Source organism: Oryza glaberrima, chromosome 4, assembly GCF_000147395.1.
Source record: "Oryza glaberrima chromosome 4, OglaRS2, whole genome shotgun sequence".
Taxonomy (NCBI): domain Eukaryota; kingdom Viridiplantae; phylum Streptophyta; class Magnoliopsida; order Poales; family Poaceae; genus Oryza; species Oryza glaberrima.
Genome location: NC_068329.1, coordinates 12,354,327 through 12,426,415, shown reverse-complemented (window position 1 = coordinate 12,426,415; position 72,089 = coordinate 12,354,327). Strand labels below are relative to the sequence as shown.

Sequence of the window (72,089 nt, the reverse complement as noted above, 5' to 3'; positions counted from 1 at the left end):
ACTAGCTGCCAAACATAGACATTTGTCACCATTCAATTACAGCTATATTTCTCCTTTGAGTGCCGCATATTATCATTCGAAACGGAGAGTTGTGGAAATTGAAAATAATGGCAAAGTTAATCGCTAAAAGTTTTTACAGGTCAATAATTTGAAAGTAATGGCAATAGAAAATGGTGGCCCTATGACTCGTTTTCTAGCTAAAAAACCGCCACGTGGAGCTATCATGCTTGAGCAATGATCTCTCAGTTGGACTCAGTAGGACAAGGTGGTTTTACTTTCTATGACAATTTACATTCTTTTACTGTGATCCATGAGACCATGACACTTTTGTTTGTAAAATTAAAGGTGTTTTTGATTATTATTCTGTGATGAACAATTGGCATTGGAGATTATTGGTTTTGATATTTGGAATTTATTTACGAAGTGGTTTTGGAGAAGATTGGATTTCACAGGTGATCTACAGGTGCTGCTGTTTTGGGACCGGTCAGACCGGACATGGGTTGCCGGTCAGACCGGCGTGTATCGCGCGGTCAGACCGGCGCAGCCCGCGGTCTGACCGGCCGACGCTGTGTCGGTTTCGGTTTCGGGTTGTTTGTTTGCATATCCGTGATTGTTTCATGATTATGGCTTCTAGATGGATACTCTACGTATGTAATACTGTTGTTTGCTACTAATGAGTCAAGTTGGAGATAGCTTGGTCTCGGAATATGATTTCTTTGTTTATTTTATGTGTAGATGACTTGATGCCTCGAGAGAGTATTTGCGGTGATGGACCGGGAGTCGGCTTGGGGATAAGACGACGTCCGTGGTGGTTAGAGATCATGCGGGATACCTAGGCTAGAGTTGATGCACGTGGTTGGTGAAGATTCCATATGGCATACGATGGAGGTATTGTGTGCGTATGGGATGCGGAGTCGAATTTGGAAGGACTCCAAATTTGGTATGAGTGGTTATGTAAAGTTTGTTTCTTGTACTAGAGGGTTTCCTAAAGTGTTTAGGACTTCTAGTATGAGTTTGGTTCATGGCTTTAGGCTGCCTACCTCGAGTATAAATAGAGGGGGAGCGTGAGGGTTCCCGGTATCGCTTTTTGAGAGCAATTGAGTTGAGAGTTGAGTTAGGGTTTCGAGTTTAGTCGAAATTTTTGTAAGGAGTGCTGTTGGTGCACTTTGTAAACACAGAGAGAATCAATAAAGTTGTCATCCACTTTAAGAGTTCTTCGATTTGTGTTTCACCGGGTTTCGACGGTCTAACCGGCGACACATCGGCGGTCAGACCGGTGGCATCGCGGCGGTCAGACCGGTGGCATCGCGGCGGGAGCTGATCTCGGCGGTCAGACTGGAGATTCAATCTCGGTCAGACCGACGGCAACCAGGCGGTCAGACTGGCGCAATTACTTCGGTCAGACCACGATCCGTCGAATTTGAGGGTAACTTTTATTTCCGCTAAAAGTTTTCGGTTTTTGGGTATACCAACCATTCACCCCCCCTCTGGTTGGCTTAGTTGTTGTGATTCGATAGTACATTGTTGAGATGTTACTTGGCTCTTTGGCATCTTCTTAGCTATTGGACTGGTGTGTGTGTACCGACAATTCACACAATGGTTACAAGATGTTTTCACAATGAGAAATAATAATAACTGATATCCTGTGCAAAACCCAGGACAGTATCTGCACGTCCATATTGCTACCTGAAAATTGCCGCAAAGACAATGCGAGAAGTACTTGAAAAGGAACTAAAGGATGCATAAATAGTCGGTCATATTTGCTGCTGGGATCGCTGAGTACATAGCAGCAGCTGCCAAATGGTAATCGTGAGCAAGGCCATTCACAGTTGTAGGCTTGTAGCTTGGGGAATGACACTGATCTTACCAGTCTCTGAGAATCTGACAACCCGGTCTAAGAGTGGGAGGTGTTCGGAATTTCACCATGTTTTTACCCTTACGATTTGTGTTTTGTTCTTTTGCTGACCTTGCTATCCATGTATCATGTAGAAGACAGACTGATCTAAGTTGTTTTACCACCATCTTAGGTGGCAGATTGCAGTCTATTGCAAGGTGCTGAATGTTTCTGTGATGGTGATGGGACAAATGGCATGAGTGTGTGACTGCGTCACAGAGCTGAAAATTTGTAAATAAGAATGCACCATTTAGCGAAAATGTCAGGAGCTTGGTTATCAAAATTAAGCTTATTGATTTCATTGCAGAAATCTATATTTCTTCTTTATTCGTGCCTCTTGTATCTTTGTGTCCCATTGTTGATCGCATACAGATCATTTTGTACCAAATATAACAGAGGTTTTACAGTGTTTGCGAGGTATTTAGAGAGGTGGAGCAATGGATTAGATCTACACGGGAAAAAAGATCAGGTTGTGTCTTCTTTCTCTTCTTCCACATCGCTTCATTCTCGTTCTAGGGTATGAATTGCGGTTCACCAGGAAAAAAAAGAGGGAGAAGCGTTGGAATGGTTGAGAATTGAACAGGAGATGAGATCAGCTCGACAATGGCAAGGGGAAGCGCATCGGCCAAACATGAGGTAAATCAGGAAGATTATTAATTTTGGATCAATATTAAAATCTAGGTGCATGGTATTATAGAATAAGTTATTTAATTCCTAAAACATGTAATTTTTTTGTTAATTAATGAATTCTACAAAGCATGTAAATCACTTAATGGAGGTTCACTGAGCGAACATGTACTTAAGAAGAAAAATGTAAATGATAAAAAATAACACGTAAAAAATAAGGTACCGATGTGGTACCTACGTACTTATCGGCGGGCCAATTCCCTGCATGCACATGTAATTTCACCCAATCCCTTCTACGCCCCTAAAATTTGTTTGATCTCTTATATATCGCTGAGTTTTTATTTGGATCCCTTACATACCCATTTCGTTACTTGACCATTAGTTTGACCATTAGTTATTGTAGAAATTACTTTATTGTCCTTGGTATATTGTTAAAAGCTAGAAATGTTTTATGTGTAAATTATTTGAGTTGTGAAAACCAATAAGGAATAAATTACTAAATATTTGTTATGAATTTTTAAAAATAAAACATTATTTAATTAAAATAAAAAGATTTATTGTAAAAAAAGTTCTGCATAAAATTTGAAAATTACTTTTCAACAAATATTTAGTGAAAAAAGATTCGTTGTGAAAAAACAAAGGGGATGTAATTAGTTTATCACAAATTAGAAAACAAATTTAAAAATTTTTAAATAAATTTCAGATCAAATTTGATGAATTTCGTATATCTTCCCAAAAATTTAAACCTAAATGACATTTAGTTTTTGCTCTTAATTTTCTGGTGAAACTAATGTATGGATTTAATCATAATTTTTAAAAAATAAAAAATAATAAGTTTTATTTTTTAAGTTGGGCATTAAATGATTATATTGCTTGTATTTTGTATAAGTTAATTTTTTCATATGAAAATTTATTGGGTAGGTACCACATATGTATGGGATGGGTAATATAGTCATTTTAAAATATTTAACGGTCAACTAATGGTCAACTAACGGAGATGGGTATAGAGGAGATCAAAATGAAAACTCAGGGGTATATAAGGGATGATGTCAAATTTAGGGGTATCGAAGGGATTGAGTAAATTTTCAGAGGTATATAGGAAATTTTCTCTAGAACTAAAGACAATTTTACCATACTCTTTCTCCTAGGAAAATTCTCTTTTTACCCTTACAAGCTAGGTCGTAGCTACCTTTTAAGTGGTACCTTTTTATTGTGGAGCGTTGGATTTTTACTCCTTTTAAAGGCAAACATGGCAAAAGCTCTCCAAAGATAAATTATGTGATGGAAGTGTGGAATGTGGCCATGCAGCCAGATAAATCATTTTAATTTCAAATGGATGTTTGATATAATTGGTGATTATTTGATCGGTAGATCTTCTCCATTGTTAATAATATTGCTCAAGCATGAAGTATTTTCCAGAATATACGATGCATGTAGGATTTGGTTGTAGATGTGTGATGTGGTTATTTTTTTTCTTTTTTAGGCTATAACCTCCCTAGTCTTGTAATTTTTTTTCTACTCTATCAATACAAAACATCACACTACCTCATGCATGTTGTTAAAAAAAACATATCCCAAGAGCACAAAACCATGACCATAAGCACGCTCCCGTTTAACTATTTGACCCTAGAAGAATTTATGAGTGTCGGCTGAATTAGAACCGACGGTGATCAAAGTGTCGATTTCTATAGGTCAACCAAAAGTGGAACTAGTTTGACTAACAGTTTATAAGTCACTGTTAGATCTAAATTAGAGGGCAGAGATTCGCTGCTCTTGAGCATAAAGGCTAATTAGCAGGCAAGGGTCAAGTTCTCCAACATCTCAAGGTTGTAGCACACAAACTCTGTTCTTTCCAAGAAATGTGTCATTCAGTGCAATACATGAATCCTTTTTTAAGATAATGGAATAGCAATCCATCCCGGCTTTTGCTCAAACGAGCTACAGCTAATTATTACACGAAATCACTCAAAACGAGTCACTACTAGAAAAAGCATTATCGCCAGCGGTGGAAACTGGTCTTCGCAGGAGGGCCGGCCGTCTGCCTATAAGCAAACGACTATGAAGATCGCCGATCTTCGTAGGCAGGACGGCCGTCCGCCTGCAAAGACAATTTTCGCAGGCGGACGTTAGCTAGTCAGGTCCGTCTGCGAAAATAGGAAGTGGCCGCCTGCAAAAAAAAACTTCCGCCTGCGAAGATAGGTAGAAAATTTTAAATTTTGATACAATAATAATTTGCCCATAAATTACTTTTTAATTATTTAATAGAAATTGATGCAGGAAGATTATTAGTAATTATCAAACATATGGTACTTAGAAATCTACATATATTGCATAAGTGAAAAGTGTTGTCAAAATATATATATTACAATATTTTTTTACATTGTCACTTAAAATACGCTATCTAGTTACATTATGGCATAGCAGTGTTCCACTCCCAAAGTTGCTTGAATTCGTCACTTGTAGCTCGGGCACCCTCTGGGTTGAAGAATTCTCCTCGCACATGACAGCACTCACGGTGGATGAAGTGGCACAGATCGCGCTGGACATTTGTGATGCCTGTATCGTCAAAGCTTGTTTGAAGTTCTATTCTTGGCAACTGCATGCATTGAAGAAAATATAATATATTAGTATTATAAATATGTGAAGCTGTCTAGTCCATAGTCTAGAGATTTACATCCTCTGTGTTAACCCTGTACCTCCCATTAACCCTGAGGAATTTGCACGCATAATACCTGCAGAGGACAATGCCTCTAGGTTGCTTGTCACGACATATCATAGAAGAAAATAGTTAAATTTTGCAATTAGTGAAATAATTGGAATACATTAAGTGAGTGAAGTCTTGCCGGCTAATATGTATGTACTAGCAGCTTCTCCCTTGTTTGGGTCTGTTCTCCACCCTAGAACTTGTAGTAGTTGTATGCACTGTATGGATGTCGTACCGTTTCGCATTAAGGAGGATATTTAATTATAATACATTCATATAACAAATGCAAGAGTCCGAATCACTTATTACTGTAAGATTGTTAGAAGTTCTTTGTATAAGTGGTGACTGTAATCGAGGCTGGTCCTGGACTCCGAGTTACACTCGAAGTCGACTTGGTTTCTTTTCTTTCGCCCAAGCTAGTATCTCTGCAAACGAATGCACACAAAACTCATTGTGTAGCAACGTTTATTCGAATATATAACAAGTAAATCTAATGTAGAACATATGCACCTTTGGTGGAATAATACATAAGGTAGTCATGGTTATATCCGAGCGAGTTGTGTCCTCATCAGCTGGTCAACTGATTAACCGCGAAAACAATATCAAGTCTTGTGCAATTGGCTAAATACATTAGTGCTCCAATGGCGTTTAAGTAGGGAATTTTGGGTCCCATTATTTCCTCACTATCTTCCTTGGGTTTTAATGTGTCCTTATAAGCTTCTATGGATCAAACTACCATGGGGGTTTTCAAAGGATGGCATTTGTTCATATTGAAGTTACCAAGTACTGTCTTTGTGTAGGGAGATCGGTGCATAAATACTCCTCCATGGAGGTGCTCGAGCTGCTGGCCCAAGTAAAACTTGGTTTTCCCCCAAGTCCTTCAATCAAGCTCGATATTAAGACAAGCCATTGCTTATTTAGGAGAGAATCTATTCTATATTGCTGAGTTTGTTCGAGTTCAACGATTTGCCATCGACATTGTCTTTTATTTAATGTCCTCTATGGTGGCAATGATATTTAGATCATAGACATAAACCGAGATGATATACAAAATCCATTCAGGGATTTCTTTAAAAACACATGTGGACAATCATAATTGTTTGAATGACCTCTCTTCTAGAGATATCTACTTAACTCTTTGAACCACAACCTTCCGGATTATTTCAATCCATACCATGATCGCTGCATGTGCACACTATACATGTTGCAGTTTCCTTTTGAATTTGTGATCTTGTGTCCTTTAGGGACTCTCATATAAAATTCCAAATCCAATGACCCATAAAAGTATGCCGTCAATACATCCATCAACTGCATGCATGGGTCCACATCCTTCATGAACAGAACATCTGGAGGTGATTAATTCTCATTGTTCTAAGCTAAAAAAAAGTAGAGAAGAGATGGGATCACATAGCTAATTTTTGGGAGGCCTGCATGCCGTAGGCTAGCGAAACAACCAGGACCACCCAACTAGCATCTATTTATAGCAACTGTATAAGAGCCCCTCGATGAAAAAGTCTACCAACGATCTCCATGCTGCACCGTGCATCTATGCCTAGTTTTCTTACCCTCCCTCCACCATAAATACGCACCCATCTGCAACATAGATCACCAAACATATCGACCAATCCCTCTTCCAGTCAAGAAAAAAGGAAGATTACACCAACAAACAAACTAGCTAGCCAATGGCCTCCTTGTCCTCTTTCCGGCTCGCCGTGGCGGTGGCGGCACTGTTGGTTGTTGGCTCATGTGCCACTGAGCTCACCTTCAAGGTCGCTGAGGGCTCTAGCGCCAAAAGTCTAGAGCTTGTCACTAATGTTGCCATCTCTGAGGTGGAGGTCAAGGAGAAGGGCGGCAAGGACTGGGTGGCGCTCAAGGAGTCGTCGTCTAACACCTGGACACTCAAAAGTGAGTCGCCGCTCAAGGGCCCCTTCTCTGTCCGCTTCCTTGTCAAGAATGGCGGCTACCGTGTTGTCGATGATGTCATCCCTGAAAGCTTTATAGCTGGCTCTGAGTACAAGAGTGGAATCCAACTCTAAGTAACAGACATGTGTACTCTTGTTGGGTCACATGCGAAATATGAACATCTAAATAATCCTCTCTTAAAAGAGATCGTGTCATGTTTGAGTGAGCAAATAATTATTATTTTTGGTTATTTTGTTGTAATAGGCCGATGGCAACATAAGGCATACATGTGTTCTTCCAAAATATTGCTGCGGAGCTGCATGTGAGCATTGTTTGGAATATATGTCATTTATATAAGATATATGGAAAAAAGTATATTTGGTCAACTTTCATTAAGATGATTGCATCTGTTTGATTTTCCAAAGTTTTAGTACATACTTATGTCCAAACCAATGTAATCCATTTCACTTATTTTAGCTTGTCAAAAAATTTGTAAAGTCACATCTACACCTTTTTTTCATTTTCTGAAAACAAATAGTTGAATTGACTATACTATGACCTAAAACTATAAGCATTAAGCATATTGGTACATCGTTTACCTTACGAGAGAATTCATTATATACCACTGTGTTTGTCAGAGGTCTACAGTTTGCTATTGACTTTGTCACGTTCTACAATATGCCATCGACTTTTGCTTAACTTCTACGACTTACCATCACCGTCCGGTTATCCTTTGTGAGAAATGTATAATTTTATCCAAATGACCAAAATACCCCTATAACAGATACTTCCAAAATTTGGAAAAAAAATTTGAAATATCATATTGTAAACATCCAAAATTTGGCCAAAAACTTAAAATCTGATATTTTAGAATTTTTGTCTACATTTTGGAAGTTTTTGTCCTGGAGGTATTTTGGTCATTAGAACAAAATTGTACAGTACTAATGGAGGCTAACCGGACAACAATGGTAAATCATAGAAGTTAAGCAAAAGTTGATGGTATATTATATAATGTGACAAAGTCAGTGGCAAATCTTAGACATGCAATAAACTCAATGGCATTGCCGGTCTGACTGGCAGAGTCCGAGTTAGACTCCATTTTCATCGGGTCTCTGGTTTCCTTACTTGGGAAGACATGTTTCGGATTTCCATTGGTTTCTATCCCGAGTTGGACATGGAGGAGGGCTTATAGAGGGCAAGACCAACCCCTATATAAGGAACAAGGCCGGTTCAATTGTTACCTGACAAACACATAATCAATAGAATCGTTCTTTTACTTTACTTTTAGCCATGTTTTCTACTTTACCCTAATTTTAGTTCATCTTTATCGATTTGCACCGTTTGCCCACAAAGAGGTGCCGCACTCAAAAAATTAGGTTTGTCCTAAAAACCTTCCGTTTGCCCACAAGATAGATAGTTATCCTCATATTGATCTAAATCGGACTAGAGGCTGATTTTGATTTCTAAATCGGCTTCGCTAGCCGGTTTAGCTTTCTTTTTACAAAACCTATCTTGATTTGGTTGTTTGGCTAGATCGGGGTAGTTGCCGACTCCATATCCCCGTAAGGCGTTTAGGTGCTGCGATCGTTCTTGTCGACTTCTCACAAAAAGTTGCCAACAGTAACAACAAAGATAAATAATGTGATGGAAGAGGGGAATGTGCAGCACACCGTTTCAAATTTGATGATTGATAGTTGGTGACGATTTCATCGCTACAACATCTCCAATGTTGTATTCTCTCCGTCCTATAATATAAGAAATTTTAGAGGGATGTGACATATTCTAAGTCAACGAATTTGTCATATCCCTTATAATATAGGATGGAGGGAGTATAAGTGAATGTTATCCAATAAATTCAACCAACTTTCATAATCATACGTGTACCTTTTTAACTTTTTTATGCACACGCGCACAAAAAAAAGAGTGGTTACGTGTAAACAACTATAGACACCACGATCGATTTGAACTAGAGCAGATGGAGTGAAGGACTCCATATGTCCACCACCTACCTCTGAAATCGAGTCAAAAAGCTATGCGCTAATTCAGATATGACAACCTATTGTAACTATTAAGCAGAGCAAATAATGTATTATCACCTCAGGATTTAAGCATATTAAACAGGGCAGCAAATCATCACATCATAGCTATGTTCTCAAACATCTCAAGATTCTATGAAAAATACTCTGTTCTTCCTATGATATGTGTCATGCAATGCAATCCATGGGCTTGTAAAGACCTTTCTCTATTATTTATTGCAGCATATATGATAATAAGTGGTGTAAACAAACAACCAACTTCTCCAAAAGTTCGAGGGCCTTTCACTATATATATACATGAGTTTCTCTGCATTTCAAATAAGCTATACACCAAGGACATCGTCTCTCTCATTTACCAATATGTTTAGTTCTCTAGATACTATAACTAGATTAAGATTACCGGATTAACTTAAAAATCTGGTATGCTGATGTCACGAGAGCTTGCAATTAAGAAATACAGATATTAAACTAGTGTTGGACCATAGAAGTACAAGCCATTCATGGACTATATATATAGGCCAAGGCTAGTGCTCAGCCAAAAGCTGAAGATACTTTAACTCGTATTCTAATATTTATCATATTGAAAACCCTTCCAATATGCATGTGCTGCCTTGTGTATAAACATCTTCAGATACGTACACATGCTTAACTTAACTAGTTTAGGCTTAAGAGGCATTGGGAATCCGGGTGTAGCTACTCCCACATAGTGCATTACGGAAGTTGCATTCTTCACTTGTTCGCAGTGAGTTTGGTGTTGTTTCAGGATTCACGCTGGACCATTCCTATTAAAAACAACAAACATTCATTCATATTGATGTGTATATCAGAGTTGCCAGAGTAAGTGGTTTGGCATGCATCTACAAAGTATTGTTTACACTGAAATTTTGCAACTCCTAGGCAAAGTTCTCATATCCATCAGACTCTTTGGTGATTTCCAAAAAACTAGAATTCCAAGCGTGCTGGGGGATTTCGTATATACCAGAATTTCCATTCTTAAATCCAACCTTGTAGTCAATTTATTTTATTAAAGCAGATAGCTTGAGATTTGGTCGAAGGATAAATACCACAACAGGCTAATCTGTCAGAAAAATGGCACTGCGAGCCGACATCTAGTATGCAAATATAATGTTTTTTTCATTTAATTTGGCTTGGCTAGCATCATGCTAATTAGGCCAGGGAAACACTAGGAGCATTTCACTAGATCGATACGTGGCCGGGGGGAAGATCAACCATGAAGATGAAGCGAGGCCGAAGGGATTGATATTGAACCAAAACGAATTAATACCACTTATTTCTGGAAAAAAACGGCTTGCACTATATAATTATCTGCAGTATATGTATATATTCTGGCTCTTGTGCTATTATTCAGGTTTGTTCAACGTTAGATGATTGGTGATGGACTGTTTGGAATCTAGCCGATTAATCAAGCGCGAGTTCCCCCGCTTCGCCCCCAAAATCAATCACAGCAACAACATCATCATCGCATAAACAGAACAATACAAACAACACAAACAAGAAATCTACCGGATCCGTCCGCGGGTCGCCGCCGCCGCCGCCGTTAGATCCGATGGAGAAGTCGTCGCCGTCGCCAGATCTGCGGGAGAAGGTTGGGGCGAAGGGGGAGATCACTAGATCTGCTCGCCGGAAACGCCGTCGCCGCCTCCTCCGCAGGATATGCCCATGGGAGGGTCTATGCAACCGCCGCTGCCACGGTAGAAGCTTGGGCGCGGAGGATGAGGAGGAGGGGGTAGAGAACCGCCAGATTCAGTCGCCAAATACGCCACCACTGTCGCCTCCGCCGGATCTGCCCGTCGGAAACACCACCGCCGCCAACTCCGCAAGATCCGCTAGCGGGAGCTACCGACGCCACTGCCACTGCCTTCACCGGATCCACCACCCACCGGAAATGCCACCACCACGGACGGATCTGCGGGAGGGGGTTGAGGAACACCGGATCCGGCCCACGGGAACGCTGCCGGAGGAGAAGCTTGGGCGCGGAGGATGAGGAGGAGGGGGTAGACGACCGCCAGATTCACTCGTCGAAAACGCCACCACTGTTGCCTCCGCCGGATCAACCTGCCGAAAACGCCACCGCCACCAACTCCGCAAGATCCGCTAGCGGGAGCCGCCGACGCCACTGCTACTGCCTTTACCGGATCCACCCATTGGAAATGCCACCGCCACCGATGGATCTGCAGGAGGGGGCTGAGGAACGCCGAATCCAGCCCGCAGGAGCTGCTGACACCATTACCACCACGAGGGGAGGAAAGGGGTGACTGAGTGAGAGGGGGAGAGAGACGGGTGAGACTAGGGCAGGGAATGGAGAAGGTCGACCCCGTCACCTCCCACGCGTGCCTTTATCCACTCGCGCGCGGCTCTCTCTTGGCTTGGCTCGTTTGATAGGTGCGTTTTTTTAAATACCGGCACCGATAATATATTATAGCTGGCGGTTTTTAATATATTATAAGTGTCGGTTTTTTTTAAAAAATAGCACGTATAGTATAGGTATTGGTTTTTCTATTAAACCGGCACCTATATTCACTTAAAGGTGATGGATTTTTTTTTTTTGTATTTTCAGCCTGTGGAGGTGGGCAAAACACTATAGGTGCTAGTTTTAGCTGTTCCGGTGCCTATAGTGCCAATATGTATGTGCTTTTTTATATTAGTGATGCTGAGGGTTTCATACCAGAACTTCCATTCTAAAATCAATCCTTCCAGTCAATTTATTTTATTAAAGCAGACAGCTTGAGGTTTTGGGCAAGGATAAATACCACACCAGGCTAACCGATCTGAAAAATGGCACTGTGAACCTACATCTATATAGTATGCTAATATAATGCTTTTCTCTTTGGCATGGCTAGCATCATGTTAATTAGGCCTGGGAAGCACCAGGACGTTCACTTGCACCATGGAAAGAAGTCAACAGCCTTCACTGTATGGTTATGCCGATTCGGTTTTTTTTACGTGTCTAATTGGTGGGTAAGGATCGATAGGGTGCTCCGGAGAGGAAGCATTCCACGAAGATGCTGGATGAATGCTCCGATTAAATTGCCGGATGAGGATATCCACCTTTACTAATCTCTACCATTAGTAATTATTTACAATAATTAATATATTTTGTTGTTAATTGGTAATTAACTTGTCAAAAATAGTATTGATAAGATATAATTAGTCTATTTTGTTGTTAATTAGTATAAACTATGACTATATTAATGATAATTAATATATTTTATTATTAATTAATATGTTCAATCCATTCTTATCCACCCAATCAAACAAGAAATTGGATCACCATATCTATTAGAAAAAACTGACCATATCTGTGTAAATATGGATGACCGAACGTGGCCGGGGAAGATCAACGATGAAGATGATGTGAGGCCGAAGGGATTGATGCTGAACCAAAACGAACCCACTTATTTCAGGAAAAAACGGCTTGCACTAGATAATTATCTGTAGACTATGTATATATTCCGACTGCTGCTTGTGTTGGTATGCCGGTTTGTTCAACGTTTACAGATTAATTATTGTTTCGTACCATTGTCCATTAGATGATTGGTGATGGAATGTTTGGTACGTATAAACTTTTATACCTTCAAATATATTTTTGACAAATAGCTAACTTCAAATATTTAACCAATGTTTTATGAATGAGGCATCCAATTATTTTTTAGATAATAGAAATGGATTACATCTCTGGCTTCGGTCATAACACACAAAGTCATAAGTTTAATACAAAAGGTAAAGATAAAAATAAATCAAAATGAGAAATAAGATGATGGGACAATTCCCCACCCTCTTTATTATTAACTAGCGTTAAACCACACAGATTTTTAGCTAGCAATTCTAATGGAACTACGCCACCCATAGTAAAATAAGAGACCCTTGGCTACTGATTGCAAAAGTATAGCACCATTACGCGTGGTATCCTGTTCCTCTTGTGGTAGCATCGTAGACCAAAAATGGATCCAATTGGAAGACATAAAGAAAACCTACATAGGGTTAGATAATTATTTAGCATTAAAAACTTTATCATTACGACAACTCAAAATTGGCCAACTTACAACACTAGCTCCGATTAGAATCAATTTTTTAATGGACCTAGGTACCCCTCTAAGCCAATTACCAAAAAATATTTTTGACGTTACAGGGTGGAGGAGGGATATTAAAAACAAAAAATACACATCTGTAACAAACTGAGCAACTTGATACTTGTCAACGGTGGATACCCGTAGACTGGATAAATTGAGTATTGGAGTACGTTGGTACGATGATCTAAACGATACGATATTAAAGCAGACAAGAAACAAGGATTATACTGATTCAGGCCCCTCATGATGTAATAGCCCTAATCCAGTTTATACCAGATTAATATGGAAAACCACATAGTACAAAGGGTATAGATGAATCCAATCATACCGACGAGATCCTTGTTGAGATTGATCAACGTGATCTCCCGGCGACTTCGGCTTGAGTTCTTTGGCTTCGTAAACTATAGTGGGTGTGTTGGCGCTATGATTCGATGATCCCGAGCCCTTCCAAGGGTGTGCCTTTTATACCACGAGCTGCCTTAGTCTCCAAGTAGAACTCGGAGACAACGAACCCTGCACGATATAGAATAATCTCTATCCTCTCCTAGTAGGACTCTGATAATCTACATGCTGTGAGGATATTTTCCATAATACCTTGCATATTTCTTTATCGCATACGGAAACATATCATAGGATATGAGATATGCCAATCCGGCATATTTGGTAAATCGTAGGATAGGAGGTATGCCTTATCCGTAACCCTGAAAATACTCAAAGAAAAGATGTTGGATTATCTCTTGTGGATAACAGAAAGAACAATGTTTCTTCCTCCCCCCACCATTTGCTTTTGGCCAGGTTTTATTTCGTTAGAATTACTTTCTTATGAAGAAACCACATACACACCTTTATCTTTAGTGGAACCTTTAAGTCTCATGTAATTCTTTTTATCCAAACATTAGAGTTGATAATCACTTAGATTTGACTGAAAATTGGCCATTCTTATGGAGCGACCATACGAAACAGTCCTTTTCATTTTCGTTTGACGGAGTCATACAAATTAGCTAGCCTGAGGATCCCAATTACTTAATCCACAATTTTCTTAGACATTAACACAAATGTAAAATGGCCTATATTACATATAGTACGTAGGGCCTGTTCACTTTGATGACATTTTCAACCTTACCAAATTTTGGTAAAGTTGCCAAAAAAGTGGCTACATTTATTTTGTTGCCAAAATTTGGTAACTATATAAGAAATCTTACCAAAATTTTGGCAGGCAATACCAAAATTTAGTAAGATTTTTTTTAGCATCAAAGTGAACAGACCCGTAATGACTATGAGATATCAATATATATACATATATATGTATACATATATATATGTATGTGTATATGTATATATATATAGGAGTTGGATAATATGAACCTAGGTGCATCTGCACCTCAATCCCACATGTGACACGTGTCTATTTTTCGTTGTAGCTGATCATCATTTTCACCAAAGCTACTACAACTTGTACCTACCCAGCCCAAACTCTTATAGGGAAAATTTTAGGCAGGTACACAATGATGCTGTAGTCATGCATTTCTCACCCACCCATGTACTAGTACTAGTCTGCAACTGTATTCATGTCTTTTCACTAATGTGACCGTGAGAGAGAATGAGAGAGAGAGAGAGATGAACATGTAGTTTTAATAGATCTCTTGGCTACAATCACATTACTCCATGTGATTAGCCATCAAATATACGTTGATGTTTTTAATTAATCTGACCACCTTGTTTTGTATGTCCGGAAATTAATCTATATCTGGTTTTATTCGGACATGTTATATCAAGATGAATGTCCAATCACCACGCAAATACAATATATCCGATGTCCAAGAATGACATTGTGAAAATAATATATCATTTGGCATAAATTAAAATAAAAAATACATGATTTTTTTTACAGATATATGCTACATAACAAAGTATAATTTCATTAATTGACAAAGAAAATAATATACACTGCAATTTGTTGACACCGAAAATGAAATACAACGAAAATATCATTTTGAAAAGTCATGTCTAAAAAAAAGATGTCGCAAAATGATAACATATAACTTGACATGTATTGAAATTAAAAAAAAAATCACATGTGTGTTATTTCCAAAATGGTCATGTATACTAAATTTCCATGGATAACAAGAGAAAAGAAACAATATTCAAATGATGAGTAAATACTACATGATGTGTGGTCAACTACCTCTCATCTGTTCTTTCTCTCTCTTTGCTCAGGAAGTACATATCCCATGTCAGAGCAACACATGCATTACGTATCTCCCTGACATTTTCTCCTGTAGACAATCTTCATTAGTGAAAGGTCCATTTAGAAAGAACGCATCTTGGAACGATTGAATGGTTGTAATTCTGGGTGCAGATGAACCTCGGTTCATATCTGCTTTTATATATATATATATATAAACTGTGCAAACGAATAGAAAACTTCTAACAAATCTCGATGGCCTTGCTAGCTAGGTGAATCATCATATACTTCCATCTTATTTTTTTCCTTTGACAATTTACAGCTTACTAGCTTATAGGATTGGGAAATCTCTGGAATTTTCATATAGCTGCACAAATTGTGGCACAGAGCTGCATTCACAGTTCTAGAAGCAAATCATCATACATCATAGTCAATATGCAAGAGTGGCCGATTAGCAGTTACTCCGACAGTTGGAAGTAGGGTAGTAGTACATTCTGGTTTTTGAGCAAACAGTTCTAACTGGCCATTGGTCAGTTCTTTTTTTGTTCATGTTGTTACTGTAGCTAGAAATCCAAAAAGACACCAAAATGGATATATACCAAAAAAAATGTGCAATTCTTAAGTTGCAGTCACCACTGAATCTGAAGTCAACTAAACTTCATACACTAGGCTCATATTCCTGCTAATATACCTCATACAAAATAGGGGCACATTCTTACATAGGAGTAGCCATTTTTAATTCAACTAGGAAGATAGCCCGTGTATTCACGCGGGCATGTGTCGTACACTATGTTTGAACATCTACAATATATGATTTCTCCATAAATTGTTTTCATTAGCATTGCTTTTATAATTGTCTAACCTAGCTATTAGTTATCTTTATAGCATATCATATTTAATTAATTCCTACAAGCAATTATTTATAATATTCTTCATCATCTACTAAGTAGGTAGACATATTTTGTGTTAGAAAACATGTATAGAAAATTAAGTGTAAAATGAAAAGTAAGATGTTTTTTAATTGAATATAGGTTGTCATTGTTTATTGACGGATGAATTGGATGGGATATGAGGCTCTACTAAATGCATGGGTTTATATTATTGTTTAATTTGAGAAAGAACCCATATGTGAACGTTCCATGTAGAGAGTGTGTGAGACTCCATGCAACCTAGCGCAAATAATATTGGATGAAGAAATATGGTTGTGCAATATATTATTTTGATAGATGATGTATTATGAATACACGCTTGTCTTTTAAGATGAGATAGAACTAATGGTTGGAAATAATGGGCTTATCGGTTTAAAAGGCCTAGGAGGATTTATGGGGTGATAGGTGGCGACTTTATATAAAAAAGAAACCATCATCTAAAATCGATTAGATGATATATAAAATAAAATTATCAGTGTAGCTTAAAATTATGCTCTTTTTAATATTTGTTTCTCTCTATAGTTTTGTAGCTGAAAATAGGGAGGAGACTGGAGAGAAACGAATAGCGTAGAACTCAAATCAGATATGAGAAAGGGTTCACAGTGCAATGGTGTTATGTGTATATGATTGGAGAGGGAGGTGGACGGTACATTGTTTTTTTTAATAAAAAATCTTCGTAAACAATCTAAGTGAGAACCTATGATTTGTTGTTTTCTCATTCTAAGGATCTTTAAGACATGACATGTGGTGGCTTAAGTTTTTTTATAAAGAGAAAGGCAATCTAATAGTTAAAAATAATGGGTCATCAAATTAAGTGGAAACCGATGAATAGATATATACTTTATTTTCTCTTTGAATTTCAATTTTTTCAAAGTTTTAAAATATCATACGTGGTGACTTGAGAGTGCTATAGAGCACGCTTAATCGATCTTTACTATGTAAAACTATTCAAGAATATATAATATACGTTTTCCTGTTTTTCAATGTTTCGTTGTTATTTGGTAAGGAGATTTTATTTTTATTGAGGTATATTTAATGCCTTCATCAGTTTGAAATATTTATGTCTTTAAATCCAATTGTTAAATTATAACTCGACTGATCTAAATGAAAATTGATGAAATTATAAGTCTGCCAATTTAATTGAAAATTGATTGTTAGATTTGTTTTCTACGGGTCACCGGCCGAGTCTCCCCCGGGCCCACGGCTCGGACCGGGCGCCCTGGAGCCGCTGCCCCTGCCGGAGCCACCGGTCCGACTGCCGCCACGGTGGCGCCGCTGCTACCCGCGCCGTCACCACCGCCACCACCAGCAGCGCCTCAGCGGGACCGACCCCTACCACCACCAACGGCCGACATCACAGCCAGGATATTCTCCCGGTCGCGTTCACTGCAGAGGGGGAGGATCCCGTCCGGAATCAGCGTTTGCTCGACGGTGTCCAGGCCTAGCATCGCCGAACCACCGTCTTCGCGTCCACCTTGCCCCAATCCCAGCGCTCACCCACGTGGGTGCGCATGGGATCGTTATACCTGGTGTACTCCCACGCGCCGCGGGACTGCTCCTGGAGAGGCGTGATGCGACGGCGGAAGTAGTCACCGAACACCATCACCGCCGTTAAGCCCTAGCTTTGCAGGCCCTTCAGGCGGTCCCGCACCGCGTCGTACTCCTCGCCCAGCTCTGAAACCGCCAACCACGCGGCAGATCGTTCGGGAGGGCCGGCAGGGAGCCGAAGTCGCGGACGATCCGGCAGCGCGGTGTAGAACCAATCCTTCTTCCAATCCTCCCACTTCTTGCGGAGGTGACTCTCGATGTACTGCCCCGCCACGCCTGGCTGGGGCTGGAAGTAGCATCCTCCCCCCACCACGCCTTGCAGCAGCTGTGGGACGAGGAAGGACTGGAACAGCCACATCGTCGGCCGCACCCCGACGAACATTTCGCACAAGTGCGCGAAGATGGCCAGCGTCATCATAGCATTAGGGGCGAGATGCAAGGCATGAATTTCGTAGAAATCCAAGACCTCGTGGAAGAACCTGGAGAATGGCAGGATCAACCCCACCATGGCGAAGCACAGGAGGTGCACGGATCGCTCTGGGTACCGTGGCCGCGGCCGCGTCTCCCATACCCTCACGGCGGCATCCTCCGGAATGATCTTGCGGATGAGGCTAAGGTGCCTCTCCGCCGTAATGCGCGATGCCGGGAGGACGACGTCGCCAGCATCTTGGGCCATGATGGCCAGCGGGAAACGGCGAGGAGTTTGGCGTACGGAATAGGATGGAGGGAGAGAAGCGCTAGGGCTTGAGGGGCGAGTATGCGGGTGTGCAGTCGGCGAGAGGAAGGAGACGAACTCTCCGCCTCCCTTCCCTTTTATCCCCGCCTCGCCCGCGCTCGCCTCCTCGTTTCACGCCCCTGCGGTTGCCCCATCGATTCCTGCACCTACGGTTGCCTCCTTGATTCTCGCGTCCACTCATCACGTCGCCCCACTGAACCCGCGCCCCGCGGTTAGTGCGCTTGTCAGTGGCGCACTCAGCGCGGGACGTGCGGTGTTCACCAGCGCGGCTAGGCGGGCCCGCCGTCGGTCCCTTCACGTGCCTAGCAGGCGGGGGAGTTGAGGCGGCGTTGGGTGACGATTCTGGGTGTGATCTGGTAGACCCCCCGACTTTCGCGCCCTAAGTGCCCAAGTGAACGGCGCACTTAGTGGCGGTCAAATCGCTGTTATGGCTGATGCGCCAGCCTGGCCACCCGACGGCGGCCGCCTGGATTCCTTGCCGAACCCACAACCACGGCACGGGAACTCATCAGGCACCACGCCAGACCGCCCTTAGGGGGCCAATGTCCGACGCGGTGCCGGGGGCTACTGTCGGTGATATGGGCCCAGGGGTATGCGAAGTACGGGGGAGTTACCTTCAAATCCAGCCACGTGGCCCTACAACCTGGCCCTCGCCCCACACCTCGGAAGACGCAAAGGCAGCCAGGGGGCCTCGGGGTGCCACGCGCGCTGCCTCGCTCCGAGGCCCTCGCCCAGCTGCCATGTGGCGAGGGGAGCGCGCGGGGAGGAGACTCAGGCTGAACCGCCATCAATGCGCGGCGCCCCAACCGTCCGTCACCGCATTTAATGCGGTAAGGGCGGACGTGCGGTGCGGCCCGATTGACCCACGTCAATCAGGCATGACCAGACTGTGACCGGCCCGTCGCCGGTCACGTCCGGTCGGACGGGCAGCCGTGCCCCCACGTTCGCCCCTGTACCCGGCAGAGTGGAGGCAGGTATGCCCCGTCCCATCAAGGCATCATCTGGAGCTCCCTCCACGTGAGAAGGACCGCCACAAGTCTTCGTTCATTTAAGAGGGAATGACAGGGATGTCCCCCGTGTCAGGCGGGAGGTGGCGCTGGGTCCCACTCGAGGACGGAGGGCCGCTTAGCTTCTGGGCGAAGGCACGGATCGTGGTCCGGTCTGAGTAGAGTGGGTCCCCCTCCCATGATAGAGTAGGTAGAAGCGGTGCATGTAGTATCCCCTTGAACTATAAAAGGAGGACCTTGCCCACCGAGAAAAAGAGACGACTCCTAGTAGGCCTAAACCCTAGGAGAAGAAGAGCGAGAGTGCTCTCCAGAGTTTAGGAACCTTTGTAACACTCAACCATAAATCCCATCCACAGGAGTAGGGTATTACGCTCCATAACGGCCCGAACCTGTATAATCTTGACACCCGTGCACGATCTCGAAGCACTCAAGGCGGATAAACGATTTCATCAAGCGTGCCTTTTCCCCCGGCCAAACTCACAAAAGGGGATCTCACTGTCACCCGCTAGAGAGGATCATTCCTCGACAACACTTGACCTCTGCTCCTCCCTGAGCATAGTCCCGGTCCTCACCATTGACCAAGGCTGACCTCAAGTCACCTGCACATAATCAGACAAAACAACCGTTCCTAGGTACAGATATCACAACCTGACCCACATTAGTCACATGCACTCACACCAACATTCACATAAACTCTCAAACCAATTCATTGATTAAATCATCTGCACAGCTAATTGTTCATCACAAATATTAATCATGACAATGATTTCATTAATCAATCATCCTTAAATTGCCTCCAAATACACAAATCGATCATCTCAAATACATCACAAAATCTTAAAAAAATTACATCACAACTTCTACAAAATTCATCACAAATCCACATCGACACAAATCAAATACATCACACAACAATCTCAGATCCAATCAAATACATCACACAACAATATCAGATTCTCCCAAAAAAAAATCGCCAAAGTAGGCACTGCCTCGCCGCGCGCCGCGCCGCCGCCGTGCCGGCGGGCCCTCCGTGCCTCGCCGTCACGAGGCCGCCAGCCGCCGCCGCGCCGGCCGGCCGGCGCTCCGCGCCCTGCCGCCGCGCGGTCGCCCGCCACCGCCGCACCAGCCGGCCCTCGCGCCGGCCGCCAGGCCGTCGCCTCGCCACGCGCCGCGCCGCCGCCGCGCCGGCCGGCCCTCCGCGCCCCGCTGCCCTCGCGTCGGCCTGGCATCCTCGCCCCGCCGCTTCACTCCGGCCTGGCATCCTCGCCCCACCACTGCAGTAGGGAGGAGAAGGAGAGGAATAGATAAGGTTGAGGAGAGGAGGAGAGAGGAGTTAAAGGAGAGGAGGAGATACCTCGATCCGATCGCTTTTATCCCGGTTGGTAACACCAACCGGGACTACAAATAGATCTTTAGTCCCGGTTACCAACCGGGAGTTAAGCGTATGGCGATCTTTTTTCCTGGTTGGTGTTATCAACCGGGACTACAAATAGATCTTTAGTCCTGGTTGGTAACACCAACCGGTACTTAAAGATTGGAAAGTACCCTTGAGCTTTTAAACCGGGACTAAAGATATTTATAGTCTCGATTTTTAATACAACCGGGACTATTGTGAAATCTGGTCGACCGACCAAAGATGGTTTCTCCAGCAGTGTCAAGCACACCCTCCAAATCTCCATCAGCGCTTGCCCAAGGACATCCTCTCACCTGTAGCCAATTAAAATTAAATTGAATTTAAAGTGCACTCTTGTTTGAAGCACGATCTACACCGACTTGTAGGATTATTTCCCCCAAGGCCATGTGCTCCTTTCCACCTATGCCTCATCAATTCGCCATATCTTATTCCTGTCAAATTTATTTCATCGACTGCCACCGCCGTTCGATATCCAGCTAGGGGCGCACTACCATATTAATTAGCATCAGCACCATCTAGCCATGTATGCAAACCCATGTCCCAGATATAGAGCCACAACGGGGCAGCACCTAAGACCCTCCATCACCGCCATGGTGCCATCAACATTGAACTGTTAATTGCCCCTCTGCCAAGAATACTCTATATGCATGCCACACAGTGCCCCTCGGTGCCTTGCTCATCACTCCTAACCATTTTCTCGGCCACCCATCTATCTTCCACTGGCATATTCACCCCCCTCCCAATTTGATCATGCATGGGTCCACATGCTCAATGAACGGATCATGAGGAGGTGACTAATTCTCATTATCTATAAGTTAAAATGGCTGCTTTTTGGGAGGTCTGCATGCCCTACGCTAGCGAAACAACCGGGACTACCAACCTTGCATCTATTTAAAGCAATTGTATAAGAGTCCTTCAACGAAAATGGCTGCCAACGATCTCCATGCTGCACCGCACATTTTCTTACCACCCCCTCCCCCCTCCGCCATAAATATGCACCCAGCTGCAACATGGATCACCGAACACATCGATCCATCCCTCTACCAAGCAAGAAACAAGAAACATTACACCAAAAAACTAGCTAGCTAGCCAATGGCCTCCATGTCCTCCTTCCGACTTGCCGTGGCGGTGGCTGCACTATTGGTCATTGGCTCATGTGCCACAGAGCTCACCTTCAAGGTTGCTGAGGGCTCTAGCGCCACTAGTCTGGAGCTCGTCACCAACGTCGCCATTTCTGAGGTGGAGGTCAAGGAGAAGGGCGGCAAGGACTGGGTGGGGCTCAAGGAGTCGGGCTCTAACACCTGGACACTCAAAAGTGAAGCACCACTCAAGGGCCCCTTCTCCGTTCGCTTCCTTGTCAAGAATGGTGGCTACCGTGTCGTCGATGATGTCATCCCTGAAAGCTTTACTGCCGGCTCTGAATATAAGAGTGGCATCCAACTCTAAGTAACAGGCATGCATACTCTTGTGTTGGGTCATATTGGAATTATGAACCTCTAAATAATTATGTCTTAAAAGAGATCGCTCCATGTTCGAGCGAACCATTAATTAATTTTCTGTGGTTATTTTTTTGTAATGGGCTAGTGGCAAAATAAGGCATACATGTGTACTCCAAAATATTGCTGTGGAGCTATATGCAAAGCATAGTTTTGAATATATGTTATTTATATAAGATATATGGGAAAAAGTATATTTGGTCAACTTTCATTAAGATGATTGGGTGCATTATAGTACATAGGTATGTCCAAACCAATGTGTTCCTTTCACCATTTTAGCCTGTCAAAAATATTGTAGAGTGACATCTATACTTGTTTTTTTTTTCCTTTCTGAAAACAAATTGTTGATTCTCAGCCATACTATGAACTGAAACTATAAGCACTAGCCATCAGCCCATACTATCTAATTATATCATCATAAATATTAATACTTTAGTTGCAAATGAATATTATGTCTTTTGTAATTACAATAGCTCTTATGTTAAATTAAAATAAGATTTTATATGAATTATATATACCTTGTTAATTAGTGATTCCTAATTAATAGAATACTTAGTGGATAAAATTCATGATTTTTAATTCGTTTTGACTATGACTTCCAATGGCATGTTTTCTTAATACAATGTCTCAATATATTATTGTTTGTATTATAAATAAAACAATTTTAGTCATTTTTATCCCTCAACATTGGTAAAAGAAAAGTAATTTCACTGAATTTGTTGGAGGAATCATGTATTTTCTGAAGCAACGACTATTAATAGAAACATAAGTTGTTGAACTGGGTGAAGCATATGCAACAGATAATATATTATAGTAATAGGATGACACACCTATACTTATCGTGAAAACCTGACATAAAGGATCAAAATCAAATAACATATAAACATTATAACATATAGTGAGAGGACACCATGCACTAGTAGGTATGAATGGATTCTTCTAGGAGCCAAATCAAGAACTCTTCTATACTGTCCTATCCTAATGCATATGAAATCAGTTATTATGATTCTTAACATTACTTGTTTTGGCCCATAATAAAAATATCGCTTATAAATTTTAAAATAATATAAAAAACTGTAGGATACATTAGTTTTTCCTTTGATCACCATTGGGGAATTGCAATAATCATCTATTAATTTGGAAAATCTATTATTATAAACAAAAAATATATAATCATTCTCTCTTCCATGATCTAGGGAAATAGGAACAAAAATAAGCCATGTCTCGCCACATACCATTTGAAAAATCATCTATTAGTTTGGAAAAATCTATTATTATAAACAAAATATTTATAATCATTCTCTCTTGCATGCATATATGTATGTATATTACTCCTACTTCACTAAAGCCACGCATGCATCATTAGTGGAAAAACCTGCTAGATGCATGCATATTTATTGATTTTTTTTCCTTGCCCCAGACCATGCATGACCGCCTTTATAATGCAAATTTTGCAGTGCATAAACTAAATACTATATATACAGATAGTTTCAGAAGGTCTGAATATTTTTTCGAACATAAATTTGAAAATTTTTACAAAATAAAAATAAGGATAGAAAATTCATAAAACATAGAAAAAATACATTGTAATATATTATATACTCCTTTCGTCCAAAAATATAATCAGTCATAGACTTTAAATTTTATCCACAAATACTAGTATGTAGAGAGTTGCGCGTTTGCGCGGCCGTAACATCCCTGTATATTAAATGTGTTATTTGTTATTTACAGTAATCAATTTAATTTTACAATAATAATTAACACTCTAGATGTAGGTGTGTGGACCAAAATTGTCGGACACTGAAGTGACAATATTATCATGACAACCAATAATTTAACATGCTTTCATGCGACCATATCAGCTTTGTATTTATAGTAATATTGTAAACAGGTAATTAGAGAAACATATGGTACATAGTTTAGTATTATTGTTCTAAAATAAACAATGTTATTGTTACAATAAATGATTAGAAATGAACTATCTAGAACATATTTCATAAGTTTTAGTAGTGTGGCTGGCGGGATGGAAGGCCGATCAGCTGGCAGCAAAGCCAGAGACAGAAGGTTTGGATGCAGTTTTTTTTTTAATTAAAAGAAAAATCAACGTATCTATCTAGACTATCCAGTTGTTTCTCTGGGCCATGATTTTTTTTATTTCTCTAACTTTTTTAAGCATCAATTTGATTGGATGGCTATGATCTTTTCTTCTACTTTGTCGTTTTCTGAATCAAATGGTTCATATTATCCTGATCATGTGGAGGATTTCAGTAAAGTTAAGTTTTGGTTTTAACTTTCACTTAGAGAGATGAGCATTTAAGTGTACAACATCCATCACCCAACCACCTCTCACTTAATATTTTTCGATAAACCTTATTGCTAATAATAATTGTTCATGTTACTACGCTGTCGATGAGTTATACTCGTAGACCGGATGATTAGGGTATTGGGGTATGTTAGAATGATGATCTATGTAATACGACATCAAGCAAACAGAAGACAAGAATTATACTGGTTCAGGCCCCTTATCAGGTAACAGTACTAGTCCAGTTTATATGGGATTGATGATTGAAAACCACATATTTCAATGGGAGTAGAAAAATTCGATGATACCGGCAAGATCGTGGTTGATGTATTCGACGAGATCTCCCAGTGACTTGGCTCTGTGTATTCCAGCTTTGTAAACTATGGTGGGTGTGTTAGCAATGAGATTCGATGCCTTGCACCCCTTCCCAGGGGTCTCTTTTATACCGTGAATCATCTTGATCTCCATGTAAGACTCGGAAACATCGGATCCCGTACGATACACTATAAATTTTATCCCCTCCAAGTAGGACTTTGGAAATCACTTAACTCGTAGAGATATTTTCCATAATTTGTAACGGATTCCTACTATGTGTATAGATACACCGGTCAGACCGGCGGTACAGCAGCGGTCAGACCAGTGGTACAACTATTTTGGAGTATAGACTCGGGAACATCAGATCCCGTACGATACGATATAAACTTTATCCCCTCCAAGTAGGACCTTGGAAATCACTTGACTCGTATAGATATTTTACATATTTTGTAACGGATTCCTACTAAGTGTATAGATACAACCTGTGTACGTGAAGGTATACCATACACGTATATTCCATAAGTCGTAGGATAGGAGGTATGTATGCCTTATCCGTAACCATAACACTCTCTTATTTAAATTTGTCTTATTTTTGCGTTCCTTCCTAATCTCTAAAGAAACTTGACATCCCATATATTTAGGGATGTACAGGTGAATATAAATATAAGAAGAATAATAAAAGTAGATCAAATACAGATAAAAAAGTTAGACTATGCAAATTGATGGAATACTACTTGAATTGTACGAGGCTACCACACTATGGACCTTTCTAAATGCCAGAAAAATTTGTAAAAGCAAATAGATGGAACACTTTTATGAATTATGGGTACGATGACAACGGATTGGCTTCTTAGGTGCAAGCAAACTTGTCGATCAATTTTAAATCAAACATCTGAACATCAAAAATATATATGGTAAGGTGATGACGTAGGTTAACACTCCTATATATTAGACGTGTTGTGACAGATGAGAAATATGCATGTAAAGAGAACTGAACTGGAAATTAGAAATTAGAAGTTAGAATCAAACCTTAATAATTGATAGAAAATAGCAATAGCGTTCACCTGTCGCTGTGTGCATGGCCATGCCGTGCCCTCCCATGTTTGCCATTGCGTCTATCTGATCAGATCGATATGCAGTACTACATTCGTCCTATTTTAAGTGTAGTCGTGATTTTTCGTGCGCAACGTTTGACCGTTCGTCATATTTGAAAATTTCATGAAAAAATTAAAAGAATAAATCAGGCATAAAGTATTATTTATGTCTTATCATCTAATAACAACAAAGATACTAACAATAAAAATTTTAAATAAGACGGATAATCAAACATTTGACACGGAAACTCACAATTGCACTTAAAATTAAGAGTAAAGTGCATTGGCGGTCCTTAATCTTGTAGGGTTGTGTCATATAGATCCCTAAACTCTCAAAATACATATCCAGATCCAGAACTTGTCAAAGTGTATCATCTAGGTCCCAAATCGACGCATCCCCTCTAAGATCCTATGTTGCGCTGATGTGGCATGCCACATGGACGTGACGTGTCCTTTTCTTTTTTTTTCTTCTTTTATTTTTCTTTTTCTTTTCCATTTTCTTCTCATTCTTCTTTTTTTTTTCCTTTCTTCTGCTCGGGTCACAAACAAAGGAGAATAAAGGGGGAAAAAGAGAAGAAAAAAAGAAAAAAAATAAATAGATCCCATTTGTCAGTAAAATAATGCCACATCATGTCCGTGTGGCATGTCACATCAATGCCATGTAGGATCCTAAAGGGGTTGTGGTGATTTGGGACCTAGATGACACACTATGACAAGTTCTGGGATTTTGATATGCATTTTAAGAGTTTAGGGACCTAAATGACACACCCCAACCAGTATAAGAACCGTCCGTACACTTTACTCTAAAATTAAAATGGAACGGAGAGAGTAGTACGTGCAAGCTGTGGAAAATCATAAAAGGACTGTTGTAGAGCTATTAATTAACGTAGATGTTTCTGTAATGTATGTTCGTTGTAGTGCATGCTTAATACGAGATGTTTTGGGAAAAAAAAAAGAGATATCAGTAGCATCCCAGTAAATATGGATGGCCCTGTATACCACCACCGATTTTAGACTGCTTGATCGATCGGTTTAGAAAAAAAAAAAAAGATTACGCACTTTCATAAAAAGGAAAAAAAATATTGTACTTAAACGGATCGGGTCAATGGGCTTGGCAATAGGTTAGATGGATTTTAAAGAGACCCACACCACATAGAATGTGGATTCAAATTTCAACGGTTGACATATTACAATCTGTTTAATCAACGGTTAGATCACATGAGAGGTTCTAAAAAAGTGTCTAATTAATATATAGGTATAGATAAAACATCAGTACATTGTATAGTTTATTGAGATGTCAAAACAAACTGCAGCACGACTGAGTGGTAATAGGTAGGATGGAAATGAAGCCAGCTTTGAGAGGAGCAAAATTAAGCTTCATATCATATAGTTGGCCAATGCCCCAAGCTACAGTCAACAAGAAAGTTTATACCCCCTTCGTTTTTTAATAGATGACGCCGTTGATTTTTTCTCACATGTTTCATCATTCGTCTTATTCAAAAATTTTATGCAAATGTATAAGATATAAATCACACTTAAAGTACTATGAGTGATAAAATAACTCATAACAAAAATAAATTATAATTACGTAAATTTTTTGAATAAGACGAATGGTCAAACATGTGAGAAAAAGTCAACGGCGTCATCTATTAAAAAACAGAGGTAGTATAATACTATTAGAATACCAATGTATTGCAAGGATATAAAATAAATAAACCATTAGTTCCAAACTTTAAATAGAAATATTTTTGCACTACTAGTATACCGTTAGTTCCAAACATTTGAACGCAAAGAACTAGTAAATCTTTCACGTCAAAAAAATGTAGTGGTGGTTTACATTCTATAGTCCATCGTGTAAGCACAACCTCACTCCCACGCCCTCTCGAGCGACTCCTAGCTGCACACATGATGTCTGCATGATGTCCTTTCCCAGGCGCTTGCCCATGAACTTCCTGTGACCTGTAGCTCTCATGTCATATGGATGTAACAGCATGTGCATCCGTGTCACGTGCAATTCCAAAATTAATTTGTATATTAAATCCTCGTCAAAAATCAGTCAAGGTACACAAACTTATTATTTGATCATACAATAGAAAAACTAAAACAATAAATTCTTAGTCCTCACCATGACAAAAAACGGTAACAAATAGGAAAAACTAACAAAGCTTTAAATCCACTCCGACAGGTAGCTCAACTGGGGCATACTCCTTTTTCAACTGAGATTGATGATTATTGCAAGGTGGGTATATAACATAGTCCATAGGCCACACAACAAATTAACGAATGATCTAACAGAGCCATCATAAAGTCATAGCTAGTGAATTCATAACCCCGGGAAACAAGGAATAGGGTTACCAGTGTAAATTGGTCATAACAAAGGAATAGGTGCACACCACAAATAAATACATGTTTGAAGTAAATAAAGAATTTAAATATAGGATTAACCTGCTCAAAGGGAAGTTTGGGATATGTCCGACTTGCCATGCAAACAAATGCCTTCAATTCGTATTCTGAAACACTTCCGACAAACTTGTGATCCTCCGAAATGATAGAACTACACTATAGCATGCAAAACAAAGAAAAAGACTAATAAGAAAAAAAACTATAGCGTACAAGAGTTTTCAAGGTAATTTTTTTGTGAAAATCTTTAAAGTCGTTGTTCGTCGTTCTTTTGAATTGGAGCCTCCCAATCCATTTATTTATTTTATTCATTGAGTTTCAACCCCCCCCCCCCCCCCATAATCTGATCCATTTTCCCTTCGAAACCAAAATTCCAAATTTCAAGAATTCTCCAAACGATCTCTGTGAAAATCATTCCATCAATTCATGTCTATAAACTCATATGGAAGTTCTATTCAAAATCACATAAAAATTGAATGACCACTCTATCTCTCCCTGGGCCAAAATCAACCACAATCCAACCCGTCACCCTCTGTGTCACTTCCTCCACCATCTCCCTAGCTCTGTCCTGCACCTTTCCAGCCCACTGCCACTGCACCCCAACAAAGGCAGCTGCCCCAACCGAGTTTATTACGTGTGCCACACAATGCCCCTAGGTGCCTTGCCATCGCTCCTCCCGACCATTCGCTCGACCACCCCTCTATCTTCCACTAGCATATCCCCCCGGCCCCTAATTTGTTTGTGTATGGGTCCATATCCTCAATGAACGGAACATGAGGAGGTGACTAATTCTCATAATTATTAATAAGTTAAAAAATTACGTGGAGAAGAGATGGGACCGCATAGATGTCGTACGCTAGCGAAACAACCAGGACCGCCAAACTTGCATCTACTTAAAGCAATAGTATGAGTCCCTCGATGAAAATGCCTACCAAAGATCTCCATGCTGCACCGCACATCCATGCTAGGTTTTCATACCGGTCCATAAACACTCCTTTAGGGAGATGCTCGAGCAATAGGCCCAAGCAGAACTAGGTTTTCCCCAAGTCCTTCATCTCAAGCTCAATATTAAGATAAGCCATTGCTTGTTTAATGTCCTGTGTGGTGCCAAGGATATTTAGATAATTGATATAGACCGAGATGATACAAAATGCATTCAGGGATTTCTTTATAAACACAGGGGGACAATCATAATTGTTTGGGAAACCTCTCTTTAGGAGATATCTATTTAATTGATTGAATCACATCCTTCCGGATTGTTTTGATCCGTACATTGATCGCTGCAGGCGAACAATATAGATGTTGCAATTTCCTTTCGGATTTGGGATCTTGAGTCCTTCAGGGACTCTCAGATAAAGTTCCAAATCTAATGCCCCATACAAGTATGCAGTCAATAGATCCATCAACCGCATGTGTCGGTTCACATGCTCCATGAACAGATCATGAGGAGGTGATTAATTATCATTATTCTAAGTTTAAAAAAAATAAGTAGAGAAGAAATGGGACCACATAGCTGATTTTTGGGAGGCCTGCATGCCCTAGGCTAGCGAAACAACCGGGACCACCCAACTAGCATCTGTTTATAGCAATTGTATAAGAACCCCTCAATGAAAAAGTCTACCAACGATCTCCACGCTGCACCGTGCATCTATGCCTAGTTTGCTTACCCTCCCTCCACCATAAATACGCACCCAAATGTAACATGTATCACCAAACATATCGATCCATCCCTCTACCAGTCAAGAAACAAGGAAGATTACACCAACAAACAAACTAGCTAGCCAATGGCCTCGTTGTCCTCTTTCCGGCTTGCCGTGGCGGTGGCAGCACTGTTGGTTGTTGGCTCATGTGCCACTGAGCTCACCTTCAAGGTCGCTGAGGGCTCTAGCGCCAGTAGTCTAGAGCTTGTCACCAACGCCGCCATCTCTGAGGTGGAGATCAAGGAGAAGGGTGGCAAGGACTGGGTGGCGCTCAAGGAGTCATCATCTAACACTTGGACGATCAAAAGTGAGGCGCCGCTCAAGGGCCCCTTCTCTGTCCGCTTCCTTGTCAAGAATGGCGGCTACCGCGTCGTCGATGATGTCATCCCCGAAAGCTTCACTGCTGGCTCTGAATATAAGAGTGGCATCCAACTCTAAGTAAGAGGCATGCATACTCTTGTGTTGGGTCACATGAGAATTATGAACCTCTAAATAATTATCTCTTAAAAGAGATCACGCCATGTTTGAGCGAGCGAATAATTAATTTTCTGTGGTTACTTTTTGTAATAGGCTGGTGTTAAAATAAGGCATACATGTGTACTCCAAAATATTGTTGTGGAACTATATGCCAGCATGGTTTTGAATATATGTTATTTATATAAGATACTACGTGATTCCCCGCGCTTTGCTGCCGAAATTTCTAAGTAACTTTTAATATTTTTTTTAATAATTGATCTAAAAGTAAAATTTATATTAGTTATTAGCAACAAATAAAAATGGTTTGTCAAACTATGTTCAGAGAGAAATACATTTAGTATACTATGTATGTATGAGATTGTAGATGAAATATGATATCCCACACTTTGATTATATGGATGAATATATGTTAAGGATTATAAAAATGATGGATATATACATGTTAAAAATATTGTGAAAAATAATGTGAAGGAAGATGATTGGATGTTGATTTGTATAATTCAATAAATTATAGATGATGTTGCATGCTTGCATAAGTTTTGCATGTATTTATTGCTAGTGGATGATGAGGTGGCATGTTTGCATGTTGAGCTTTAGGGTTAGTGGGTCATAACTTTATAGTAAGATAGGATATGGGAAAAAGTATATTTCATCAACTTTCATCAAGATGATTGGGTGCATTTGATTTTCCAAAGTTTTAGTATCTACGTATGTCCTAACCAGTGTAGCTCATTTCACCTTTTTAGCATGTAAAAAATATTGTAAAGTCACACCTACACGTGTATTTTTTTTCTTTTCTGAAAACAGATTGTTGTATCAACCATACTATGACCTGAAACTATAAGCATAAAGCATCGGTACATCGTTTAGTATGTTCAGATATCAGAACAAACTGCAAGTCACATTAATCTCACATATCCAACACGAATGAGTGATAATCGGAGTAGAATGGAAATGAGGTCAGCTTTGAGAGGAGCAAAATTAAGCTTCATATCATATCATATAGTTGGGCCAGGCCCAGAGCTATACTCAACAACAAAGTTTATATACTACTATGAGAATACCAATCTATTGGAAAGAATCTAAAATAAATATGTCATTAGTTCCAAACTTTAAATCATTTTTTTTACATTACCAGTGTGTTACAAAGGATCTAAAAAACATACCGTTTAATTCCAAACATTCAACATAAAGAACAAATAAATCTTTCACTCCTAAAAAATGTAGTGGTGGTTTATGATCTGTCCTCCATCATGTATGCCTAACCTCACGCCCATGCCCTCTCGAGCAACTCCCGCACGCATGATGTCCCTTTACCCTATGCCAATGGAAACAGACCCCCAACCCCCACCACCAGATCAAATTATACTTCCCACGTGCTTGACCATGGACCTCCACTCACCTGTAGGCTGTAGCTCTCATGCTGCATGGATGTAACAGCATGTGCATCCCGAACTAACTTGTGCATTAAATCGTCGTCTAGGAAAGTAGGAATTAGCTGAGGTACACAAACTGACAATTTAACTATACAGTACCAAGAAAACTAAAGCAATTAATACTTACAAAATAGGCTATTACTCTTCACCACGAAGACAATTGCAGCGAAAAAAGAAAAAACTACTGAAGCTTTAACTCCACTTTCACAGGCAGCTCAACTAGTGTATAAGCCAAAGTGTTCTTCTTCTGAATCATTTTTCAATTGAGATTGATTATTATTGAAAGGTCAGTATATGAACTCCCCAAGCCACACTGCAAATTAACTAAACATATGGCTTAACCAGCAAAAAGTCACGGCTAGTCAATTTATAGGCCAGGGTAACAAGGAATAAGGTAACCACTGTAAATTGGCCATAACAAAGGAATTTGTTCACTCCACACAATTCCATTCGTAAATAAATATAATGCACATTTGAAGTAAAGCAAGAATTTAAATATAGGATTGACATGCTCGAAGGGATCTTTGGGATCTGTCTGACTTGCTAGGCAAATAAATGTCTTCAATTCGTATTCTGAAACAGTTCCGACGAACTCGTGATCCTCTCAAATGACGGAACTGTACTATAGCATTCAAAAGAGGAAACAGACTAATAAAAACCAAATAAAGTCATTGTTTGTTGTTCTTTTTAATTGGAGCATCCCAATCATTTTCTTTATTTCATTCATTAAGATTCAACCTCCCACATAATCTCATCCATTTGCACTTCCAAACCAAAATTCTGCAATTTCTAGAATTCTCCAAAACATCTCTTTGAAAATCACAACATCAATTCATGTCTAGAAACTCATATGGAAGTTCTATTCAAAATCACATCAACAATTCAAAAACCACTTTATCTCTCCCTGGGCTAAAATCAACCCCAATCCAGTCTGTCACCCTGTTTTTGATTTCCTCCAGCATCCCCGTCTGTTCTGGACCTTTCCGGCTCACTGCCGTTGTGGCCCAGCTGAGGAAGTTGCCCCATCCGAACTTCTTATATCTTTTTCTCACCTTCAACTTTCACTGGAAGCAACCGAGCTTCTAGGTGGTATAGATGGCCATCTGGGCCGCACGGCATGGCACAGCCTAGGCTCGGCCGTGTCTGGGCCGAGGCTTGTCGGGCCGACACGGCCCGACCAACGCATCGGGCCGTGCCTGTCAGCCGACGGGCCGCACACACAGGCCAGGCACGGCCCAACACGACTCGGGCTGTGCCGGGCCGGCCCGAAGGCACGACAGCCCATCGTGCTTTTCCTCAGAATAAGTCTAATTTTCCTCCCTCCTCTTGGGCTGTGACATATATATTATAGCTAAAAAAAATATTTTACCTCCCTCTTCTTTGGGCTGTGATTATAAATAGCTAAAATAAGTCTATTTTAAGTTCCTATTCTTTGGAACATGACATTTATATGTCTATTTTTAGTCCCTATACTTGTGTACGAGCCTGACCTGCCGGCCGATCATGTCGAGCCAGCCAGTGTGCGGGTGGGGAGGCCCAGGCAGGCCCGGCGGTTGGGCCGTGCCGTGCTTGGGCCGGGTCAAAATACCGTGCCGTGGGCTGGGCCTTCAGCCCTCAGGCATTATGGCCATCTATACTAGGTGGTTGGGAACACTAGAATCACTCTAACAAAACCTAGCCTCACTAGTGTTCGCAATCAATCCAAATCCATCCAATTAGTGTTCGCAATTGGTTTGCCTCACTAGACATCAAATTCTCCTGGTTTCTTAATTATATGTCAATCGGTAAACTAATCCTAGATCTCATCAGGTCTCACAGGTACCCAAAACTCTAACCCTACACCATCTTTTAAACTCAAAATTCATTGAACCTTTGGCTCATCAACTTTTCTGTTCTGGCTCCAATCTTCGATATTTATTCTAAACATTTACTTGCAGTATTTTATTTAGAGGCTATCTGGTTGTATCTTTGTGTGCGCGCGCTAGATCGTGTAGAGGATCTGTTTGCACCAAAATGCTGAGGTGGGCCGAGATGGGGCTTCTCTGAAGCTCAAGAAAGCCACATCTCACAAGGCAAGCCATGATTCCATCCTTTGATCAACTTCCGAACCTAAGGGCCTGTTTAGATCCCACCCCAAAATTTTACACCCTGTCACATCTGTAAGATCAAAGTGTGTTTTGATTCTTATTCTGTGATGAACAATTGGCATCTGTGATTATTGGTTTTGATATTTGGAGATTATCGTCGAAGTGGTTTTGGAGATAATCAATTTTTAGGTGATGATTGGATTCACTGTTATTTTATGTGACCGGTCCGACCGGGCTGTGTATGTCGGTCAAACCGGCGGTGATCGAGCGGTCAGACCGGCCGGCCCGCGGTATGACCGGCCGATGGTGTGTCGGTTTCGGTTTTGGGTTGTTCCATTGGATATCCGTGATTGTTTCATGGCTATGGCTTTTAGATGGATACTATACATATGTAATACTGTTGTTTGCTAACAATGAGTCAAGTTGGGGATAGCTTGGTCTCGGAATATGGTTTTTTTGTTTGTTTCATGTGTAGGTGACTCGATGCCTCGGGAGAGTATTTGCAGTGATGGACCGGGAGTTGGCTTGGTGGTAAGACGATGTCTGTGGTGGTCAGATATCATGCGGGATACTAAGGCTAGAGTTGATGCACGTGGTTAGTGAAGATTCCATATGGCATATGATGGAGGTATTGTGTGCATATCGGATGCGGAGTCGAATTTGAAAGGAGTCCAAATTTGATACGATTGGTTATGTTAAGTTTGTGTCTTGTACTAGAGGGTTTCCTGAGGTGTTTAGGACTCTTAGTATGAGTTTGGTTCGTGGCTTTAGGCTGCCTACCTCATGTATAAATAGAGGGGGAGCGTGAGGCTTCCCGGTATCGCTTTTGTATCGCTTTTAAGAGCAATTGAGTTGATAGTTTAGTTAGGGTTTCGAGTTTAGTCGAGATTTTTGTAAGGAGTGTTGTTGTTGCACTTTGTAAACACAGAGAGAAGCAATAAAGTTGTCATCTACTTTGAGAGTTCTTCGATTTGTGTTTCACCGGGTTTCGACGGTCTAACCGGCGACTCACCGGTGGTCAGACCGGCTAGGGCGAGGCGGTCAGACTGGCAGCGACATCAGGCGCGGCAGGGATTCCAGGGCGGTCCAACCGGAAGATCAATACCAGTCAAACCGGTGGCTACGCTTCGGTCAGACCGGCAGATCAATCTCGGTCAGACCGATCTCCATCGATTTCGAGGGTAACTTTTATTTCTGCTAAAAGTTTTCGGTTTCTGGGTATACCAACCATTCACCCCCCCTCTGGTTGGCTTAGTTCTTGTGATTCGATCCTACAACATCGAACGTTTAAACTCCTGCATGAAGTATTAAATATAGGCTAAAAAAATAACTAATTGCACAGATTGCGACTACTTTGCGAGACAAATCTTTTAAGCCTAATTGCTCCATGATTTGACAATGTAGTGCTGCAGTAAACATGTGCTAATATAATGATGGATTAATTAGGCTTAATAAATTCGTCTCATGATTTACTGACGGATAGTGTAATTAGTTTTTTTATTAGTGTGCGAACACCCCATGCGACACCCTGTATAATATCCGATGTGACACGCTAAAACTTTACACACCTGGATTTAAACACCCCCCTAAGTAGAGAATCACTTTTATGCATTTACTATTTACAAAATTATTTGGCATATCCGTGAATAGTGTGGATGACTGACAAACCTGACACACAGCCGGATAAGCTGCCCAATTGAGGAGCTTCTGTACCATAGAAAAATACATGTCACCAATTGCGACGAGCCAAAAAAATTCAAAAAACCGAGGAAAACGTGAACAAATTTATTGCCCAAGTTGGGTGAAAAGTTTTATATGAGAAGGTCAACAAATTTGTTGCCCAAATTCTAATGCCTGCTGTTAATATAAAATTTAATTCACTGCTAATTTTTTTGTCACGAATTTCATAGTCAAAATAGATAGGAAAAACAAAAAGAAAATAGAATAAAAGAGACCAGGAGCCCGTTTGTGTGTTAGGAATTTCCAGTAATTCATTAACTCATGCATATATAACACTACCACAATAGCTATCCTGCTTCAGTTTTGCTGGTAGGAAGAAAATGGAAATATTCCAAAACACTAGAGGGGCAGTGTATTCGCGTCAGATTTTCAAGGTTTGGAATGCGAAGCTTTGGGGATTCTAGAATGTAAAGAAAGCACAAAGAGTCTTGGATATTTAAGACCTTGCAACTATTTAAGACCATGTTGGGGTTCCTAGAATGAAGAGATTAAATGGGATCGAGAGGATTAGTTCCAAACCTCAATAGGGTATGGAATACTTTTCCTCCAAATTAATAACCTTTAATCCCAGGGTGACATGAACGTAGTAGACAATGCAAACCATTGTCCAAATCATACAGACATGAACATAGGTGACAATGCAAACCATTGTCCAAATCATACAGATGTCAAAAGACAGGTAGCAACTCGTTCAGTCTTCATAATCTTCGAAGAGCAAACAGTAGCACCATACAGTGAGAAATATCAGATTTGCTCTGCAGCATCAGTTGGATGGAAATAACCACACTGGAAAAATCAATGATTTCCTCAGGAACGCCAATGTTGCAAGGTAACAATTTGAGAGCAAAGGGCTTCATCATACCATTTCTTGTGTTGTAGAGTACAAATCTATCATGCCACACCACGATGTTGCAACTTACTGAACCACTTACAATAATACTAAGCAGAATGGGATGAGGGCAACAACGACGATTTGGTTCATCCTCATCTCTCATATCTTCATGAACAATATCAAATGTGAACCTACACATACAAGATTGGCATTTGACAAAAAAAAATACAGATGCAATCTACAAACTACAATTGATTAATGAACAAAAACGGTAGGAATGCAACATATCATTTGCTCTAGTTTGAGATAACGGAGGTAAACTTTTTCACTCTATTATTCAGTTCTAGGAAATATTACAAAATATCATCTTCAGTGATTGCCAAAACATCTCTCTCAATATGATTCAACCTATCATTCCCCATCTTATTTCTCAACTCAGTCTATTGACAATTTTCTAGCTGAAAAGGCTCTTTTAACCTTGTCAGTTACAACACAGCAGGAGGTCACCTCCACCAAGTGTCCAAACTCCAAACAATGTTTGGTTGTCACATAGGAGTTTCAATGTGTGAAACTCAAATTGAAGCGAGCTTTCAGTGGTCATGTTCTCTGCAAGCAAAACTTATCTCAAAGAAGGGATGTAATAATATTTATGAATGTGATTAATGGTATTTGTCCTCTTGTTTTATTTCTCTTATAGTTGCTAAAAGAGTTAAATGTTGAAGTAGAACCTTCCAGATTAATATTTTTCGGAAAGAAAGAAAAATCTGAGAATTGTGACAAGAGCATAGCAGATTATACATGTTATAGTCATGACCAAAGAGTCTAATGACAAGTAAGCTCTGTCTTGATAAGAGCAACTAGCGGCACAAAACAACCAGTTAGATCAGTTTTGCTGTGCAGCATCATTCGGTAGGAAGTAACCACACCGGGAAATCACGACTCAACTGGTCCACATCAAATTCAGAAGCTAATAGTTTGACGGCAAAGGACCTCATCTTACCATCTCTCATGCAATACACAAATGTATCATAAGGCTTCCAATCATCAGGGACAAAGTAGATATGGTCACCTTCAACTCCATGATGTAGACCAGCAGGAAAGGACTTGCAGCCACCTAAGCCAACAAAGATACAGTCACCATTCAAGCTGTGAATCTCAGTTAGTCCATAAGGGTTTGTGTTAACATCCAGTGCAAACACTTCAACTTTAAGAACTTCTCGGTCACGGTAATTGTCACTGTAGTGTCTGATGATTAATAATAGCTCTCCACGCCACACAACCATATTACAACTTATTGCACCACCTTCCTGGTAGGGATGATGGAGAGGCAGCGCACTCAGACAACGCTTAACGCGAGAGACCATGAGCCCACCATTGTCCTCCCCAACTTCAAAAGCAAAGAGGCGTATCTTATATCTTTGGAGCACATACAGCTTCCCAAGGTAAAAAGTGAGATCTCTTGGGCCATCAATGTCAACGCCAGCGCAAATATGCCATGAAATCATCCCAGGCTGCCAAAGAGCAAGTTTTGATGCACACTTGTGGTCAGAGGAAGCAGCTACAATGTACTTGCCTCTTGAGTCAGGTGAAGCAGATAGTGCCACATTGCATAGTGACATTGTGTATATATCATTGACACGAAAATAGACCTCACCAGAACCATTGATGATGCGGAGGGTCTTACTGGAGTAAGCAGGAAAATTGTAACGCATATGGCACAGCTGCGGTAGGCGAATGACCTTGCGAGAGAAAACATTCACCAGGAAGCAGTCACCATCGGCATCTCTGTTGTACTCGTCACTGCGATCCTTGTTAGGAGTCACACCTACAAGCCATCCATCAAAAGAACCCACACATCGGAGATCATCAGCTGCAACCTCCTTAGGCACCGGCACGCACCGCACAGGCATCAAATCCCCCTTATCTGATAGGCTCGAGAACTTGAAACCAGGAAGCACCAGCAGGGGCAGCGGCGGTGGCAGGACGTGGCCGTTCGCGCTGGCTCGCCAGTGACGGCACACGGACCGCATCCTCGCACGGTCGGCAAGGCATGGAAGGAAGTGGAGCACGATTCCCAGAATGTCCGGTTGAAGGCCTGCCCACAGTGACACCCCCGCGTCCAACTCCAACCTTGATCTCTTCTTGGGCATTCCGCCGAGCACCACACCTGCACGAGCCACCGGGTGTCACTGTCACGCTCCACAGCAAACACCCACCCACGGCCAGGAAAATACGCAATAACATATACTAGACGATAACGAACACACAGTGTCTGTCGAAGCCGTGTTCCATCGCCGCCGGTGACGGGCTCCGGGGGCATCCTCGATCCGACGAACGGGGAGGCATTTCGTCGAACAGCTTGCCTGCACAACAGCCACCGGTGGATCAGATCAGATCCAAGCCTCCGCACTGTGAGATGCGCGAACAGGCCGAGGTGAGATGGGTAGCTCTCACCTGAGTTTCCTCCGGCAGAATCCATGGCGACCGGAGGTTTCATAGCGGCGGCCTAGGGGAAGGAGAGGGGGAGAGAGTCACCGAAGCGAAGGGGGTGAGCGGATGGCTAGGCTTTTGTGGATTGTTGGCTGCTGCGATGAATCATGAATGTCGATGTTGGGCTGACCCTATGGCCACTGTTAGCTGCTCGGTCCCACTAGTTAGCGTCTACTACATTTTTATCTTTTTTTTTGCAAAAATAGAACATGTATTTGTGTTTCTTTAGGCCTTATTTGGTTACGCCGGATTCAATCCGGTCCAGAAATGACAAGTATAATAAGAAATTTATGATAGATGTAATGAAAGACCGGGATTTATTTCGGACCGGAAACGAATTTACTCGTGATAGGGACAATAAGAGACCGGGAATCAATCCACTAGTCAAGAGATGTGGAACTAATCCGGATGTTTTGTTATACCTAATATGAATAAATTGGTTCTCGATCCGGAATAAATGCCGGTCTCCTTTTTACCTATTATAAATTTCTTGTTATACGTACCTATCATTTCTAGCATGGAACGAATCCCGGCCGTGTAACCGAACAAGATCTTAGTGGGTTCGATTTTTTTAGAACTAGTAGAATGCTGGTGCGTGCAACGGTTCAAAACAATTTTAATCATACACATGCATACTTTATTGGCAGATAACCCACAAGTCTGATAGGTCCTCGAGTACCAAGTGTGCCCGTGGGTTAGCGTTAGGACAGAGTGATGTCTCAACCACAGTGACGGGGAACAGAAGTTAGAAGCAACAGTTACATAGGCGAGTGTATGGGGGAGCATGAGATTGAAGAATTGATTTAATTTAGCGACTACTTATATAATATTTCATAGAAAAAACCTTATAAATTCTTAACCGGTGGATCGCTTCAAAATTTGTCCACTCCTCCTCTGACCGTAACCCCTCCTCTCCTCTCTCATCATTTTTTCTTAACACTGCCGAAACTCGCGAGCAAGTGCACGTTCGCACGATGCCTCTACCTCCTGTGTCATCGCCATCGCTGCCCAATCTCATCGGCTAGCTCACGAGCCCCTTCTCCCCCCCTCCCGTCCCCCTAGCTGGTTACCTCCTTCTCCTACCTTCTCTTTCCCAAGCCAGTTGTGCCGAGTGTTCCATCCAAACGTCTTTCTCATATCTAGCGACCACCCCCCTCTTAACCACACAAGCCCTATTTTGTCCCCTCAATCAACACCGCCCCACTATCCTCTGCCGTCATTGCGTATCTAGTGACATTGCCCCCATGTCGGCTTGCCGGAAGGTGTCAACAGCGTTAGTGAGGCTCTCCCAACCGTCCACCTCCCCATCTCCCTTATCTTTTCCAAGCCGAGGGCGCACCAGTGCCCCATCCAACCATTTTCCCCATCTCCTAACCACAAGCTCCGGTTTGCCCCCACCGTGCGCCAACACCAGCCTACATCCTTCCCCACTGCTCTAGCACCTCACCGCTCACCGGGATGCCGCCTGCCACAGCCATCCCTTTAAGCCCAGCAATCTCAGCCCTCTCCCGCTCCCCTTACATCCATTCCCACCTCCACCCTGACTCGGAACCCTAAACCTAACTTAGCATGCCATCGCCAGATGCAGGAGCTTCCTGGAGTTGGAGGAGAAAGAGTTGGGGTTGTCGGAGCATGAATCACGACATAAATCCAAATGTCATAATTTTTTAGGCAAAATAGTCACAATTTCCAATCGATAGTCATTTAAGGCAAATGGTTCAAAAGCAGGAAGTAACCAATGAATGCACTCTTATTAGCAAGGTGTAGGCATTATGGCAAAAGGTAGGTAACAACAACTACCTAGTTGAAGTGATACTACCAGGCAGCAAGCGCAGCAAGCAAATACGAAACAGCTTTAGAGCATTGCAAATGAGGAAGGCCAGAGCATTACGGGAGATACCAATTCTACCATATAGGAAACTAGATAGTGCCCCGTGCTTTGCTGCGGAATATACGTTAGACATTGAAGAAATGATGAAATGATTTGGAATGAAATATTATGAAAGTGATTTGAGAATGATGATTTAGAATGGGTATGTTTAGTTTTAGAATGAAATAAATTGTAGACATAATTACCATATGCTTGTATGTCGAGCTTTCTGTTCTTTAATGGGTTGATGTGGCATGCTTGCACGTAGGTTTTAGGAGTGCTAATAAATACTATGCTTGCATGTTGAGTTTAGGTGTGTAGTAGACATTAGCTTTATAGAAAAAATAGATAATAGTTTTTTCTTGGTGGACCCCATCTTATTCTCTACCTCCTGTTGTTTGGGACCACACTATTACCAAGTTGGGTTGGATACATTGAGGATGTACTTAGTAATTCTGTTCAGTTTATGTACTCTCTGTCACATAATAGAAGGTTCCATAACAACCCTAGGGTCCAATTCGCATAGGAATAATTTCATTCTAGGTCCCTCGATTTATCGCCCAATCTGATTTTCGTCCTTCAACCTAAAAAACAGATACAACCCGTTCTCCAACTTACAAAACTAGTTAAAAAAAGATCCCTCGGTAGTATTGACACTGGTTTTGGATGACGTGGTGCCTACGTGGCTCCTTTGACTTGTTCTTCGTCCCATGGGGCATCGACATGGCGCTTACGTGGCAGTTTGATCTGGAAAAAAATAGAAGTGCAAAATTGTAAAACTAAAAAACTAAACAAAATATGAGGGACCCACATGTCAGTCAAACAAAATAAAATAAAAATATTGGACCTACATTTCCCTTATCACTTTCTCAGAGAGGGATAGCAAGGGGAGGCTGACGAGCCTCGCGGCGCTCTCTCCCTAGTCATCGCGCCACCCACGCTCCTCAGTCCTCTCCTCTCTCCCCCCGGGCGCCGCACCACCCACGCTCCTCTCCTCTCTCCCGTCGGACGCCGCATGTTGTTGTCTCCCTCGCCGCTGCGTCGCCCACGCTCCACTCCTTTCTCCTTCCAGACGCCATGTGCGCTTTCTCCCCCACCGCCACGCCGTAAGTGCACCTCTCCTCTCTCCCGCCGGCCGCCGCGGCGCGCACGTTCCTCTCTTCCACCGCAAGCCGCGCACGCTCCTCTCTTCCACCGCAAGCCACGCACTCTCCTCTCTCTCACCGCTGTGCCATGCGCTTCTCCTCTCCTCTCTCTCCCGCCGCGATGCCTCGCGCTGCTCCTCTCCCATGCGTGGCGCTCATCTCCGCCGTCGAGCTCGTACGCTCCATGCCTGTCACACCCCAAAGTTCTTTCCCAAGCCTAAATTGAAGTTATAAATGGTCTCAAGAAAATACTTGTGTAAATCAAGAGAAACCTTAATAAAGTAATACAAATAATAATCGAATCTGGCATGTGGAATTTTTCTTGAGTTCTACATGTCGAAATTCACTAACAGGATTTTTAGTGGAATTTTCAGAGCCCTAGAAATAATTTTAACCAATTAAAATTGAGCATGCAATATTTTAATTCCAGGAAAAATCCTTTTCTTCCTTTTTCTTTTTCTTTTTCCCCTTTTTCTTTTCGAATGGGCCGCCGGCCCATTCTCTCCTTTTTCTCCCCCTCCTCCCCGCTGGGCCGCCGCAGGCCGAGGCCCAGCCAGGCCGCCCTGCCTCCCTCCTCTCCCGGGTCGCCGACAGGTGGGACCCACCTGTCGGGTCCTCCCCCAACCTCCCGCCGCCCGCGCCGGCCACCACCCCCGAAACCGCCGCCGCCGCGCCCCACCTCCCCCCCCCGCGTTCCCCGTACCCACGCCGCGTCGTCCGCGCCCACGCCGCGTCGCCCGCGCCCACGCCACGTCGCCGCCCCCTCTCCCCGCGTCTCCTGGCCGCGCCCGCGCCCGAGATGGCCGGGATTCGGTTTTCGATTCCCGCCTCTCTCTCTCCTCTCCCACTCCCCCACGTTCGCCGGCGATTCCCGCCTCTCTCGGCCACGTCCGGCCCCCTCTCTCCCTATTTAAGCTCCGCCGTCACCCCCTCTCTCTTTTTCCCCATTTCGCCGAACACTCCCGAGCTCTCCATCGCTCCCGCACCGTGCATCCACCCGCCGCCGCCTTTCCCGCCACTCCAGCCGCCGCTAGGCTCGCCGCCGCACCGCGCCGTCGCCGCCGTCGGGTTCGCGTGGCCGAAACCCACCCCGTCCACCCCTCCTTCGTCGAGGTTCGCCGCCGGAGCGCCGTTCCCACCGTGCGACGGTGAGAGCCGCCATGTCCGCCGCCTTCGGCCAAGGTTTCCCATCGCCGTGGTTCACCTCTCTCCCTCTAACCTCTCTCTTTTCCTCCCTTAGGGCATTCCAGACCTCGTCCGCCCGTCGCCGTCATCCCCCCGTGGTCGCTGTCGCCGTTCGCTGTCGTCTTCCTCCGCGCCGGCCACTCTCAGTGAGGCATCCCTCTTCCCTCTATTCCCATCCCTCTCCTTCCTAACCGCCGCGTAGCGCCGCCGCCTTCGCGTCGCCTTCGCGCCGCCGCCTCCGCCGCCGTTTGCCGTCGCCGGCAACGCGTGCGCACGCGTGCGCCGTCGCCATCGCCGTGGCCGATCGGCCGGCCTGGAGCCGAGCCGAGCCGGGTCGCCGCCGTCCGTCCGATCAGCCCCGGGGGCGATCTGGGCTGTCGGTCCCGTGGACCGGCAGTGGACCACCCGCGTGGTCCTGGTCCACGGAGGACCGCCCCCCTTGAGCCGCTGCTGAGTGGGGCCCGCGCGCCGGCGCCCCTTTTTCCTCTCTCCCGAGCCGCTGACCGGTGGGCCCCGCATGTCGGCGCCGCGCCCCCTTGATGACGTCAGCCCTGGGAATTATTGCGCAATAAATGATTTAAGGACTTTTTGTTATAGTAATAAACACAGTGAATCTTCTAAAATTCATAACTAATTCATCCGAGCTCCGTTTAAGCCCATTCAAGTCTCAGTAAATCAAGAAAAATGTGTAGAATCCATTAAAAATGGTTTTGTTCTCTGTTTCAGTAGTCTTATAGCCTGTTTGCAATGTTTGCCTTGTATGTCGCTAGATTCCGGTTCTTCCGACGCTCCGGTGTACTTCGAGATAGTCGCCGAGGTTCCTCCAGCAGCAGAGCAAGGCAAGTCATGCTTGTCACTTGAACATGTTGATCCTATATTGCAAATGCTCTATTGTTTTTTTCAAATATTGTATTGTTTTATAATGTTACTATGGGGTGTTCACCTATTGTTACAGCCATGCCATTTTGATACCATGCTCCTTTGTTAGCTTGGGTTATAACATGAATAGATTTTGGACTAGGAAGTGCTTAGCCATGCTTAGTTCCATTAGCACACAATGGGGAAAGCTCACTAAAATATAGACTTTAGCTTCAACTGGTAAGGTTGGTTTAGTACCATCGTTTTGGTGTGGGTTAATTAAAATGAATCACATGGTGGGCTGTGGGTGCATGGTTTTGCTGGTCGCACCCATGGCAGTTAAGGACCGGTTCGCGGGATGCCCTGGAAGAACTTATCGTACTTACCACAAGCCAGCGTGGGCAACGGCTGGGCTTGTAGTGTAGCTTCCCTCTAGTCGACGCATCCAGGCAAGGGTGGGCGTGATGGAGCGGGGCGGGCCCTGCGACGGCCTCTGTCGCTTCCGGATTCACCTAGGCACGAGAGGGGACTGCCCGTCGCCCGCTGGGGACGAGGGTGAAACCTGAGGTGTGGTGTGCTTGGCTGGAGGGGGTTATGCGAAGGGTCCTGTCACGGCTTCTTTCCGGTATGTCGTGGTGGCATGTCGGCGCACGGAAACATGTCGTGGGGCTGTGTCTTGTGGGTACAGTTGTACTTCTCTAATCAGAGTAAAACTATTCGAATAGCCGTGCCCGCGGTTATGGGCGGTCAACCAGATTCACCGTGATTAGTCTCACCCTAGTTTAGTCTAATGAAATTGGATAGTATAGATGGATGGTTGGGCCTGTTGCAACGTGGGATAGCGTTGGACAGCGGATGATCAATATTAATTAATTATTGCAACTGTTTAATTCTTTCAACTTCTGTTTATAAATGCTCGCTTTATGCAAATGAACCACTCTAGCTCTCCTTTGATAATTCCCTGCATCATACCCCTATTCCGGTATGACTTGCTGAGTACAGGGGGTAGTACTCAGTCTTGCTCTATTTTTCCCAACCCCAGAGTACGAGTATGTGTCAGATGGAGGTTTCTCCGAGGAATAGGCTTCGTCCGTGCCGTCGAGGATGCCTGTGGAGTAGTGTTCCCGCTGCAGTTCTAGTCAAGGCTTAGCTCCTGTTGTCTTTCGTTTTTCCGTTGCATTTATGTAAGACTTTTATGATGTTTGTAAGACGTGAATCTTAATGTCAACATTGTCGTTTGTGTACCCCGGCCGGTCCTGGACGGGGATTTTAATGCACATTCTGGTTGGAATTCTATTCGGGAATTTCTGGGCGTGACAAGTTGGTATCAGAGCCGACCTTGACCGTAGGACAAGCCAAATGGAACAACCTAAGAGCCCTCTGAATCCTTTTCATTGCATATGTTCTTTGCAATTGGAGTTGTTCCGGGAAAATTGGGATCTGTTCTTGTGGTTCAAGGGAAAAATCTTGGTCGCTCGTTTAAGTGAGATTTGTCAAAACAAATCAGTCTAGGGTTTCAGTAAAATTATTGAGATTTATTCGTCAGTCAGTTGGGATTTGATGGGTGAAATACATTAGGTCCTAGCTCAGGAATATGGGTTGCAAGGTATTTCTGCCTTTATTGTCATTATTAGTATGTATCTAATTTCCCCATTATTTTATCGTTATGTAAGTCTGTCTTATTTATTCGCTCTCATGCAAAATGATCTATGCATAAAATTTCGCTCTTATTTGATTCTCTTTTTTGAGTCCTTTATTGCTTTATTTAAATTTGGATTTGAGCATGCATTGATCCTACTCCTTTGTTTTCTCTAGATGGCCAGCCACCCACCCAACCACCACGGAGAAGGCATGATTGACTTTGTGGCAGAGTTAGCACGTATGACGCTGGTGGTGGGCTACCCCAACGCGCCAGAGTACACGACTGTTCCACCACTCAGTGGCGAGCTTCCTCACCGTGTTCGCCTGGAGGTCCATGGCTATGTGGGCACCTGCCTCGCTAACATGGTGGTTGAGTCGTCCGGAGGCACAGCAGATCACGCCTGTCAGGAGGCAGCATACTTGATGATGGCCAGACTATGGGAGCGCCACAACTACATCTTCCACGACACGGCGTACCGATTTCACCCTCGTCGAGCCAGCGGCGATGATGTCAGTACTTTCCGTCCGACAGCCGGCGAGAACGACACTACCTTTGGTCACATGTGCGCTGTGATGAGGGGGATGGACATGATGCACTCGGACCTGCACAAGGCGTCCAAGGCCTTGAATGATGGGAAGCTCATGAGGATCGTCGCTCTGAAGGACAAGATAGCGCGCCTGAAGAGGGAGAATGCTCAGTTAAAGGGTCTTCCCGTGCCAGGAGGAGTCCGGATCCGCACTACGCCCCGCAAGTCGACAACGGCACCCGTGCGCATCCAGCTTGCGCCCAGGAACCCACCTCCGCCCGCAGTTCCTGTAGCTCCAGCACTTCCCGCAGCTCCAGCGCCAGCTCCAGCTCCTGTTCCCGCGTCAGCTCCCGCGTCCGCTCTCTCCTTCGCTCTGGCATCAGCCGCCAGGGGTCTAGCCAGTGGCAACGGAGGTTGGTTGTCTGCTACTCCCAGTGGTAGTCGCAACCTCAGCAGCAGCAGCTCCAGTGGCTCAGAGCCGGGCAGCGGCTAGACTTATCTGCCAGGCTCCAGGAGTCGCTCAGAGGGACCTGGTGACGAGCAGGAGGACGCCTTCGACTCCACCGACCGCAGGAGCCGTTCCGAGCATTAGGCTCGTTTTCCATTAGTTTATCGATTGTCTAGCTTCTGCTTGTTAGTTTGTGTGTTTAGGTTGCTTGCTTGGGGTCAGTCGACGGTCGATATCATGTGCCTATGATATGGCTGTCTTAATAAGGATTTTTGCTTGTTTTTAAGTGTTTTAATTCAGATCAGAACAATTGCAGTTTAAATTCCTATATAATAAAGCTTAGTTCCTGAGCATCTGTTTTTCTTCTTTTCCCCCGTCTGCTCTTCCTCCAGATGGTCTACACCAGGAATGGTAGCTGCGCGACAGGCGAGGGCAGCAGCGGCGAAGAACGCACTGATGGTGTACATCCCAACAGCGATTCCAGCAATGGTCCGCCACCACTCCCCGAGAATCCGACCCTTGCCCAAGTAATGGCTCATCAGACGCATATGATGACAGCTATGATGCAGCAGATGCAGCAGCAGCACCAGCAGATGTACCAGAGGATGCAGCAGCAAGCCGAGCAGCAGCAGCAGCAGTTTGGTCCCTCTCCCCCTCAGTCCAAACTGCCGGAGTTTCTACGCGTTAAACCACCCACCTTCTCCAGCACCACCAACCCTATGGAGGCGAATGACTAGCTCCATGCCATAGAGAAGAAGCTGAATCTCCTGCAGTGCAATGATCAGGAGAAGGTTGCTTTCGCCACACACCAGCTTCAAGGTCCTGCGTCAGCTTGGTGGGACAATCACATGGCCACCCGCCCACCAGGCACTGAAGTCACTTGGGTAGAATTCTGCCGTAGCTTCAGGAAGGCGCAGGTGCCAGACGGGGTCGTGGCACAAAAGAAGAGGGAATTCCGGGCACTCCATCAGGGCAACAGGACTGTGATAGAGTATCTCCATGAGTTCAATCGCCTCGCGCGATATGCACCAGAGGATGTCCGCACCGATGCCGAGAAGCAGGAAAAATTCATGGCAGGTCTGGATGACGAGCTGATCAACCAACTGATATCTGGGGACTACGCTGACTTTGAGAGGCTGGTGGACAAGGCAATCCGTCAGGAGGATCAACGCAACAAGATGGATAGGAAGAGGAAGGCCGCTCAGTTCATGGCACATCAGGGAAGTCACCAGAGGCTGCGCTTCACTCCCGGACAGCAAGGTGGACCTACCACCATGATCGTCCGCCAGTACCGCCCGTTCAACCCTAGCAACTTCCACCAGGGCGCCAGTGGCAGTCAGAACCACCATGGAGGTCAGCCCAACCGCGGTGCAGCTCCACGCCCACCAGTGGCACCGGCACAGTCAGGCCCGTCCGCGCAAGCCAAGAAGGAGACTGGAACAAAACCAGGGTCCTGCTTCAACTGTGGCGAGCTTGGCCACTTCGCTGACAAATGCTCGAAGCCTAGGCGTGCCGGGCCAAGGTTTGTCGAGGCTCGTGTCAACCACGCATCTGCGGAGGAGGCACAAGCAGCACCAGAGGTCGTACTGGGTATGTTTCCTGTTAACTCAATCCCTGCAACAGTACTTTTTGATTCTGGTGCAACGCATTCGTTCATTTCAAAGAAGTTTGTCGGGATGCATGGGTTAGTAAGAGAGGAACTTAGCACACCAATGCGGGTTCATACCCCAGGGAATAGCTCCACTTCGGTTCAATTCAGCCCTTCTATAACAATAGAAATTCAAAGATCACCATTTCTAGCCAACCTCATTCTTCTCGAATCCAAAGACCTAGATGTCATTCTTGGGATGGATTGGCTGACCAAGTTCAAGGGAGTCATTGATTGTGCGAATCGCACAGTCACCTTGACCAATGAGAAGGGAGAAACAGTAGTGTACAAATCACCAGACTCACCAAAGCAAGGGGTCTCCTTGAATCAGATTGAGGTGGAAATCCTAGTGGTCACCGAGGAGAAGAATTCGAGGAAATTGGAAGAGATTCCCATAGTCTGCGAGTACCCAGAAGTGTTTCCCGAAGACCTCACTACCATGCCACCCAAGAGAGAGATTGAATTCCGGATTGACTTGGCACCGGGAACCGCTCCAATTTACAAGAGACCGTACAGAATGGCGGCTAACGAACTAGCAGAGGTCAAGAAGCAGGTTGATGAGCAGCTGCAGAAAGGGTACATTCGACCAAGTACTTCACCTTGAGGTGCTCTGGTCATTTTTGTGGAGAAAAAGGATAAGACGAAGAGGATGTGCGTCGATTATCGCGCACTCAACAAGGTCACAATCAAGAACAAATATCCTTTGCCACGAATCGATGATTTGTTTGATCAACTGAAAGGAGCTAAAGTGTTTTCTAAGATAGACCTGCGATCAGGCTACCACCAGTTGAGAATTCGGGAAGAGGATATTCCAAAGACGGCCTTCACCACTCGGTACGGGCTGTATGAGTGCACGGTTATGTCTTTCGGACTTACCAACGCACCCGCATTCTTCATGAATCTGATGAACAAAGTGTTCATGGAATTTCTGGACAAGTTTGTTGTCGTTTTCATCGACGACATACTTATCTATTCAAAGTCTAAAGAAGAACACGAGCAGCATCTCCGTCTGGTACTCGAAAAGTTGAAGGAGCACCAGCTATACGCCAAGTTCAGCAAGTGTGACTTCTGGTTGACGGAAGTCAAATTTTTGGGCCATGTCATTACAGCTCAGGGTGTGGCAGTTGATCCATCGAACGTGGAGTCAGTTACCAAATGGACCCCACCGAAGACCGTGTCGCAAATTCGAAGTTTTCTTGGACTTGCAGGTTATTACCGCCGATTCATCGAAAACTTCTCCAGGATTGCCCGACCCATGACTCAGTTGCTTAAGAAAGACGAGAAGTTTAAATGGACAGCTGAGTGCGATAAGAGTTTTGAGGAGCTCAAGAAGAAATTAGTATCCGCACTAGTTTTGATTCTGCCCGACCAGATGAAAGACTTCCAAGTCTATTGCGATGCATCCCGCCACGGACTTGGATGTGTCCTAATGCAAGAGGGTAGAGTGGTTGCGTATGCCTCACGGCAGTTGCGTCCACACGAAGGGAATTATCCAACTCATGACCTGGAATTGGCAGCAGTGGTTCATGCTTTGAAGATCTGGAGGCACTACCTGATTGGCAACCGCTGCGAAGTATATACGGACCATAAGAGTCTGAAATACATCTTCACCCAACCGGACCTAAATCTCCGACAACGAAGATGGTTGGAATTAATCAAAGACTATGATATGAGCATTCACTACCACCCGAGGAAAGCCAATGTGGTGGCAGACGCATTAAGCAGGAAGAGTTACTGCACTGCCCTATGCATCGAGGGCATGTGTGAGGAATTGCGGCAGTAGTTTGAGCATCTCAACGTGGGAATTGTTGAACACGGGTTCGTAGCCGCTCTGGAGGCACGGCCTACGCTCGTGGATCAAGTCAGAGCAGCTCAAGTGAATGATCCTGAAATAGCAGAGCTGAAAAAGAACATGAGAGTCGGAAAGGCTCGGGATTTCCTTGAGGATGAACACGGCACAATCTGGTTGGGAGAAAGATTGTGTGTACCTGACGACAAGGAACTGAAGGATCTGATACTCACCGAGGCTCATCAGACCCAGTACTCCATTCATCCAGGTAGCACCAAAATGTATGAAGATCTCAAAGAAAAGTTTTGGTGGGTCAGCATGAGGAGAGAAATAGTTGAATTCGTCGCACTCTGTGACGTTTGCCAACGAGTGAAGGCAGAGCACCAAAGGCCAGCAGGTTTACTCCAACCTCTTCAAATTCCGGAATGGAAATGGGAGGAGATTGGAATGGACTTTATAACAGGACTGCCCCGGACATCGTCAGGTCACGATTCAATCTGCGTAGTCGTGGATCGACTCACTAAGGTTGCTCACTTCATACCATTACATACCACGTATACGGGCAAAAGGTTGGCGGAGCTCTACCTCTCGAGAATCATGTGTCTACATGGAGTACCCAAAAAGATTGTATCTGATCGAGGGAGTCAGTTCACCTCAAAATTCTGGCAGAAGCTGCAAGAAGAATTGGGGACCCGTTTAAATTTCAGCACGGCCTATCACCCGCAAACTGATGGTCAGACCGAGCGAGTCAATCAAATCTTGGAAGATATGTTGAGAGCTTGCGCTCTTGATTTTGGTGGAGCTTGGGACAAAAGCTTGCCATATGCGGAATTCTCGTACAACAACAGCTACCAGGCCAGTCTACAGATGGCACCGTTTGAAGCTTTATATGGCCAGAAGTGCCGCACACCTCTCTTCTGGGATCAGACAGGCGAGCGTCAACTGTTCGGGACAGTGGTATTAGCAGAAGCAGAAGAGAAAGTCAGAACCATCAGGGAAAGGTTGAGAATTGCCCAGTCTCGACAGAAGAGCTACGCGGATAACCGCCGAAGGGAGCTCACTTTTGAAGCAGGGGATTACGTGTGTCTTCGTGTCACACCGCTCCGGGGAGTACACCGTTTTCAGACGAAAGGCAAGTTGGCACCACGCTTCGTGGGACTCTACAAAATCTTGGAACGAAGGGGGGAAGTTGCTTATCAGCTAGAACTTCCATCCAATATGATCGGCATCCATGACGTGTTCCACGTGTCCCAATTAAAGAAATGCTTAAGAGTACCCGAAGAACAAGCTGATTCGGAGCATATTGATATTCAGGAAGACCTGACATATGTGGAGAAGCCGGTTCGTATACTTGATACCAGCGAAAGAAGAACCAGAAACAAGGTCACCAGGTTTTGCCAAGTTCAGTGGAGTCACCATTCAGAGGAGGAAGCAACCTGGGAAATGGAGGATGAGTTGAAAGCCGCCCATCCGCACCTCTTCGCCAGCTCCTCCGAATCTCGGGGCCGAGATTCCGTTTAAGGGGGGTAGGTTTGTCACACCCCAAAGTTCTTTCCCAAGCCTAAATTGAAGTTATAAATGGTCTCAAGAAAATACTTGTGTAAATCAAGAGAAAACCTTAATAAAGTAATACAAATAATAATCGAATCTGGCATGTGGAATTTTTCTTGAGTTCTACATGTCGAAATTCACTAACAGGATTTTTAGTGGAATTTTCAGAGCCCTAGAAATAATTTTAACCAATTAAAATTGAGCATGCAATATTTTAATTCCACGGAAAATCCTTTTCTTCCTTTTTATTTTTCTTTTTCCCCTTTTTCTTTTCGAATGGGCCGCCGGCCCATTCTCTCCTTTTTCTCCCCCTCCTTCCCGCTGGGCCGGCCGCAGGCCGAGGCCCAGCCAGGCCGCCCTGCCTCCCTCCTCTCCCGGGGTCGCCGACAGGTGGGACCCACCTGTCGGGTCCTCCCCCAACCTCCCGCCGCCCGCGCCGGCCACCACCCCCGAAACCGCCGCCGCCGCGCCCCACCTCCCCCCCGCTTTCCCCACACCCACGCCGCGTCACCCACGCCCACGCCGCGTCGCCCGCGCCCAAGATGGCCGGGATTCGGTTTTCGATTCCCGCCTCTCTCTCTCCTCTCCCACTCCCCCACGTTCGCCGGCGATTCCCGCCTCTCTCGGCCACGTCCGGCCCCCTCTCTCCCTATTTAAGCTCCGTCGTCACCCCCCTCTCTCTTTTTCCCCATTTCACCGAACACTCCCGAGCTCTCCATCGCTCCCGCACCGTGCATCCACCCGCCGCCGCCTTTCCCGCCACTCCGGTCGCTGCTAGCCGCCGCACCGCGCCGTCGCCGCCGTCGGGTTCGCGTGGCCGAAACCCACCCCGTCCACCCCTCCTTCGTCGAGGTTCGCCGCCGGAGCGCCGTTCCCACCGTGCGACGGTGAGAGCCGCCATGTCCGCCACCTTCGGCCATGGTTTACCATCGCCATGGTTCACCTCTCTCCCTCTAACCTCTCTCTTTTCCTCTCTTAGGGCATTTCGGACCTCGTCCGCCCGTCGCCGTCATCCTCCCGTGGTCGCCGTCGCCGTTCACCGTCGTCTTCCTCCGCGCAGGCCACTCTCGGTGAGGCATCCCTCTTCCCTCTATTCCCTTCCCTCTCCTTCCTAACCGCCGCGTAGCGCCGCCGCCTTCGCGTCGCCTTCTCGCCGCCGCCTCCGCCGCCGTTTGCCGTCGCCGGCAACGCGTGCGCGCACGTGCGCCGTCGCCATCACCGTGGCCGGTCGGCCGGCCTTGAGCCGAGCCTAGCCGGGTCGCCGCCGTCTGTCCGATCAGCCCCGGGGGCGATCTGGGCCGTCGGTCCCATGGACCGGCGGTGGACCACCCGCGTGGTCCTGGTCCACGGTGGACCGCCCCTTCCCTTGAGCCGCTGCCGAGTGGGCCCGCGTGCCGGCACCCCTTTTCCCTCTCTCCCGAGCCACTGACCGGTGGGCCCCGCATGTCGGCGCCGCGCCCCCTTGATGACGTCAGCCCTGGGAATTATTGCGCAATAAATGATTTAAGGACTTTTTGTTATAGTAATAAACACAGTGAATCTTCTAAAATTCATAACTAATTCATCCGAGCTCCGTTTAAGCCCATTCAAGTCTCAGTAAATCAAGAAAAATGTGTAGAATCCATTAAAAATGGTTTTGTTCTCTGTTTCAGTAGTCTTATAGCCTGTTTGCAATGTTTGGCTTGTATGTTGCTAGATTCCGGTTCTTCCGACGCTCCGGTGTACTTCGAGATAGTCGCCGAGGTTCCTCCAGCAGCAGAGCAAGGCAAGTCATGCTTGTCACTTGAACATGTTGATCCTATATTGCAAATGCTCTATTGTTTTTTTTCAAATATTGCATTGTTTTATAATGTTACTATGGGGTGTTCACCTATTGTTACAGCCATGCCATTTTGATACCATGCTCCTTTGTTAGCTTGGGTTATAACATGAATAGATTTTGGACTAGGAAGTGCTTAGCCATGCTTAGTTCCACTAGCACACAATGGGGAAAGCTCACTAAAATATAGACTTTAGGTTCAACTGGTAAGGTTGGTTTAGTACCACCGTTTTGGTGTGGGTTAATTAAAATGAATCACATGGTGGGCTGTGGGTGCATGGTATTGCTGGTCGCACCCATGGCAGTTAAGGACCGGTTCGCGGGATGCCCTGGAAGAACTTATCGTACTTACCACAAGCCAGCGTAGGCAACGGCTAGGCTTGTAGTGTAGCTTCCCTCTAGTCGACGCATCCAGGCAAGGGTGGGCGTGATGGAGCGGGGCGGGCCCTGCGACGGCCTCTGTCACTTCCGGATTCACCTAGGCACGAGAGGGGACTGCCCGTCGCCCGCTGGGGACGAGGGTGAAACCTGAGGTGTGGTGTGCTTGGCTGGAGGGGGTTATGCGAAGGGTCCTGTCACGGCCTGTTTCCGGTATGTCGTGGTGGCATGTCGGCGCACGGAAACGTATCGTGGGGCTGTGTCTTGTGGGTACAGTTGTACATCTCTGATCAGAGTAAAACTATTCGAATAGCCGTGCCCGCAGTTATGGGCGGTCAACCAGATTCACCGTGATTAGTCTCACCCTAGTTTAGTCTAATGAAATTAGATAGTATAGATGGATGGTTGGGCCTGTTGCAACGTGGGATAGCGTTGGACAGCGGATGATCAATATTAATTAATTATTGCAACTGTTTAATTCTTTCAACTTCTGTTTATAAATGCTCGCTTTATGCAAATGAACCACTCTAGCTCTCCTTTAATAATTCCCTGCATCATACCCTTATTCCGGTATGACTTGCTGAGTACAGGGGGTAGTACTCAGTCTTGCTCTATTTTTCCCAACCCCAGAGTACGAGTATGTGTCAGATGGAGGTTTCTCCGAGGAGTAGGCTTCGTCCGTGCCGTCGAGGATGCCTGTGGAGTGGTGTTCCTGCTGCAGTTCTAGTCAAGGCTTAGCTCCTGTTGTCTTTCGTTTTTCCGCTGCATTTATGTAAGACTTTTATGATGTTTGTAAGACGTGGATCTGAATGTCAACATTGTCGTTTGTGTACCCCGGCCGGTCCTGGACAGGGATTTTAATGCACATTCTGCTTGGAATTCTATTCGGGAATTTCTGGGCGTGACAATGGCCGACCGTCGGAGAGGGTGAAGGGGACGGCGAAGTGGTTTGACGCCACCGATGGGGTTTGACGTCACCCGCGGATCTCATCCCAGCGGTGGTGGGAACCGTGGCTATGGAGGCAGTGGCGGGTACAGCGATGGAGGTTATGAAGCTAAACCCCTTGCCTGTGACGGTTTGCTTCGGTCACCCCTGCTCCATGTCGACGGCTTGCCGACGTCGTCAGCGGCTACGGGCGCCGCCAACATGTGCTCGAGGGCATCGACTGCATCCTGAAGCGCAAGGACTTCCTTGCACCGTGGACCGCATTGAGCCGGAGCAGCAGCCGCGTGAGCGCCTTGCCCCACCCATCGATCACCTGCTCCGACTGCCTAGGTGGGAGAGAGAGAGAGGATAAAGAGAAGAGGGGAGTGAGATGACATGTGGAGCCACATAGGCCCCATCATATTTTTATTTTTTATGCAACTGACATGCGGGCCCTATGGTTTTTATTATTTTTTGTTATAGAATTGCCACATAAACGTCACATCAATGCCACATGGGACGAAGATCTAGTGAAATGATACATGTAGGTGCCATGTCAGCCAAAACTAGGGTTAATACTGCCTAGGAACCTCAGTTGCATTGTTTTGTAAGTTGGGGGACGTGTTGTATCCGGTTTTCTAGGCTAAAGATGAAAATCTGACTGGACGACAAATTGAGAGACCTAAAGTGAACTAATTCCATTCGCATAACCCTAGGAAAACACCCATTCACGGTGCTCATGGTGGGCGCCCAAATAGATTCCATGGGCATTCAAATGTACTCATTCCTTCCTTAAAAAAAGGCAACCTACGAGGGGATGTGACCTCTTCTACGTCCAGATTTGTTGTACTAAGAGATATCACATCCCCTCCTAGGTTGCTTTTTTTTTTTGGACGAAGGGAGTGTACCCATGATTTTTAGAAAGAAAATAAGTATATCTAGTATGTAATATGTACGTGGATAAAAAATGACAAAAAGGATAAGAAGCAAATAAACCCGCCTTCCTAGGTTTGGCTCCCTCCTTTGAGGATCCAATTCGCACAAGTATTATGGCCAAATTCTGCAATTCGCGCGCAACACTATATGTACAACTGTCAAAGATTTTCTTTTGCCCCTTTCTATTTTTAATACACAAACTTAAAATGATGGGCCCGCCCCTCCATGACATGAGATTTTGCTGTTTGCAATTGTAATGATCTTCCCGGGCAAAACTAAGAGGCAGATAAAAAACGCACACTTCCCCAATTAAAGAACACTGATATACTCTTTAATTTCCCCTTCATTTTATGACAAGTGTGCTCCAATGGTCCGAAAGTTATAAGACAACTACGTTTTAAGTGGATGGTTTCCAGCTATGAAAAGAATTGGCTATGGTTTTAAGGCAGCCAGAGATCACCAATGGCTGAGATATGCTATGCATGTTGCTATCTTCTATATATTTGTTGGAAGTGAAGCATTTCCACTTATGATTCACTCGGTCATTGCATCCATCCTACTGTACATTCTATATCTATGTTTGGACTGGGAGGTCCCAGGAATCGTTGTGCTGCAATGACGCAAAGAACTCCGTCAGTTTTCTTCTGATAGTTTACGAAGTTCTGTGGTTTCACCACTCCGGCAATGAGAATGTCGACTCGAGGGCCGTGGGATGATACCGGCGGGAAAGAAATCGCAGTCTACTCCAGCTGCTCTGTGCAACTCTGCCGTGTGCTGGCTAGTTGCACATTTTGTTACTGCGCTGCATAATTGCTTTTTACTCGAATTAATTAACAAGATTCACTGTACATACTCGACGTGAGAACTGCTCCCTCCATTTTATATTATAAGTCATGTTTGACTTTTTTTTCTAGTTATGTTTTTTATAATTATAGAAAAATATAGTAGTATTATCAACATAAAACAAACGATCTATTAAAATATATTTAATGTGAGATTTAATAAAACTAGTTTGATATTTTAGATGTGACTAAATTTTTCTATAAACTTACTTACACTTAACAAAGTTTTAATTGGGAAAAAGTCAAACGACTTGTAATATGAAACGAAGGAAACAAAGATTTTTTTTTAAAATTAGAGAAGGGGTTTTTTTTTACTCGGCATGTACATCCAACCGGACATATGCAGCCATTTAAACTGAGAACTTAGCCCCTTCGTTCATATATAGATTTGAACTCAGGACCTTATTATAATACTCATGTCATTGCAACCACTCGAAATTAATTTATATGTAAGTATATATTGCACTATATCCGTGCCTGTTTGGAGCAACGAACTAGCTAATTAAGAATCAGACTAAAAAGTGTAGTATATATATATATATATATGTTGGGAAGGTTGTGCATACTTGCACGATGTTTATATTAGATTTGCGCCATGGAAGCCTATTCTTTGTACACAGGATGATAGCACAGTTTGATATTTCATTGGAATCTTAATTTGACCAAACAAACGGTTGATCTCCATCATAGTTTCTCTCTGAAAGCATTACAGAATAATCGGTTTTTAAGGCTGTGCAGCTTAGGGACCATCTTGGCATAGTTTTTTTGACGATTCAGAGATTAATTCCTCAAACCCTTCAATTGTTTTCAGTGACATGGTCTTTCCTCAAAACTGAATTTTTTACAATTTGATCCTTTTAAAAAACTTATTTCACAAATAGACAAAAAACTTATACTAAAAATGGTCCTTTTTAGGGCGCTAGAGTTGCTGGTGCCGTTGTCTAACGGGACATCCTCCTGCCACCGTAGCGGGTCGGCGATGAGGTGGCAGGGAGAGCGCGCCAATGTGATTGGCGCCCTCCCCCCGAGTTTTTTTTATTTTTTATTTGTATTTTTTTGATATTTTTTCACGCTTAGGAGCATACAAGAACCAACCATAGAAAAGTTAAACTCAAATGGATGAAATATGTGACCTATAGAATTTTCCAAAGCTCTACCGAAAAGCTTCTCGCCTTAAAAACACAATCTTTGCAAGCGGAATTTTGAGGTTCTAATTTCGCCGAATCCGGCAAAGTGGGGGAGAATCGGATGTATTTTCTGTAGATGTCCGTGGATATATTATTTACCTGATTCCGAGTTCGTATAAGAAAGTTAGTCCTATTTTAAGAAATGACACCGAATGTAAAAAAAAAACCTAACTTTTTTTATAGGATGTAAAAGATGTAAAAAAAATACAAACCCTAACTTTTAGGTGACTATTGCGAAATAAGTTTTTTAATTGGATCAAATTGTGAAAAATCAAGTGCTGAAAATCAGCAATCATGACACCAAGTGATGACAGAAGGGGCTTAATCCATTTGCGAACTGTCTTGCTCACGTACAATATAAAGCGTGCACATTTAGTCATTTCAAAATATCTAGGATGGCATTCACACTAAAAATAATAAAAATTCCAATACATTACCGTGTATAGATATACTGGAAAAAAACATGAATATTAGGGAATATCAAATAATTAGAAGGGATGAGACTTTAAACCCAGGTCATCTAGTCTACTACCTTGTGGAGCTAGCCGAAAGACCCCTATACGCTTCTCATATATAGATATACTGCATCACAATATATAATTACGAGAGTCCTTAAAATAAGTGGGTCGGCAAATACGTTTCGCCTTATATACATTTTTACAGGTTCAGAATCATGCCGTAAAGGTAAAAGGACAAAAATATAAAACTAACAGGAGATAAAAAAAAAACATACTCTCCTATTTAAAGAAACACACTAATATACATTATTTTCCCTTCACTTTTGCTAGGTGTGTGTTACAATGGGACAGAGAGTTATGAGATGACAACTTCTGTACTACATGTATTTATCGTTCTAATTGCATTGTTTTTAGCTATCAAAGGGATTGGATATAGCTTTAAGGGAGTCAGACACTATGAATGGCTGAGATCATTTTTAGTGTCTATACTAGAGAACTGATATGTTTTCGTGGTCACACAAATATCTCGAATACATTAGTACCGCTTCTAAAAGTCCAAATCCCAAAAACATCTTTATTTTCGATTAGTATTATCAACTAGTACTTAAAAATACATCTTTAGTACCGGTTGATAACACCAGCTGAGACTAATACTGAAGAATCTTTAGTCCCGGTTGACGTTACCAATCGGTGCTAAAAATACATTTTTAGTACCATTTGGTAACACCAACCTGTATTAAAGTATTAAAGATATTTTAGTACAGGTTGGTCAACCAGTACTAAAGATATCCCTAGGGTTAGTTAAAAAAAACATCCCTATCCAAGTTAAATGTGTGGACTTGGTGGGATGGTTACGCACGTGAGGGCTGAGGTGAGAGATATTGAGTTTGAATCACATGTTTTTTTGATTTTGTATGCATATTTAGTACCGATTATTTCAACTGATACTAAATTCGAGATTTTTAGTCTCGATTTATTGGTCACGGATGCTATAACCGGAATAAATTGGGGTTTTCACGGTAGTAAAAATGAGTTCTTCGGGAAGTTGAAAGTGAAGCATTTGTTGCAAGTGAATAAATTGGAATAAATTGTTATAACCGGAATAAATTGGGGTTTTCACATATTTGTTGCAAGTGAAGCATTTCCTTTCGGGAAGTTGAAGGGAATCTTTTTTTTCCCAATTCTATTACCTTTCTCAATAATAATGACCTACTGTTCAATGCTCCATCCGTTTCATATTATTAGGTGGTGTTTGAATCTCCTAAAGATGAAGATGAAGATAAAGATGAAAATTAAGTGTTTCACGCAAAACGAGGTAGTAGTAACGTGCGATTAATTAAATTTTAATTATTACAAACTTGAAAAATAGATTAATCTAATATTTTAGAGCAACTTTCTTATAGAAAGTTTTTGCACGAAACACACCATTTAGCAGCTTGAAAAGCGTGCCATGAATATTCAAAATTTAATCCAACTCTTGTTGTAGAATCAAACGCAGCCCAAGTCGTTTGACTTTTTTAAGTCAAACTTCTTCAAAGTTGATCAAGTTTATAGAAAAACATAGTAGTATTTTAAACACAATACAAACATATTATTAAAATATATTTAGTGTTAGATTTAATAAAACTAACTTGATATTTTATATGTCGTTAAAAGTTTGCTATAAGTTTGGTCAAACTTAACAAAGTTTTACTAGAAAAAAAAATCAAATGACTTATAGTATGAAGTGGAGGAGTATTTAATAAAAAACACAAGGATGACATGCGCCTCTACTATATTAAATAAAAAATTTTGGTGGAAAGGATAAATAGAACAATCAAGCATAGGTTAACTACTACTCCCTCCGTACTCGTAAAGGAAGTCATTTAGGATAATATTTAACTCAAATCTTGAGAATAAAAATCATGAATAACTGTCAAGTTGTTGAATTTGAAAATGTAAAAATTATATGAATAGATTTGTCTTCAAAAATACTTTCATAAAAGTATATATATATCACTTTTCAATAAATATTTTTATAGAAATAAGGAGTCAAAGTTATATTTTGGAGATTATGTCGCTGTCCAAAACGACTTGTTTTACGGGTATGGAGAGAGTATGAACATTGCCACTGTGGAGATATCGATATCATATAGTCAAATATTTGCTTTTCCTTTTGGATTGGGCAGCATTGTAAGCTTGGTATGCATCAGGAACATCCACCTTCACCATGGAAAAAGAGCCTGTAAGAAATAAGTACCCTGCATTAGCACGGTTTGAGATATTTGGGATTGATCTTGCAAACATGTATAGTCGAGCAACTTGCTAGTACAAGGTCTTCTTGATGGCCCAGGAAATATGAGGTGATTTCTTGCAGCTAGATTTCGACTGCAAGCTGCAAAATAAAAAATACTTTATGCAAAATTTTTAGGTGGTGGCAGTGGGCTGGCGCACTTGACGAAGAGTGAAGATTTTTTTCCTTTTTCTTTTAACTGATTAACCGTTGTTTACGTGGAGGGAAGATCGCTAATCTTGTACTATTATTATATAGTAAAAGTACGTTAAACTTTCTTCAAACGCTCCTAAGTCACCACACATAATACTCCTACAAGGCTACAAACATTCTAAAGCCACGATGTGACGCTCTAATAAATTATAGAAATTATAATAAAAAATAAAAATATCTTACCGTCGATTTTTATTTAAAATGGTGGACCTACTAATTTTGACCATGAGATCAAAATAAAATCCCTTCTCACCCTTCTCTCCTGGCCCCACACAACAAACACCATCAAACTTAAGTATGTAAGTACGCCTATCCTGCTCTCATTTTCTCTTTCTTTTTTCGAATTAAGTTAGTTATTACGAGATATACATCACTACTTATCCTATCTTTCTATAAAGTTAAGACCCACTATATTCTAAAGCTTAATATACAAAGATGCCACATCATCCACTAACATTTACTACATCTCAAATCTCATGCAAGCATGCTAATTTATTAAGTTTTAGAGCTTTAAAATGCAAGCGTGTTAATTAAATTATCTTCCACATAATTCACATAATATTTCAAAATATCTCTCCTTCACATTTTATAATATCCTATATGCCTACGTAGTTCATCCTCACTTAAATTTTAGAGCTTAAAAAATCCAAGCATGTTAAATCATCATTCCACACAATTCTCAAAATATTTCAATATATCTCTCCATCATTTTGTATAATATCTATATACCAATACAATTAATTCATTTTAGTTAGTGTTATTTCTCTCTTCTCTCATTAAGCCATATCACCTCAATTGTTTCTAACCCACAAATGATTAATCTATGGTTGGAATTATCTTCCTCATTTTCTTCTTTCATAAAGCCACATCATATTACCTTTAAATTTGGGTCATTATTCTATATACTATATAAATTATGATAAACCACATCAGCTTATGCGTTCTAAACAAACTCCAAATCAGACAACGTTCACGGCAAACTTGGCTTAAAGAAGCGGATGTTAATTGAAAATTTTTCCACATTAAAGCAAACTCGAGGAGAAGAAAGAACTTTATTCGATCTCTTAATACACCAACCGGTATCGCAGTTTCGGTGCAAGACAAAGAGGAGGAGCTTTTCCGGTTCTTCAAAGAGAGATTGGGAACTTCTTTCCAAAGAGGATCTGGAATTAATTGGAGCATGTTGAACGTACCTTCTTTAGACCTTGAGGATTTAGAAGAAGACATTACGGAAGAAGAGCTGAAAGCGACTATTTTCTCAATGCCGGCCGAAAAGGCACCAGGTCCAGACGGTTTCATAGGGGCTTTCTATAAGGCTGCCTGGGAGATAATCAAAGAGGATCTGCTAAAGGCAGTAATTTCTTTCTTCAATCTAAATACATTGCAACTTCGTGACTTAAACTCGGCTTTCATCTGTCTCCTCCCCAAAAAAGATGATGCTAATGGAGCAGAGCATTACCGCCCTATAAGTCTAATTCATAGCTTATCGAAGATAATTTCCAAGCTATTGGCAAACAGACTAGCCCCAGAGCTTCATTAGCTTGTTTCCCCAAACCAAAGTGCTTTCATTCGCAAAAGGGCTATTCACGACAATTTCCTTTACGTTCAAAATATGGTGAAATTCTTGCATAAATCGAAGAAACAAAGTCTTTTCTTCAAAGTTGACATTGCTAAAGCTTTCGACACCGTTTGCTGCCCTTATCTTTTAGAAGTCATGTGTTATTTTGGTTTTGGAACTCGATCGTTAAATTGGATTTCTAATCTTCTAGCGACATCGACATCTCAAATTCTACTGAATGGAGTTCCTGGGCCGTCAATTGCGCATGTGAGGGGTCTTTGACAAGGTGACCCGCTCTTGCCAATGTTGTTTATCCTAGCCATGGAACCTTTTCATCGTATTGTGAAAGCGGCTGAAAGCGCTTCTCTGCTCTCTCCGATCGGGGGGCGTTTCGACAGGTTCAGATGTTCGTATATGCAGATGATGTGGCGCTATTCATGAAACCTGAACCAAATGACCTATCGGCACTACTGCAACTCTTATCCTTCTTCGCTCAAGCCTCGGGTCTTCACACAAATGTGAGCAAAACAGAGATTTACCCAATCAGGTGTGAAGGAATAGACCTTACCTCCCTGCTAGCAAATTTCCCGGGTTTGATAAAGCAATTCCCATGCCGATACCTAGGGTTACCCCTTCATTTCAAAAAATTAAGAAAAGTAGATTTCCTTCTGCTGATTGAGAAAATAGGTTCACGTATTCCAGGATGGAAAGGAAGATTATTCACATCGGCAGGACGCAAAACACTAGTGCAATCAGTTTTAAGCTCGATGCCAACACACCACCTTATAGCTCTTCAGGCACCTAAATGGGTGCTAAAGAGAATTGATCGCTATCAAAGAGCCTTCCTATGGAAGGGGGAAGATCCAGACAAGACCAATCCGGGTAGCAGTCTTGTAAACTGGCAAACGGTGTGTATGCCTAAACAGTTAGGAGGGTTAGGGCTGTTGGACCTAGAAAGATATTCGCGAGCTCTCTGTCTACGATGGCTCTGGTTTAGTTGGAAGGATGAAGGCAAACCTTGGGCCGGAATGCCAGTACCTTGCGATGAAACTGACAGGAGATTATTCCAAGCAGCGACGTCGATCACACTAGGCAACGGAGAAAAAACAAGCATCTGGCATGACAATTGGCTTCAAAAATGTTGCCCGAAAGATATAGCACCTTCATGTTTCAGGTTGGCCAAAAGAAAGCAAAGAAAGGTCCAAGTTGAGCTGCTTAGAAATAAATGGCTTGCCTCTTTCCGGCAATTCTCCACGGTCAAGGAAATACATGAGTTAGTCCACTTGGGAAGCCTGTTACAGGATGTTAACCTCTCCGCTATTCCTGATGATATCTCTTGGAAGTGGAATGAAGCAGGGATTTACACAAGCAAGAGTGCTTACCTTTTCCAATTCGAGGGGTCTTTTGCTTCCATAAATTTCTCCTCGATATGGAAGGCGCCGGCCGAACCAAAAACAAGGTTTTTTTGGATGGCTTGTTCTTCATCAGAAAACTCTCACTGCGCAAAACCTTCTCAGGAGACATTGGCCATGCAATTGGATATGTTGCCTCTGCACATGTGCTTTTGAGGACACAAATCACTTGTTCAGTGAATGTCCATTCGTCAGGCAAGTATGGAACCTTGTTTGCTCATGGCTAAACTTGGCAGGAGGAAATGCTCAACCCACAGGTGGAACATCCAACTGGTGGACTGAAATCGATCGTCAAGGTTCAAATGAGCAAAAGCTGAAAACAAGAGGAGCTCTCCTCACAACATGGTGGAATATTTGGTTGGAAAGGAATAATAGAATTTTCAATAGTTCTGTTAGATCAGAGAGGGACGTAGCTTACTTTGTCAAGCAGAAAATAGACCTTCGTAGCTCGGCTTTTAAGCCACTTGATCTGTATTTTTATTTTGCTCGCTCTGGTCTGTATTGCACGGATTTTCTTTTCTCAAATCAAATTCCGGCAGAGCTCCTGCCGTCGGTTTCCTCAAAAAAAAAAAACATCAGCTTATGCAAGTTTCTATTGTCTAGCTATCTTACACATTATTTCTATTTTTTATTATCATACCAAACTCCCGCTGCAAGGCGCGAGGTTTCACCTAGTTATTTTAAATGGTTATATCTTTTCAGCATCGAGCTGGCTGTGCAATGTGTAAGCACTAATATTTTTTTATGGATGTACTATACATGGATTTTATATATGATATGCTTGAACGGTTAAGCTGCCCCATCGAGGAGCTTCTGTACTAAAAAAATTCCGATGAGCCAAAAGAAATTCAAAAGACCGAGGAAAACGGTAGCAGTAGGGTTGTTATTTATTGATGATTCCATCCACACTATATAAGGTCTTGTAGTGCATTGAGGGACTGGGAGTCTTTGCTTTGAGGAATTGAGTAATTGATCAGTTGAACCTTTGATTCTGAAGGCTTGTAATTTTATCTGAAGAAACAAACTCCTCCATCAACACCTGAAATTATATGCTCTCTAGACGCATTCGTAGTAACAAAATCATGGGACTCATCCTGGATAGTAGGTAATTTTGAAAAAGTAGAAAGAGGCATGACTTAATTCGCACCATCCGGCCGCTTAACTATGTTCACTAGTCCGAAACTATTTCACATGATTAATTGATAGACCTTTTGATATATCAAAGTTCTTGGTGAGATATGAGAGAGAAAAAAGTGTTGTGAACATTCTAGCACATATGTGGAGCACCAATATATGAACAGAGTGGGCATGCAGCACGTAAGAACTAGTGTTGTCATTTCCATTCATGCGAGATTCTCCATCTGCCCCAACCCAAGGGTGTTCATGTTAAGGATTTAGTGACAGCATGCAGGTCAATATAATGCAAATGCTGAGTTATTTATCTGGTTTTGAAAGTTGGGTGAAAAGTTTTATATGAGAACATGAACAAATTATTGTCCAAATTCTAATGCCTTATGAGAAAATATAAATTTTCACAGCTAAATTTTGTCTCGAGTTTCATAGTCAAAATAGATAGGAAAGATAACCAGAAAATGGAATAAAAGAGACAGGGAGCCCGTTTGTGCGTTCCAGCAACCCCATGACAAACTTCATGGACCTTGAGTAGAAAGAACAAGATGGAATATCTGGTGAGTATATGAATCAAACTTTTCGCCTTAAGAAATAAAATCTCTACAGATGATCCAGCAACAACTGCAACATCAAAGCCTTCAGATACATAGTAGCAATAATATACTAACTTCTGATCCATATCGCAAAACCATGACATATTTTTCTCAAAACACCATCAAAGATCGGACTTGAAGAAACGACATGCCACAAACAACAGCAGAATAATGCAGCCATACTTTATATGTCCTCAGTCAGACAACAACAGTACCACTGTCCCAGAAAAACAGAAACAAGAAAGACTCCGAAAGAGAGCACCAAATCATGGTTGCCAGTTCAACAGGAAATACAAAAGATAATCTGAGAGTTGCAACATGAACATAGCAGATAATACACATTATAGTCTCGACCAAGGAGTCTAATGAAAGGTAAGCTCTTGACCACCCTCCCAGCTAGATCAGCTTTGCTGCGCAGCATCATTCGGTAGGAAGTAACCACACCGGGAAATCACGACTCAACTGGTCCACATCAAATTCGGAAGCTAATAGTTTGACGGCAAAGGACCTCATCTTACCATCTCTCATGCTATACACAAATGTATCATAAGGTTTCCAATCATCAGGGACAAAGTAGATATGGTCACCTTCAACTCCATGATGTAGACCAGCAGGACAGGACTTGCAGCCACCTAAGCCAACAAAGATACAGTCACCATTCAAGCTGTGAATCTCAGTTAGTCCATAAGGGTTTGTGTCAACATCCAGTGCAAACACTTCAACTTTATGAAGTTGTCTCTTACGGTAATCGCCATTGTAGTGTCTGATGATTAATAATAGCTCTCCACGCCACACAACCATATTGCAACTTATTGCACCACCTTCCTGGTAGGGATGATTGCGAGGCAGCTCAGTGAGAGAGAGCTCAATACGAGAGACCATGAACCCACGATCATCCTCCTCAAGTTCACAAGTGAATAGGCGTGTCCTGTGCCTCATGAGCATATAAAGCTTCCCCTGGTAGAAGGAGAGATCTCTTGGGCCATCAATCTCAACTCCAGAGCAAACCTGCCATGAAATCATCCCAGGCTGCCAGAGAGCTGGTACTGGTGCACCCTTGTGGTCTGAGGAAGCAGCCACGATGTACTTGGATGACTCAGGTGAAGCAGATAGTGCCACATTACATAGTGACATTGTGTATATATCATTGACACCAAAATGGACCTCACCAGAACCATTGACGATGTGGAGGGTCTTACTGGAGTAAGCAGGAAAATTGTAACGCATATGGCACAGCTGCGGTAGGCGAATGACCTTGCGAGAGAAAACATTCACCAGGAAGCAGTCACCATCGGCATCTCTGTTGTACTCGTCGCTGCGATCCTTGTTAGGAGTCACACCTACAAGCCATCCATGAAAAGAACCCACACATCGGAGATCATCAGCTGCAACCTCCTTAGGCACCGGCACGCACCACACAGGCATCAAATCCCCCTTGTCTGATAGGCTCGAGAACTTGAAACCAGGAAGCACCAGCAGGGGCAGCGGCGGTGGCAGGACGTGGCCGTTCGCGCTGGCTCGCCAGTGACGGCACACTGACCGCACCCTCGCACGGTCGGCAAGGCATGGAAGGAAGTGGAGCACGATTCCCAGTATGTCCGGTTGAAGGCCTGCCCACAGCGACACCCCCGCGTCCAACTCCAACCTTGACATCTTCTTGGGCATTCCGCCGAGCACCACACCTGCACGAGCCACCGGCCGGGTGTGTCACGCTCCATAGCAAACATCACCCACAACCAAGAACGTATGCAATAACACATAGGTCTTAAGCAACACACCGGATCTGTCCAAGCTGGGATCCACCGCCGCCGGCGACTGGGTCCGCGGGGATCCTTGTTCCGACAAGCAAAGATGCATTCCGTCGAACAGCTTGCCTGCACGACAACCACCGGTGGATGTGGATCAGCTTCCAGGCAGCAGTGCAGTGCAGCACCTCGTGAGATACGCGAACAGGTAGAGGTGAGGTGAGGTGAGGTACCTGAGTTTCCTCCGGTAGAATCCATGGCGACCGGAGGTTTTGTGGCTCCTCGCCCTCGCCTAGGGGGAGGGGAGGGGGATCGATTGAGGGGGAGAGAGAGTCCGAAAATGCTAATGGGCGCGCACGCGCCAGATGCGTTGCTCGCGCAGACGCGTGCTGCTGCCGGCTAGGCCTTATGGGCCGCTGTTGGAAACAGAGCCCAGAACCAAATCATGATTAGTATATCGAGCAACTAATGACTTCACGTGATTAATTTCTGTTCCCGCGACAAGTTTTTTTCCTTTTTTTCTTTCCGCGATTTCCCTAGTTTCTCTCTCTCTCTCTCTGTTTTTTTTTTTGAAATCGCGCTGTTTTTTTCCTCTTTTTTTTTTTTTTGAAATCGCTCTTTTTTTCGCACACGCGTGTGATTTTTTTTTGTGATATTTTATAAACTGATACTTTCACCTTTAATATCAGTTGAGAGTTTTGAATTTGAGTTGAAAGTTTTTTAAATTCAAGTTGAATGTTTTAAATTTTGATATAAAAGTTTTCAAATTTAAATAAAAAATTTGAATTTTGATATGAAAGTTTTAAAATTTGAGTTAAAAATTTTCAAATCTTGACTTGATTTTTTTAAAAAATTTGAGTTGAATGTTTGAAATCTTCAGTTGAAAGTTTTTAAATTCGAGTTGAAAGTTTTCAAGTTTAAATTGAAAGTTTTCAAATCCTTGTTGAATGTTTTTGAATCTGAATTGAAAGTTTCAAATCTGAGTTGAAAGTTTTCAAATCTGAATTGAAAGTTTCAAATCCTGAGTTGAAAGTTTTCAAATCCGAATTGAAAGCTTTTTAATCTAAGTTAAAAGTTTTTAAATCTTGACTTAAAAATTTTTAAATCCGAGTTGAAAATTTTAAAAAAATCTTAAATTAAAATTTTCAAATCTTTGACTTGAATGTTTTCAAGTCCGAGTTGAAAGATTTGTTTATGTATTTTTTTTTAAAAAAAACTAATACTATAATTATCTTTAGCATTAATAAATATCATTAAAACTAATCAACATAACCAGTAGAAGAGGTGCGCGGCTGCGCGAGCTGGACAGCCAGCGCGCACGCGCCCATTAGGAATCCCTGAGAGAGTCAGGCAAGCATCCTCGTGGTTTGTTGGGTGCTGCGGCCTGTGACCCCGCGATTAATGTCAGGCGTTGGGCTGCTGCTCTGGTCTGTCACCTGGGGCCACTATATTGCTCAGCGTCTCAATTTTATCCTTTTTTTTTTGCAAAATAGAACATATGTACTTGTGTGTTTTCTTTCTTGTGGGTTCGTTTTATTTAAGGGGCCAACGGGGGCGATGGGGTAGCGATCAGATTCAGAGTCTTTTATCCCTATGCCATTAAGAAAGTTGGAGGTTACGTGTGTGCCACAAAAAAGTTTTGAGTCACTTGTATGCCATGACACAAACTTTCTTTTACCTGTGCGCCACTTTGGATGGAATCAGCACTAACGGAGACTAACGGAGGTTTGAAAGATCTATTTTGCCCTTGCTCTGTTTCAGCCACTTTGGATGGAACATTTGGAAGAGAAATCGGCGGCGGCGGCGATGACCGGCGGTGGCGGCAGCAGCGACTAGAGGCGCGCTGCCGGATAGATGTGGCGAGGCAGCGGCGGCGGCGTGCCGGCGACGGCGAGGCGAGGCGGCGTCCCGGTGACGGGGAGGCGAGGCGGCGTGCCGGCGACGACCGGCGGCGGCGGCGGCTAGAGAGGTGGCGGTGGCGGATAGACGAGGCGAGGCGGCGGCGGCGACGGCGACGACTGGCGGTGGCGGCGGCGTGCCGGCAAGGCGAGGTGGCGGTGGCGGCGTGCCAACGACGGCGACGACCGACGGCGGCGGCGTGCCAACGACGGCGACGACCGACGGCGGCGGCGTGCTAGGCTAGGGCACTGGAGAAATTGCACGTGAGAGGAGTAGTGAGATGAAAATGCTTCAAGGGCAATTTAGTCATTTTCATACATGGGTCCCACATGTCAGAGCTCATTCTCTAACAGAAGGTGGATGGAATGGCACACGGGTAAACGAAAGTTTGTGTCATGGCATACAGGTAACTTAAAACTTTTTTGTGGCACATGCGTAACCTCCAACTTTCTTAATGGCATAGGGGTAAAAGACTCTCAGATTCACCCCCTCCACTTGGTTTCCTTTTCTGGCACCGTATTACTTTCTTATTTTGGTAAATTTATGCAACTAAAGTTTATACACCTCAAGTTTACACATCTAAAGTTTTAGAGACCAAAAGTCGATTCAAATTTGAATTTGAATTCAAATATTTTTTATATATAGTATTTCTATACATCTAAAGTTTATACACCTAAAGTTTATATACCCGTTTCAAATTTGAATTTGAATTATATCTGATTCAAATTTGAATTTGAATTCAAATATTTTCTATATATAGTATTTCTATACAGCTAAAGTTTATAGATCCAAAGTTTAAAGTCAAAAGTTTACATACCCGATTCAAATTTGAATTTGAATTTAATTTTTTTATATATAGTATTTCTATGCATAAATTTTTCTAACTTTTGTTTTTTTAACAAAATTTTGTGGTGTACTGTAGTTGAAAGAGAAAGGGGAGGAGGAAGGGGGAAGAGGGAGGAGTATAGGGGAGGGGAGTGCGGGTGATCACCCGTGCATTAGCAGTTCCGGGTGGCAACTGTACTGCTTTTGGTCTCTTGATAGCCTAAACCAGCGACCCAACTATTTTCATAACTAATATCTCTTCCTATGTGGTAAGTATACAAGCATGCAACAGCAAGGAAATATAGTTTAATAGTTAAACTTCAAATATACTTTTTCTTTCAAATTACATATCCCATCTGCAGTCCGATTATACCATTTTATTCGTTGTAATTAAATCTTTATAACAAGATCTTACATGAATATATTCTGATGAAAAGAAATATATATGTTGTAAATTACTTTTATTATATATATAATTTACATTTATCATATATACATATACTTCTAAGTTTGATTAAATTACATCACTACTAGAAAAATAATTTTTCATGACAGTACCCTATTTTTTTCGCTGGCGGTGAGTTTAGAACCGCTAGCGAAAATCCGTTTTTGCTGGTGGTAGGTTAAAAAATCCGCTTGCAAAAATAAGCCTATTTTATCTGGCAGGCCTCTTAACCTACCGTAGAGCCCGTCAAAAAAATCATGCGCACTTAAAAATATCATAGCCCATTAAAAAATCGCCACCCATCACTCCTTATCCACCTACCCATCCTTATCCTCTCGTTCCTCCTCCTCCCTCCAGATCCACCAGACAACACCCTCTCCTCCTCCCTCCCTGGATGGCAGCAGTTGTTCCGGCGGTGGCTCCGGTGGCGGTTCTGGTCCTCGGGCGGTGGCACGCGGCGGCTCCAGCAGCTGTGTGTGGCGGCAACGGCGACGGAAGGCGAGCATCTCTAGCGGTGCCGCCCAACCTCGTTGTCTCGTTGGAAGCTGATGAGGAGGCCCTCCTGACCGGCCTCCCTCCCCTCCCCCTTCTCTTTCCCTATCCAACGGCAGCAAGTGCCCCCATTTGATAGTGGAAAAAACCGGACCGGGCTAGCTATCCTGACCGGCCTCGCTCCCACTAACCCTTCTCTTTCCCTATCCAGCAGCGGCAAGTGCCCCCATCCCATAGTCCCCATCCCCTCCCCTTTCTCTTTTCTTATCCAGCGATGGTGAGTGCCCCTGTCCCATAGTTGAAAAAAACAGACCGGGTCGTCAGTTCGATTGGAAAAGTACGGAACCAGAAGTCTCCATAGTTCGGTTATGCTTAAAGATCAGACATGCATTCGACCCAGATTGAACCAGCCGAGTTTAGACTAAACCGCGCAATAAGGTTTAGACTAAACGGAGCATTAAACCGTCTTGGTCGGACCCGGCATTAAAACACCTTGGTCGGACCGGGCATTAAACCCCTTTGGTCGAACCAGGCAGAGGAGATAAATGGGCTAAATTAAGGCCCATTCCATTGCCTTTAGCCCTGTACTACTGTTTTCGGTTTTCAAAAATCATAGAAAAGGCTTGTGGCATGGGGACTCAAACCGGGATCTGTGCGTTGAGAGTGGTTAGCTCTAGCCATCCTACCCTTGTTCCCTTATGTTTTAGAGAAAATACACATTATATATTTGGAACCAAGGGTCGCCCGGGTCAATCACCGGTTCCCTTTTTTCTCTACGGCACATCCCACCATCTTTCCCATGTCCTAACCACAAAGCTCTGGTTTGCCCCCGCCACGCACCATTGCTGGCCAGTC

General features: G+C 43.3%; 4 protein-coding genes across 7 annotated transcripts; 3 read left to right on the top strand and 1 right to left on the bottom strand.

The window, feature by feature from the left end:
• Positions 1-6,826: 6,826 nt before the first annotated feature.
• On the top strand, positions 6,827-7,523 carry LOC127771553 (pollen allergen Phl p 2-like). Its single transcript, XM_052297478.1, has one exon. The coding sequence runs from the start codon at positions 6,908-6,910 to the stop codon at positions 7,259-7,261; it is 354 nt and encodes a 117-aa protein (XP_052153438.1). The 5' UTR covers positions 6,827-6,907; the 3' UTR covers positions 7,262-7,523.
• Positions 7,524-22,096: 14,573 nt separating this feature from the next.
• On the top strand, positions 22,097-22,774 carry LOC127771550 (pollen allergen Lol p 2-A-like). Its single transcript, XM_052297474.1, has one exon. It carries the CDS (start codon positions 22,166-22,168, stop codon positions 22,517-22,519), a length of 354 nt encoding a protein of 117 aa, XP_052153434.1. The 5' UTR covers positions 22,097-22,165; the 3' UTR covers positions 22,520-22,774.
• A 7,603-nt stretch (positions 22,775-30,377) lies between these two features.
• On the top strand, positions 30,378-31,044 carry LOC127771650 (pollen allergen Phl p 2-like). The gene has a single exon (XM_052297575.1). It carries the CDS (start codon positions 30,465-30,467, stop codon positions 30,816-30,818), a length of 354 nt encoding a protein of 117 aa, XP_052153535.1. The 5' UTR covers positions 30,378-30,464; the 3' UTR covers positions 30,819-31,044.
• A 5,649-nt stretch (positions 31,045-36,693) lies between these two features.
• LOC127772073 (uncharacterized) lies at positions 36,694-67,928 on the bottom strand. Of its 4 annotated transcripts, none has more exons than XM_052298059.1 (4): positions 67,807-67,928; positions 67,607-67,702; positions 67,474-67,510; positions 36,694-39,082 (listed from the first exon to the last, which is right to left on the bottom strand). In XM_052298059.1, exons 1-4 carry the CDS (start codon positions 67,829-67,831, stop codon positions 37,855-37,857), a joined length of 1,386 nt encoding a protein of 461 aa, XP_052154019.1. In that variant the 5' UTR covers positions 67,832-67,928; the 3' UTR covers positions 36,694-37,854. The 4 variants fall into 4 exon arrangements, with proteins under 4 accessions (XP_052154019.1, XP_052154018.1, XP_052154016.1 ...); XM_052298058.1 differs by having other exon boundaries at positions 36,694-38,066; positions 66,461-67,510; positions 67,807-67,922; XM_052298056.1 differs by lacking the exons at positions 67,474-67,510; positions 67,607-67,702; positions 67,807-67,928 and adding exons at positions 39,220-39,315; positions 39,407-39,534 and having other exon boundaries at positions 36,694-39,119.
• Positions 67,929-72,089: the final 4,161 nt, after the last annotated feature.

Coding starts and splice junctions, on each gene's coding strand:
- LOC127771553 (XM_052297478.1), top strand. CDS start 6,908: ATGGCCTCCTTGTCCTCTTTCCGGCTCGCCGTGGCGGTGGCGGCACTG.
- LOC127771550 (XM_052297474.1), top strand. CDS start 22,166: ATGGCCTCCATGTCCTCCTTCCGACTTGCCGTGGCGGTGGCTGCACTA.
- LOC127771650 (XM_052297575.1), top strand. CDS start 30,465: ATGGCCTCGTTGTCCTCTTTCCGGCTTGCCGTGGCGGTGGCAGCACTG.
- LOC127772073 (XM_052298056.1), bottom strand. CDS start 39,449: ATGAAACCTCCGGTCGCCATGGATTCTGCCGGAGGAAACTCAG. Junction 39,316..39,406: donor TTCTGCCGGAGGAAACTCAG/GTGAGAGCTACC, acceptor GCTGTTGTGCAG/GCAAGCTGTTCGACGAAATG. Junction 39,120..39,219: donor ACACGGCTTCGACAGACACT/GTGTGTTCGTTA, acceptor TGGCTCGTGCAG/GTGTGGTGCTCGGCGGAATG.